Source organism: Podarcis gaigeae (assembly GCF_964106915.1).
Source record: "Podarcis gaigeae genome assembly, chromosome: 4".
Taxonomy (NCBI): domain Eukaryota; kingdom Metazoa; phylum Chordata; class Lepidosauria; order Squamata; family Lacertidae; genus Podarcis; species Podarcis gaigeae.
The window spans coordinates 95,663,075-95,726,691 of record NC_139677.1 but is presented as its reverse complement, the minus strand read 5'-3'; the positions used below and the strand labels follow the sequence as shown (position 1 = coordinate 95,726,691).

The following is a 63,617-nucleotide window of genomic DNA, read 5'->3' as shown; positions in this document are numbered from 1 at the left end:
AATTCGAACCCTGGTCTCTCCCGTGTCCAAGCCCGACACTCTAACCACTGCACCACACAGGCTCTCCTGTGGTCTGTCTTAAGAAACAAAAGCATATTGATGGTGTTCTTTCATTGCAGAAGAAGGCTCTTTTCGGCTTGTCAGCTTGTATTTCGTTGATTGGGCTGTGTGCTCAATCACTATTTGTTGAGGGTCTCTCTTTCTTTTTCTTTTAAAAGAACCTGATTTGGTCTCCACTGTCGCCAACAACTATGGTCTCTCTCCTCCCCCCCCCCCAGCTCCCACCATACTGAAGGCACGGGAGACCTTTGGAAGGGTTAATAAACAAACAACTTTAAACAAATGCATTGACCAATAAAGGGGGGGAAGGGGGAGAACGAGGAAAGAAAGTATGGGAACCGAAAAAGAGCGAAGGAGAAAATCTCACATCAAACATAGAGCGCTTAAAGGAAACGGGGAGGAAAAAAAGACTGAGAAAAGACCAGCTAGTTAATGCAGGACAGCTAATAAAAGGGGGAAGAACTGATGTTAAGAACACATTTGCATGTCTATTGGGCACTTGGGAAATGCTGATAAAACTGGCTTTATTTTTCAGCAGAATTCAGGAAATCTCACCCACAACATCTGTGCATAGACACAAAAGGGAACATCAGGGTTGTTGCAGCGTTTCAGCTCCGAGACCATCGCACGAGTGACAATGTCAGACTCATGTGTGTGTGTAGATCTGTGCAGCTCTTATCTCTCGATCCTACCAGCAACGAAAATGGGGACATGGCGGTGGCTCCTATTCCCTTTCCTGGAAGGCTGGAGGGCCAAAACGCATTGCCAACGAATTATTTCTGAGCCACAGAGCTGGGAACATGCCTGAAGCTTCGCTCTCCCACATTTCCCCTTGTCTGAAATGGCCACCTTTATTTCGGTAACTACTTTCAATGGCTGAAACGGCCATTTTAATTTTAATGATCTATGGATATCTATATAAAGATAACTACAAACCAAAGCATAGAATTGTAGAATTGGAAGGGACTCCCAGGGTCTCCTTGTCCAACTCTCTTTTTTTAAAAAATGATATTTATTAAAATTTCCAATAGAAGCATACAAATACCAATACAGACAACAACAATAAAAACAAAACAAACAAACAAAAACAAAACAACAGGTATAATTTCGAATCTTATTTTCTCAACCTATTTTCCCCGACTTCCTCATACCTCCCCGTTTTGTATTCTAATTTCATTATCCAATGAGCAAATCCATTCCCTTATTTCCCAGGAGTTTTTTTTGCTAATTCCATTCCTTTTCTTAATCAAGGTCTCTGAAAACCACATTATTTTTAAACCCCTGTCTATCTAGCACTCATTAATCTTATAGTATTTATTAAGATAGTCTTTAAATTTCTTCCAATCTTCTTCCACTGTCTCCTTCTCCTGGTCCTTCTTCTGCCCGTCATCTCCGCCAGTCCCATGTAGTCTGTCATTTTCATCTGCCATTCTTCCAAAGTGAGTAGATCTGGTGTCTTCCAATACTTTGCAATAAGGATCCTTGCTGCTGTTGTGGCATACAAAAACAAAGTTCTATCCTTCTTTAACACCACATGGCTAACCATACCCAGGAGAAAGGCCTCTGGTTTCTTCAAGAAGGTATATTTAAATACCTTTTTCATTTCATTATATATCATTTCCCAGAAAGCCTTGATCCTTGGGCATGTCCACCAGAGGTGAAAGAATGTACCTTCATTTTCTTTACATTTTCAACACTTATTATCTGATAAGTGGTAAATTTTTGCAAGCTTGACTGGGGTTATGTACCACCTATATATCATTTTCATAATATTCTCTCTCAAGGCATTACATGCCGTAAATTTCATACCGGTGGTCCACAACCTTTCCCAGTCCGCAAACATAATGTTATGACCAATATCTTGCGCCCACTTAATCATAGCTGATTTAACCATTTCCTCTTGCGTATTCCATTTCACCAGCAAGTTATACATTTTTGACAAATTCTTAGTATTGGATTCTAGCAGTTCTGTTTCCAATTTTGACTTCTCCACCTGGAAACCAATTTTCCTGTCCAACTTGAAAACCTCCATTATTTGATAATAGTGAAGCCAATCTCACACTTTATCTTTCAGATTCTCAAAACTCTGCAATTTCCACTTGTTACCCTCCTGTTCTAGGATTTCAGAATATTTTGGCCATTTAGACTCCATGTTAAGTTTTTTCAATGCCTTTGCCTCCATTGGTGACAGCCACCTTGGAGTTTTATTCTCCAACAAATCTTTATATTTAATCCAAACATTATACAATGCTTTCCTGACAATATGGTTTTTGAAACCTTTATGAGCCTTAACCTTGTCATACCACAGATATGCATGCCACCCAAAAAAATTATTAAAACCTTCCAAATCTAAAATGTCTGTGTTCTCAAGAAGCAGCCAGTCCTTCAACCAGCAGAAAGCTGCTGATTCGTAATAAAGTTTCAAGTCTGGCAGGGCAAATCCCCCCCTTTCTTTTGCATCAGTTAAAATCTTGAATTTTATTCTGGGTTTTTTGCCCTGCCAGATAAATTTGGAAATATCTTGCTGCCATCTCTTAAAACACTCCATCTTGTCAACAATTTGCAATGTTTGGAACAAAAATAACATTCTAGGCAATACATTCATTTTGATAGCTGCAATTCGACCCAACAAGGAAAGCTTCAAATTTGACCAAATTTCTAGATCCTTTTTCACTTGATTCCAACATTTCTCATAATTGTCTTTAAATAAGTTCATATTTTTAGCTGTCATATTAATCCCTAAGTATTTTACACTCTTAACCACAGTTAAACCTGTTTCATTCTGAAACCTCTCCTTCCCCCCTACTGTTAAATTTTTCTCTAATACCTTAGTCTTAGATTTGTTTAATTTAAATCCTGCCACTTGACCAAACTCTTGAATTAATTCCAAAACCCTTTTGATGCTAGATTCTGGCTCTTGTAATGTAAGTACCAAGTCATCTGCAAATGCTCTCAGTTTATATTGTCTCGCTCCGACCTGAACCCCTTTAACCAGCTGGTCTTTTCTTATCATGTTCAGCAAAACCTCCAGGACCGAAATAAAAAGTAGTGGGGAAATTGGGCACCCCTGACGTGTCCCTTTTTCTATCTTAAATTCTTCTGTTACTACGTTATTTACAAATAACTTTGCTTTTTGTTCAGAATATATCGCGCCTATACCATTTCAAAACCTTGGCCTACCCCCATCCCATGGAGATTCTTCTTCAAAAAGGTCCAGGAAATATTGTCAAAGGCTTTCTCCGCATCCACAAATATCAGAACAGCTTTTGTATTTGTATTAACTTCTAGCATTTCCAAAATGTCTATTATATTCCTTACATTGTCTGATAAATGCCTTCTCGGGAGAAAGCCCGATTGGTCCCTGTGAATCTCCCCCATCAAAACTTTTTTCAGTCTCTTAGCTAAAATGTCAGCAAATATTTTATAATCCACATTTAATAAGGAAATTGGGCGGTAGTTTTTAAGTTGAGTCTTTTCAGTCTCTGTCTTCGGTATAAGCGTGATAAAAGCCTCTTTCCACGTTTCAGGTGCTTCTTTCCCCTCCAAGATTTCATTACAGACTTCCTTCAAAGGTTGTATTAGCCAGTCTTTTAAAGTCTTATAATATTTGGAAGTCAACCCATCAGGCCCCGGAGATTTGCCCAGTTGCATGTTTTGAATGGCACTTTCTATTTCTTGTTCAGTTATTTTCTGATTTAAAGTTACTTTACCTTCACTTGACATTTCCTTCATCCCATTTTTCTCCAAAAATTGTTCTATATCGGTGTCTTTTTGTGGCCCTTGTGCATAAAATTGTGTAAAATATCTCTGGAAGCAGCTTCTAATTTCAGCTGGATTGTTGATGTTCTTTCCATCCACTTCTAAGTTTGTCACTGTATTTAATTTCTGTCTCTTCTTCAATTGCCAAGCCAAAAATTTCCCACATTTATCCGCTGATTCAAACGTTTTCTGTCTCATTTGTTTGATTTTCCATTCTATTTCTTGGTTCATCAATTCCATATATTGAATTTGATATAATTTAATTTCTCTCAGGATCTCCTGAGACTTTGGTTTGGATCTTAGTTTCTTTTCTCCTTCTTTGATTTTTTCCAAAATTCTATCTTTTTTCTCATTTTGGCTTCTCTTTTTTATTGCATTTTGTTGTATCAAGAAACCTCTCATGACGGCTTTACTTGCGTCCCAGATTACTCTTTTTTCCACATTGGTCCTCATGTTAATCTCAAAATAGTCTTTTAATGTTTTTTGGGCGTTTTTACAGAATTCTTTATCTCTAAATAATGTGTCATTCATCCTCCATCTAAAAGTGCCAGCAGTTGTTTGGTTCATCTCCATCTTCACGACATTATGGTCGGAGCAAGTTTTGGGGCAGATTTCCACTTTTTTTATCTTTGATGCCAGTCCTCTAGTAACCCATATTTGGTCAATTCTAGTCCAGGTCATTTTGGCTTCAGAAAAAAAGGTTCTTTGTCTTTCAAGAGGATTTTTTATTCTCCAAATATCCACCAAATCCATATTGTCAGTCATTTCAAAAAAGGTTTTTGGCAGTCTTCCATCTTTAGAAATCACTTGTCTTTGTACTTTGTCCATGTTTGTGGAGACTACTCCGTTCATATCTCCCATCAGGATTACATTGGTGTCCAAATGATCCAACAGGATCTCATGTAACTTCTTAAAAAATTCGGATTTACCTTCATTCGGTGCATAAATTCCTAAAATCAGAAATTTCTGTCCTTGAACTTGAATTTCAATTGCCAAATATCTTCCTTGTTCATCTTTAAATATTTGTTTCGGCATCAATCTATCCTTTGCATATATGCATATCCTTGTCCAACTCTCTGCCATGCAGGAATCACAGCTAAAGAACCCCGGACACATAACCATCCAACATCTGCTTAAAAACCTCCAAGGAAGGAGAGTCCACTACCTTCTGAGGGAGTCCATTCCACTGCTGATCAGCTCTTACCATCAGAAAGTTCTCCCTGATGTTTAGTTGGAATCTGCTTTCCTGTAACTTGAATCCATTCATTCGGGTCCTGCCCTCCAAAGCAGGAGAAAACAAGATTGCTCCCCCTTCCACATGGTGGCCCTTCAGATATTTGAAGACGGCTTTCATATCACCTCTCAAATCTACTCCAGGCTGTTGTTGTTTAGTCGTTTAGTCATGTCTGACTTTTCGTGACCCCCTGGACCAGAGCACGCCAGGCACTCCTGTCTTCCACTGCCTCCTGCAGTTTAGTCAAACTCATGCTGGTAGCTTCGAGAACACTATCCCACCATCTCGTCCTCTGTCGTCCCCTTCTCCTTGTGCCCTCCATCGTTCCCAACATCAGGGTCTTTTCCAGGGAGTCTTCTCTTCTCATGAGGTGGCCAAAGTACTGGAGCCTCAGCTTCAGGATCTGTCCTTCCAGTCAGCACTCAGGGCTGATTTCCTTCAGAATGGGTCGGTTTGATCTTCTTGCAGTCCACAGGACTCTCAAGAGTCTCCTCCAGCACCAGAATTCAAAAGCATCAATTCTTCACTTGATCTTAGCCAAAAGGCCGAGAATTGTTAGAACCAAAAAGTAAATTACTTTCGAGAATGTATAACCTGCTGCTTAAATGGAATACTCAGGATGAGACAGTCAAATCCGCCATGATAAAGTGGGCGCAGGATTTGGGGCATAACATTATGTTTGAAGACTGGGAAAGGTTATGGAACACCGGAATGAAATTTACGGCATGTAGTGCCTTGAAGGAAAACATTATGAAAATGATATACCGGTGGTACATGACCCCAGTCAAGCTTGCTAAGATATATCACCTGTCTGATAATAAATGTTGGAAATGTAAAGAGGCGGAAGGGACATTCTTTCACCTCTGGTGGACCTGCCCGAAAGTGAAGGCCTTCTGGGAAATGATTCATAATGAACTAAAAAAGGTACTGAGATTTACCTTACCTAAGAAACCAGAGGCCTTCCTTCTGGGCATGGTGGACAGGAGAGTGTTTAAGAAGGACAGAACTTTTTTTATGTATGCTACTACAGCAGCAAGGATTCTGATTGCAAAATATTGGAAGACACAAGATTTACCCACACTGGAGGAATGGCACACGCAGTTGATGGACTATATGGAACTGGCCGAAATGACTGGCAGAATCCGAGACTTGGGAGAAGAAACATTCGAGGAGGATTGGAGAAAATTTAAAGACTATTTGCAAAAACATTATAAGTTGTATGAATGTTAAAAAACGCACCCTCTAGGAAATTCTAGTTTCAGTAATGTTAAATTAAAGAAATGGAAATTAAGGTACAAGGAGTCAGAGATAGAATAATGAAACAACTTTATTGTGTTAAAATGAAAATGTACATGATTTGGGTTATATTACATTTGAAATTGGGTAACATGATAAAAAAGAAGATATAATAAGTATTGAAACAAGTTAACAAATTGCAGACGTTATGCATCACAGAGAATGCAGGGTTGGGAGGACGTGGGGAAGTCCAACAGATTTGGAAAAAGGAGTAAGAAAAATTTGTAACCCTTCTTCTTTACTTTTGCAATACGTTCTTTATTCTTTTTTCTGTATTATATAAAACTAATAAAAAAATATTATAAAAAAAAAGCATCAATTCTTCGGCGATCAGCCTTCTTTATGGTCCAGCTCTGTCTTTCATACATCACTACTGGGGAAACCATGGCTTTAACTATACGGACCTTTGTTGGCAAGGTTGTCTCTGCTTTTTAAGATGCTTTCTAGATTTGTCATTGCTTTTATCCCAAGAAGCAGGGGTCTTTAATTTCGTGACTGCTGTCACCATCTGCAGTGATCATGGAGCCCAAGAAAGTACTTCTCCAGGCTAAACATACCCAATTCCCTCAGCCATTCCTATTCAGGCTTGGTTTCTAGACCCTTGATCATCTTGGTTGCCCTCCTCTGCTCCATTCCATATTTTCTTTTTTAAAAAGGCTTAGTCCCACTGAGGTGGCATACCTACTTATTTGGACTATATCACTTGATGCATTAGTCAATTGTATAATCAATGGCTGCTAGCCATGTCTATGTTCTACCTTCCGTGCTGGAGTCAGTATGTCTCTGAATGCCAGATGCTGAAAGCCACACTGTTCTTGGGCTCAGGTCCTGCTCGTGGACTTGCCATGGGCAGCTGTCTGGCCACCGTGAGAAGAGGATGCTAGACAAGATGAGCCTTTGGTCTGATCCAGCAGGGATCTTGTGTTCTTCGGGCGACTGTAACTGGGGGTTCACCTGATAGAATGTGCCTCCATGCACAAGGCCAGATTTAGGTTTGATGTGGCCCTAAGCTTCTGAAGGTAGTGGGGCCCTTTATATGTCCAGCTGCCCTTTGTAAACAACAAATTGTCACTGTTTTGTGTTGAATATACAGTGGTACCTCGGGTTACATATCCTTCAGGTTACATGCACTTCAGGTTACAGACTCCGCTAACCCAGAAATAGTACCTCGGGTTAAGAACTTTGCTTCAGGATGAGAACAGAAATCGTGCTCTGGTGGCGCGGCAGCAGCAGGAGGCCCCATTAACTAAAGTGGTGCTTCAGGTTAAGAACAGACCTCCAGAATGAATTAAGTACTTAACCCGAGGTACCACTGTATGCTATATGGTAATTTATGGACCTTATAGGCATCTAAAGCCATTTGCACATGTTGCCATGCAACCAGTCCATGCAGAATGTAGGCACCCTATATATAGAAAGGAGCAAACCAGTGATATTTTAGGGAGCAGGCTAGCAGGCGGGGCCCATTACATCATAGGAGCCTACACAACACAAAACACTGTTGTTGTATGTAGGTTTTATTTTGTTTTTTGTCTTATATTTTGGAAATGTACATCCAGGTATTTTTTCCTTTATATTTTTTTGCGGCCCCCAAGAGAGTGGGGCCCTAAGCTATAGCTTGTTTAGCTTATACGTAAATCCGGCACTGTCCATACAAAAGAATTTCCCATGCATGTAAGAAGAAAGCATCTCAGGGAAAAGGCTAAGCTAGAAAGCCTTTCCTTTTGACACGCTTATTCTCTATATGCAGGGAATGCATTTATTTTTGCAAGAAACAACCCTAACCTTCATTCTGGCATAGGAGGGTCCAGAATCAGGGTTTTGATTATCTCAGCGAGATCCAGGCCAAAATCTTGGATTATGATGATGAAAAATTGATACATCTTTGTTTTTTACTAAGTAAGCAGCCATATTTAATTGAACTTTATTATGGTTTGCATGACATGACATTATTCTGATTGGACGGTTTTGCTGAGTGTCTCAAAATGATAATTACCCAAATAAAATTAAATCTGTATTTCTGCTAACAGCATTTTAAATGTATCCTCACAATGGATTTGATGATACTGCAGAATAGGATTCATTACAGGATATGATCTTTATTTATTCCTTTACCCTATCCAACCCCTCCCCCCCCCATTGTCTTTAAGTTTGGCACAAATGCGCCATAAAATGAAAACAGACTCCTTTAAAAAAAATCTCTTTAATATCTAGCAGTTAGGCACCAATTTGGATTTTGGGTGATCTTATTATCTTCAAGATGATCAAACAGAGAAAAATACTGTCTGTGAATGGCTTGTGGGGGAGGCCAAGTTGTGCTGTTGTGATTTCACAGCTCAGTGAGTGCTTTATGATACAAAATTGTGGAGTGTACAGTGTATCTAAATGCGTGACTACTCAGAAACAAGTACTACTGCTTCCAATGCGGCTTACTCCCTAGTAAGGCTGCGTGGGGTGAGAAATTAGATTCTGTCCACATTGAAAGGTGAACCTACGTGAGCCATAGTTTACAAAACAATGTGCAAACCTAAACACAGCCTTTCTTAGAAATTTTTCACATTTCAAAATATTGCAATGTACTTCTCCAACCAAGTGAAGTGGTACCTCGTGTTAAGAACTTAATTTGTTCTGGAGGTCCGTTCTTAACCTGAAACTGTTCTTAACCTGAGGTACCACTTTAGCTAATGGGGCCTCCCGCTGCCACTGCTGCATAATTTCTGTTCTCATCCTGAATCAAAGTTCTTAACCCGAGGTAATATTTCTGGGTTAGCGGAGTCTGTAACCTGAAGCGTCTGTAACGAAGCGTCTGTAACCAGAGGTACCACTGTAACATGCTCAAAAACACACATACTAGGATAGGATAAAGGGTGCGCAGAAATGCCTATGTTTGTGAAATTAACATACAAAATTCATCACAGGAAAATTGCTTCGCAAAAGAAAATGTATATATTAGACAAAATCGCATACCAAAATTACAAAAATTTGCACTAACAATTTCAGTGAGGATAACAACAACAACAACAACAACAACAACCTAATGTGGGAATGTGGAGAACTGAGCATGAGATTGGAAAAAGGAGAAACTGTCCGTTCCTACTCCCAGGTAAGTGTGTGCATGTAGTCTGCATACTTAGAAGTAAGCCCCACTGAAATCAGCAGGACTTGCTTTTGACTAAACATGCTTTCTGGATCAGGTGGCTGTCAGTAGGATTTAAGCCTTGCCCCTATTTTGGAGAAGGCAAGGGGAAATGAAAGGCAGAACAAGAGGCAGGCATGGCAACGGAGAGCTTTTTCTCTCTTTCGAGCCAATTTGCCAGCTTTCTGCTGTGATCACTGCAAAAAGGAGAAGCGGAGATAGGGGCTGGAAGGACAAAAGCGCCGGTTTCTGGGGAAACGTGGCTCTAGAAGATAACTCGGGCCACAGTTAAAGCAATGGTGGTGGGGTGGGGGGAGCAGTAGGAGAAGTGTCAAAACATTTAGATGACTGGGACATTTATCCTGGTGCTGGGGGAGAGGAGCCGAGAAGCTTTTTGCCAAGTCCCAGTTGCTCCATTGCTGCCGATCTGGCTGGGAACTGAAGGCAAAGGAAAAAGATAAGCCTCCAGTTATGCTTCCATTTCTTTTGTGCTGGGGAGGGGACACACCAGATGCAGCATTGTTAATATTTGTTTTAATCCTGCCTTTCCCCAGAGGCGCCAATAGGTGGTATTTTTTGGCCCAGTGGATAGGGCCCTCCAACCCACTGGCAAAAGAGGATGCATAAAATTTGCATGTGCTTCTTCTCACATGCAAATCTGTGTCCTCTTTTGCAAGCAGGTAAAGGTAAAGGGACCCCTGACCATTAGGTCCAGTCGTGACCGACTCTGGGGTTGTGGCGCTCATCTCGTTTTACTGGCCGAGGGAGCCGGCGTACAGCTTCGGGGTCATGTGGCCAGCATGACTAAGCCGCTTCTGGAGAACCGGAGCAGTGCACAGAAATGCCGTTTACCTTCCCGCCAGAGCGGTACCTATTTATCTACTTGCACTTTGACGTGCTTTCGAACTGCTAGGTTGGCAGGAGCAGGGACCGAGCAACGGGAGCTCACCCCGTCACAGGGATTCGAACCGTCGACCTTCTGATCGGCAAGTCCTAGGCTCTGTGGTTTTAACCCACAGCGCCACCTGCATCCCTCTTTGCAAGCAGAGAGCCCCCCCCCCAAATAAAGCAATAGTCCCTAATCACACTTGATATAATGCCTGGCAGACAGTCAACAGGTGAAGCGTTCCCTTTAATGGTATTTCGATAAGGATTAAGGCTTGACTTACTGAATTTCTGCCTGCAACCCAGCTGCTAATGGCACAAGAGCCCTGGTTTTTCTCTAATGCCAACCCTAAAAGCAAAGTCTAGACTGCAGTCCTAGAGTCTGCAGCAAAGAGACTGACTTCTGAGCGGACATGTATATCATTACAGTAGTACCTCGGGTTAAGTACTTAATTCGTTCTGGAGGTCCGTACTTAGCCCGAAATTGTTCTTAACCTGAAGCACCACTTTAGCTAATGGGGCCTCCTGCTGCTGCCGCGCCGCCTGAGCACAATTTCTGTTCTCATCCTGAAGCAAAGTTCTTAAGCTGAAGCACTATTTCTGGGTTAGCGGAGTCTGTAACCTGAAGCGTATGTAACCTGAAATGTATGTAATCCGAGGTACCACTGTATACCATAACTTTATACAGTGAATTCTTAATTAATGCTAGGTCTTTAGCTCTTGCTTCCAAAGATTTCCTATTTTGCACCTGTCATTTGGGAGCGGGGATTCTTTAATACTTATTGTGCGCAGTGGCACTTGCAGAAAATAACTTCAAGGAAGTACCAGATCTCAGCAGAGCCCACCACAAGAAAGATGTGTCCTAGTAGCTGGGGAAGGAAAGGTAAAACTACAGAAATTCCAAGCAGGAAAAGTGCAAGGAAGGGGGACACCAGAGAAAGCAACAGAGAAGAGGTTGGCTTGTTTTGTTGTTGTTTTTTTAAAAGACCATCTCATCCAAGAGGGACTTGGTTTCACCTTTCTGTTTCAAGTGACCCGGTTACATTGCCATGACGGCTTATTCCCACGCTGTGTGTGATAAGAAAAAAAGCAGAAAAGGTTTATGTCGCTTGCTGGTTATTAATTTAAAATGATTCTGGGGTGCCAGGAAAACTCTTTGCTCCCACCTCATCTCATCTCCACAGGTGGGTATTGAGGAGATCGCTGGGATGATACATGGACCAGACCAGGACCAATGAGAAAGGGGGGCCATTTGGCCTTCAGCTCAAAAGGGGCCATCAGATTTAGACACTGGCTCATTTTTTGCCGGGGGTGGGGGGTGGGGAGAGAGATTTCATTAGTTTCACAACTTCGTTCCTGCATGCACCAGGCCCAAATGTGACACCCCTCTGCAAATCTAAGCCAAGTGAGAGATGTGATGATTTTCTCACTAACCGATAAGAGATTGACCAGATGAATAATTCACAGATATTAATAGATCGGGTTCTAACGGTTGGGAACATGCAAGGATGGAAGTGACCTGAGACTTTTTGGAATGCTAAGAGGCCAGTCTGGAGCACAAGGGTGGCAGCAGCGTGGGGGCAGGAGGGACAATCGCCCCTCACAACTACAAACAAGAAGCTTGCCCCCCCTCATTAACGTTTACAGTCATACCTCGGGTTGAATGTGCTTCAGGTGGAGCGCTTTCGGGTTGCGCTTCACAGCAACCCGGAAGTAACAGAGCGCGTTGTGTCCGGGTTTCGCACTTGTGCATGCGCAGACGCTCAAAATGACGTCATGCGCATGCGCGGAAGCGACAAAACGTGACCTGCGCATGCCAGCGCGTCTTACGTTCTATTCAGGATGCGAACGGGGCTCTGGAACGGATCCCATTCGCATCCCGAGGAACCACTGTACTGTTATTTTTCTTTCGGAGATCTTTGCATGTGAGAAGCAACTCACCCACCTAGAAATATGCTTTGCCCCTTCTGTGCCCATGCCTATAATTCCTCCTCTCCACTGTTGCCACAGCTGAGCACCTGTTCCTCCATAGTCAGCCCCACACCCTGCAAACACACACACACACACACACACACTGATGCAGCTCACACAAAAAAGTCCTATTGGAGAAAATGTTAGGAAAAGCTCTATTTTCCCATCACGCCCTTATTAAACCCTAATTCAAGTTTCCCACTGAATCTGGGCCACTGGTGATCCTTTAGCTCAGTTGCCTGAGTCGGGTTTCTTTTCTCTGCGGTATAAACGCCCTGCTGTTTGTTGATAGTATTAATAATATGAGCAGCAGGAGTCTGTAGACGTTTGGGGCCTAGGCTGCGGGAATTGTTCACGGATGACATCGGGCCACCTCTGTAAATTACTCGGCGACCTGGGATTTCGGCAGGTTACCTCTATAACTCAAGGGCCTGCGGTTATTGCGTTTGCCTCCTGCTGCCTTCCCGCTTATTGGCCTCTTCTCGACATGAGGAGGTGGCAGGCCCCGTCGCTTTGGGAGAGAGACCTTGGAAGCGGTGTCTCACAAAGGTCTTGGGCCATTGTTTCGACAAAAGCCTCAAGCACGGAGCTCAGGAAATTAAAGGGAGGGCATGAGACCGAGAGCTGCGGCTTCTCGTGGAAATGGCTTTGCCCGACTCAAAGGCAAAGGAGGCTAGTCATGCCTGTTCGTTTTTGGAAGAGGTGTGTCTGCATTAGAACGCAAGAAATGCCATCTAGGCCAGCATCTCATTTTCATGGCGGGCAACCAGATGTCTATGGGAAGCAAGAAAGCAGGATTCAAGCAAAAGGGTGCTTTCCCCTTCTGTGGCTTCCAGCAATTGGCATTAAGCATCGCTGCCTGCAAGTGTGGTGGCAGAACATGGCCATTATGGCTAGTAGCCCTAGATAGTTGCAGAGCTGGAAATTCTGGGTATCTCCACCTGGCTTGTGCTGGCCCAATAACCTTTGCTGCCTGAGGTGACACAGTGTAGGAATGATTGCTGCGTTGCAGAACACACTCCCGCCCATGGGCAGCCTCAGCTGCCTGCACGCGTGACCTTGGGGTGCGGAGCACTCTCTCCCTCACAGATAAAGCAACAGCTGTCTGAACATCTTGCCCTCTGTCTAACCTTTTGGGATCTCAGTAGTCTGCCATGTCCTGTCTGTGACCTTTGTCTCTTTTGTCATACATTGTGCAAGAGGAAAATGACATGGTGGAAACAGGTGCCAAAATAACTTTGGACCACCCCACGATCTTGGGACTGGAAGATGTGTAAAGCTCACAGCCCAAAATGTATCTACCTGGGTTTGCATATTGTGTCAATAAAAGGAGCCTCCACAGAGCTGGCCGGCAGCTTGCTTGCTTGCAGCTCACCTGTGCACAGCTCACCTGCATTACCAACTCCTGCCTCATGTCCTTCTCTTCACACAGCAGCAAAAATATTGATTACCTGACCTCACCTCCCTGCCGGACAGGCAGCAGCATACTTTCTGGAACTCCTTCCCCACCTGACAACACGGCTTTGCAGTGGCTCCTCCCTTCAGGAAAAGCTGGAGGAAAGCCCTGCCACACTGCCAGGGTGGGGAATCTCCCTGCCCCATGCCCAGCAGCAAAGTTGGGTGGTAGAACACCTCCTCTCATGCCAACTTGGCAGAAGGGGAGGTGTTCCACAGAGCTTTGTTGCAAGTCCCTCTCTGCCCCATAGGCTGGGGAGACCAGTGGCAAATTTGGGCAGCAGAACATGGGCGATGCCCCTTAGAGAGTGCCGCCTGAGGCAGTCGTCTCATTCTGCCTCATGGGCAGGCCGGCTCCATCTGGCTATAATGCATCCTTGTGTTGTGAATATTCATCTTACTTTCTTGGGTAGCAGATTAAGAGATGTGTGTGAATGCAGAAGAGCCCTGTCTATTGCTCTATCCCCTTTTACTTCTGGGCTTGCATGCAGTCTCAAGACATTTGGCCGAGGGAATGTGGCCCTCAGTCCAGAAAAGGTTACCCAACGCCTGGACCATAAAGGTAAAGGGACCCCTGACCATTAGGTGCAGTCATGGCCGACTCTGGGGTTGCGGTGCTCATTTCGCTCTATAGGCCGAGGGAGCCGTACAGCTTCCGGGTCATGTGGCCAGCATGACTGAGCCGCTTCTGGCGAACCAGAGCAGTGCACGGAAATGCCGTTTATCTTCCCGCTGGAGCAGTACCTATTTATCTACTTGCACTTTGACATGCTTTCGAACTGCTAGGTTGGCAGGAACAGGGAATGAACAATGGGAGCTCACCCCATCGCAGAGATTTGAACTGCCAACCTTCTGATCGGCAAGTCCTAGGCTCTGTGGTTTAACCCACAGCGCCACCCACATCCCTTTAGCCATAATGATGGCATAAATCGGTGGATCTTGAAGTGGGTGGTACTGCTGCCTGGGGTGGGTGGGATTACCTTGGAGTGCTTAGAGGGAAGTGTAGCAAGCAGAGGACTCTGTAGGTGCAAATGGCTTTTAAAAGCTGGTACCACTGGATCAAGTTCAGGAGTTTTGTTGCATTAATTCAACTAAATGGTTTTAACTGGATTTTGAATAAACGTGCAACTAATTGTTCCTACTTTGGATTTTATTATGTTATTATCTCCCTTAGTGGGTCTTGAAGACAGCTATTCTGAATAATGCTTTTGGTGGGGGGCACAACGGATGAATTTATGGAACTATGGGGGAAATGGCCCCAAAACATCTGGGAATCACTGCTTTGATATATGCAGGTATGTACAGCACTCAGAATATTTTAGGTAATTGGCTGCTGTCTTACATGACACATTCTTGAAGACAAACCCTCTTTCCCATTCAGTATTATGCATTGAATGGGCTGGTAAGGATCTGTTTCTACGATGAAAGAAAATTCAGCAATGCTTAGTTTGTTTTTTCGGTTGTTAGTTTGCTAATTTTGCTAATATTGCTTTGTGGGTTACAAGAGCTGTAATGCTTTGTGAATTTTGCAATATGACTTTTCTCATAGTAGTGCTGTTTAGCCTATTTGTAAAGTTGTTTCGTTACTGGTGTTTTATGGAAGGTGGTTGTTTTACTGATGATTTGTTAATGTTATGTTGTGGTGTTCTACTATATTTATAGTATGTAAGCCGCCTTGCGACTCGAGGGAAAAGCGGAAATATATTAATAATGAATTTTATCTAGTTCCAAACATTTTAGGCAGCTGGAGACAAAACAAATGCTCATCTTGCTCCAAGTTCCACTATTTAGGTTTTGTGAGGAGTTGGTTTTGTTTTTTTAAATGCTTTTTAGAGTGCTCCTTAGCTACTTCCAGCAGCTTTGGTGGTTGTGTTTTTCTTTTTCTTTTCTTTAAAAAAAGAGAGGCATTAGAAAAAGTATTTTAAAAAGCTGCCAGCTACTCATAACCTCTGCAGACTAAGCATTTGCTCCTGTATAGAAAGAGCGACCGCCTCCCAATAGCATTGTCCAGCACATTAGAGAAAAGGATTAAGCCGATACATTCAGCTATTCTAACAGATTTCCTTTACGCCTTCAATACCCCACTCTCACATTCACTTGGATAATCACATTAGTTTTGTCGTTAAGAAAGGAGGGCACACCACCTCCCCTTCTATGGCAAATACCTAAACTGCTTACCCACCACCCAAAGGGGTTGCATAGATTAGGGAAACAAGACAAACGGAAAGGATTTGCCATCCTGCAGCTCCATGTTTCAGGACAGCCCTTTATTTTTTTCACAGCAAGGAGATGGAACTAAAATATTTTTCCCCCTTTGCAAATGGAAACTGGGGGCTGCTGGGGTGGGAGAGAGGAAGCAACGGAAACCAGAGGGAGAAGGTTATGCAGAAGATGGGATGGCATCTGAAAAACAACAGCACCCTCTTCAGTTAGCACCTTGAATAACAAGTTTCTAGGGGGTCAACATTTCTGGATCTGCACAAACTAGCGCTGTTGGCAAGAGCTTCCTCCATTCATTCATTCATTTACAATTCCCTTCTAATTAATGATAAAATAAATGGGAAGAGCCTGGTATTATCCGGCCAATGGTCCAGCTCTCGCAGCGGCCACCCAAACTTGGTTCTAATCCCACCTGCAGCTGCCAAGATGCAAAAAGCTCGCCACTGGAAACATAATTTTACATTACCTATGGAAGGATGGTGCAGTGAAGTTTGGAATTTGGTGCAACCAGAACGACTCACCCAGTGAAGGCGGCTTGGCAGAAGAGCAATAAAATCCAACAAATATGAGATTATGCGGTGGCTCTTTTTTAGTTATCCTATGCAACCAGAATGTATGAGACATCATCCAGGCTGCCACTTGGCTTTCTGATCTGTTTATCTCAACCCTAAGCTGCTGTACCTCCTTTTGTTGTGTGGGCCAATATATTTTCTTTTCTCATTGTACCTAGATTCCCTATATCCTTTTTAATGTTTTGTGCATATGCATGTGTTTAGAACCCTCTCTGTGTATAGAGTTCTTCTCTTTATTTATTGCAGAATTATTTGTTCCTTTTTTATTGTTACTTGCTACATTGAAAACCAATACAAAATTTGATGTGTGCTTTTTTTAAAGGAATAAGTAGTAGATCCCTACCACCACCGCATTCAGGTCTCCGCTGCAGAATGTTGCAGGTGTGCTTGTCCATATTGGGAGCATTAGAATGGGCTTTATGCTTCTAATAGCAAATCCATGCATGGAAAATTGTTGAGAATGGTGAATGGAACACAATTCAAAGGAAAGCATCAGTGTTGCAACCACTCTAGACCCCAGAATATCCCATTTAAAACATCTGCCAGTTTAAGATGAGGGATAAGGCTTTGTCATATTGCCTCAAGCTGGCCGGTTCACATTAGCGGACAAAAAGTCTCTCTCATACCTACTCTTTTCAGCAGTTTGGCATTGTTTCTTTTGGTCTAAATGTCATATAAAGAAAGAGGAGAGTAGTTGTGTTAGTCTTCAAAGTGCCACAGACTGGGTTTTTCACCCCTGATACCATGGACTAACTGCAATTATTTTAAGAGGGCATAAGCTTTCATGGGCCAGCACCTACTTTCTCAGATGCATACATGAAGAATCAGACTGGGTGGATAGACAGTCGACTCAACTTCTTACCTATCCAATTACAGGGTCATTAAGCTCAGGAACACAAGATCTTGACTTCAAAACAACCTCAAGATGGTATATGACTCATGTTAGACTAAAATAAGTAACCATGATTGTTTATAGTTTTGTTTGTTGTAAAATCTGCTATGATTTAAAACTCAGTAACACACGCATACACATATATAAGCTTTAGCCTACAAAAACTGATACCATAATAAAAACAGTCATTCATATCCCACAGACTCTTTCCTGTTGTTTTTCATGGTGACTAAGATACACTCACGCCCAACTGCAATAAAACAGTTATTATCCCTGTAAAATATCTTGAAGGTTTTATTTTGGTTTAATATTATGGAGGCTCATAGCTTATCTGGCCATTTTTTTCTTAACAGCTTTGCAATCTGTTGGGCCCAACTGAGGCCTTGCAGTTCATGGTCCAATGAAAAGGTGAAGCCAGCCTAAGCCACCCTGTTTAAGGCAGGGTATAAATTCTTAGCAAACAAACACACAAACAAACAAAATTACTGGCAGATAGGAACAAAGCCCCAAAGAATCATGGCAAATGTGGTACAACACAGAGATATGGGGCGGTCCTGTGCTGCAGCAGCTACTACTGTAACTGAGTCTATCAGGTGAGCCTTTCAATATGCCTGGCACTGTCTGCTGGGGGAATTCCGGCCAAGGATCCATCTAGTTCAGCATCCTGTTTTCTAACCACAGCCAGTGAGATGCTTTCATGCCCTGCTTGGGGGCTTCTTGAAAGCACCAACCTTCTGCCATTCTTGTGATTCCCAGCAACAGGAATTCAGATAGAAATTCCATGATCAGGAACTTTGAGCCATAATGCCTTATAGCCACTGATTTGTCATCTGTGAATTTACACGATACAGCTTTAAACCCAGTGGATATTATAAGTTACTTATGTGCCAGCTTCCCACACATGAGGGATTGCTTGTGGGACAAGAAAGGAAAGCCTCTCCCCCCCAACCCCCCCCCCCACAAAGATACCCTACACTCCCAAGTTTGGGTTCCAGTGCTCAACCAGGAGCAGTGGGAAATTCCTCTAAAGCAGCTTTCTTCCATAAGACATGGTGGAGTGGGCTAAACCTAAACGCCGACAATGCCATTTGAACTCTGCCAAAATTGTGAAGCGCCAGAAGAACATCAAGGAAGAGCCACCAGTCTGGAGCCATACACTGCAAGGTTTAGGTTTGCCACCTCAAAAGATCCTTTGCACAGCCAGACATCTGCTATACAAATAAGATGCTTTGGTTAGGAGAGAAAGAGGAAAGCAGGCATGAAACAACGAGGGGGATAACACTTGTGTGAAGCGAGCCATCCAGCCAGCAGATCCTCCCTCGGCGTTGACAGGAGAAAGCGGAAAACACAAAAACCAGCTCTTTCAGTTACTTCGAACCATTACGCCGATAGTTCTGCAACCAGAGTCTCATGTAGTGAACTTCCAAAAGACGGGCTTGCAACACGGAGTCTGGATCATAAGGGCTGTTGGAGCGCAGGTCCAAATGATGAGCACCTTCTGGGATCAATATCGCAACTAGAGTGTCCGTGATATTCCGTGTTACTCCGCCCCCAGACCAGGGGTCGAGCCCACCATTGCTGGAAGGGAAGGGGAGGGGGAGAAATGAACATCTATCTGCATGTTAGGAACATCCCAATTAACAAAAGGTTTGCATCCCATCCCAGCAATCTCTGCAGGTCAATGGAAAGGCTCGTTTTGTGTTATCACCCTGGAAACTGGATCAGGGTGTCAACTGTAAAGCAACTGTCAGGGATCCCGAAGGTCACGTGTGTGTGTGTGTGTGTGTGTGTGTGTGTGTCTCCCCATCACACCAACATGCCCCTGATTATATTGTACATTTGCACCAATTCTACTTGCAAGCCATTGTGGAAAGTAATCTTGGCTGAAAAGTGGGCCATGAATGTAAGATTCCAGCAAAAATTCAAGCTGACACCTGCTGTTTACTTCTGTGCATGCATGTCTAAGACACCCGTTCCCACAAAAGTCATTCCTACTTTTAACAAGCTATGTGAATTGAGTGCAAGGCTGACCACATAAATCTCTTACTCATGCAATTCCAATATGCAATTATGTTATCATCCCCACCACTGGCTTGGCATCAGGTTTGCATCATTTGCTGTCTATTCAAGTACTACTACCTTGCATAAAATGGAAAATGTAGACGAGAGAAGCTGTCTGTTATTAGAGTAGCTTCTGTTGGCGGACAGAGAGTCACAATACAGTCACGGGTGGAATTCTATGCGGCTCCAGAACAGCACCAAACGCCATCAGCTAGTGACAAAGCTCACATTCCAGCTATGCCCACCACTTATGATTGACAGACACACCAACACCTCACCTGAAGATGATGTTGCTGTGAGCACTGATGTTCTTCCCCCCATAGAGAGTGGGGATCCAGTCAGGACGAGGTCTCACCCCCCAGGTTTTGAAACATTCATCCGAGTAGGTTTTCAAGTCCCAATTTTCGGGCTCAAACATGTCATTGATGCCATCTGAACACATGGGCATCACCATTTCAGTGCAAGCCTAGAGCAGAAGGGTGAAGAGGAAAACAATGAAATTAGTTTAGAGAAGAAGACTGACTTTTTTTAAGGGGGGGGGGGAATGAACCAACTTATGATCCTCTGTAAAGCAACAGGCAGGTACATCAAGATTGCTGTATAAATAAGGCAGCCGGTCCACTTCTAAAACAATCGAGTTTTCTACTTCAATTTTTTACAGTACAAGTTCACCATAACATGAGGACAATACAAAAGTGTGACTATTCAGCTTTAATTGCTTCATTGTTCTAAACTCCTGAGGCTCAGTGTATATCCGGAATGGGCACTCTTCTTGAAATTGCATTTGAACCCCCACCCCCCCCCCACCCCTGGTCAGCATTTTAAACTTTTTTCTTCCAAGTTGCCCAACTTCACTGTTGTATTCCCTGGACATATTTCACAAGGCTACAGGAGGTCCAGTTCAACTAGTTTGACCTCAACGTCTAGACATTCTGTCGCAACTTGGCGGCTTTTCACCAACCCTCAGGTGTGTATAACTAAAGCAACTTTCATAATGTGACCCTGTTTTACCTCTGCCTCCTCCAGCAGTTTGGACAGCACACTATCTGGCCTTCTGTGCTCTGTTAAGCGCCAGGCATACTGATAGCATCACATCATGGATGAAGAACCCTTTCCCACCCTACATTTCTCCATGAAGAATCTTCTGGGAGCTGCATGCCAGAGATGAGTGGGGTCAAAGCAAAAATGTGCTTAGTCCCCCACATACCTGCCACCTGCCCCTGAAGTGAGAGGGTTTCCCCCTTTATCCTAATTGCCATGCTTGGGTAGGGAAGGCCACAGGCTAGGACCAAAGGCTGTGCTAGTTTGCCAACCGTGTTCTGTATAAATAATTGGCACTCTAAATATACCCACCACCCAAAAAGCTACCAGATTACAATTTGTTTTTCACTAGCCTGCTTGGCTGGCAGAGGAGGGGTGGAAAACACTGCCCCTCCCATTTCTACGCTAGATGTAGAGGAAAGATGGATTGCACCTTCTCTCCATCAATTCTGCCCCTCACAGTTGTGTTTAGGAATAGGCACAAATGGGCAAACCTTTATTCAGAACTGAGTTCTCATCAATGTTCAGTTCAAGGGATATTTTGCCTATTAGATCAGTTTCCTTCAGGAATACGGAGGAGTATGTTGAACCCTCCAACACCTCAACTGTCTTAATTTGGGGCAATGCCTCAAAAAGCATTATCTATCTCTGTTATATTCCTCCCCATTTGAGGTATCCTAGTAACTATTGCTACTCTGAGGATCAGAATGGAGACTCCATGGTTCTTCAAATCTAATGGGCTTTTTAAAAGGACTCAACCAAAGGTTTACTTTCACATTTCTGTAATCCCATAATCATGTTGATATTTCTTAATTCTAATAGCTTTTAAATCCTTTAAGAAAACATCCAAAATGTTTTGCATTTTCTCTAACCACTGTGCTTTATCTTGTGATATCTATCAAATTCCAGCTTGGTTTCACAATACTGAGTAGTTTTTATTTATCTTCCGTTTCCACATTTGAACGTTCAGTTAGGAAGAACATTAAATCCGTAGAATGTATGTTGAGAATAGATGGCCATTTGTATAGAAGCACAATGGCTAATTGAAATGTGAAAATGGAGATGATAGCTAAGGATACTCGGAACAGTGAAACCGAGCTGGAATTTAATTGCATATGACAAGATAAAGCAGAATGGTTAGAGGAAATACAAAAAGAATTGATGTTTACTTAAAAGATATTACAATTTAGACATTTAAATATGATGAATTAGATCACAGAAATGAGTAGATATACCTTTCCCAGTGACTCAGGATTAAATGGAACATATTGTAAAAGGACTTAAACGTAGGTGTGTCTTTATTGTGTTTCATACCAGGTTAGACCAGTTGCGCCTGTAACCTTATCTTTCCTATTACCTGTGACTTCCTGATCCTATATTTTTAAAATTGTAGCTGCCGGAGATCAAACATAGGACATTCTGCATTCACATATGGGTCTCAAGCAAAGAGCCCCACTTTGTGCCAAGTTTCACAGAGCAAATGATGCTGCATACATACCTGATAATACCAGCCCTGAATCCCAAGGCTTTTTGTGGCAGTCTGAGTTAAATTAAGGCATGAAGCACGTCCTGTGTAGTTATAGTAGACGTCTACTGCCTGTAAGATGTTTTGCAGCAGCAATTTGTCTGGCAGTTTGGGATTCCTCAAGTATTTACAAACTGCCTATAGAAAGACAGAAAAGGGGAAGTTTTTTTTTAAGAGAGAGTGCAAAGAAATCAGCAACAGACTAAACCTGCAGAGAGGATGGGGTGCATTTTCTGTAGACTCAGTTTGTCCACTCTGGTTAGTGATAGCAGATAAGCAACCTCTAAACTACAGATCAGCAAATTAACTTTGAATCTTGGCATGGTCAAAACATTTGTTATTCTACCAATAAACAAAATCATTACCACGGATCTGCTGCAAGAGGATTTCCTTCATTATACTTTAATAAAAGCAGGGGTGAGGAAACTGTGGCCCTCAAAATGTTGCTGGACTTCATTTCCCATTATCCCTTGGCCAGGGCTGATGGGAGTTGAAAGTCCAGCAACATCTAGAGAGTCACAGGTTAGCCAACTTTGAGAGTTTAAGCTTACCAACCCCAAATGATTTTCACAGAGGGAAATCATCTACGGTTGAAGGCAGTACGTTACTGAATACAGGTCCCTGGGAATTCTAAATGGGGAGAGAACTGTCATGCTCAGATCCTGCTTGCAAGCTTCCCATAGGTGTGTGGCTGGCCACTGTGAGGGCAGGATGCTAGACCGGATCAAGCAGCCTCTTATGTTCTTAGGTGCAGCTCCTGCTGAGCTGTTTGGTCTCTCCAAGAAGATTCATTCTAGTTTAAGATGGCTTCTTTGCAGCATAACTGTGGATGCTACTGCAAACAGGCCGAGGATAAGGTAACAATCTGTTTTACATTACTTTGAGACACTGATGATCTGGTGGCTTAGTAAGGTGCGAGGGGAGGAGGGGGAGAGTTCCAACAGCTTCGGTATTCAGTTCTTGGCAGGAGCTGGTTCACTGAGCGAAGAGTGAAGGGGTGGGTAGGAGTTAATCACTTATTAAGACGACTTCTAGCCTTTTCCAGCCTACTGAGCAGCTTCTCGGCTGGAAGACCAAGGATTCCTGAAAACTCCTTTACTAGCACAGATGTGCCATACGGAAGTTAAAGAGCTGCTTTAAGAGGCGGCAACCTTTTATGAAGGGCAGCGGGGAAAGGGGGTAGGTTTGGGGGAAAGAGGGGAAAGCCTGCACTTCCCCCAGAGGACCAAGGGCCCCATTACAGAGGAGGATTAAGCAGATACATTCAACTGTTCGAACGGATTCTTTCCCCTAAGCTCTCAATACACCTCTAAGTCTCACTCAGGATAATCACATTAGTTTTGTCACTGAAGTCCCGTCCCCCCCCCCCATTTGAAAAGAAAGGAAGGGAGGAAACTGGAACAGCTTATGCCACCCAGAGAGGCTGCATACATTTTTCCCTTTTAAAAAAATGTTTTGCAACAAAAGAGAAGGAAATCTCTTGGTTTTAGGTGTTGGGGAACTGAAGTGCTTAGTCAAAAGGCTCTCAAAGAAAGCCACCTCCTCCCTAAATGGCGTCTAGCCATAAAAAAACCCCTCTAAAGCAAGCAGTAACAAACAAAACAAACTTGGTTTCAAAGTTTTACCAAACCTGGATTTCCACGTATCTTCCCTCATCTCCCTCCCCCCAATAAAAGGCCATTAAACTGTCCCAAAATCCTAGACTGGGCTTGAAGAATCTCTGGGATGTGACCATTGCAGCATTTTCCCACCAATCTGTGTCCTCCCTGGACTTTTAGGTACCTGAAGAGTCACCTCTGCCCATAAAAACATGTTCATGCACTTGGATCTTTAGGGGAGGTAATTGTGTCACTGCTCCCCTGGAGGTAGACTTGGCAGGTACAAAGGGCAGGGCCTTCTCAGTAGTGGTACCTGAACTATGACCATAGGTCCTTCTGGAAGCCTTTTGCTGCTATGTGCCATATTCTAGCATAGGAAACCCAGCTCACTTAAGAATACACGTCCCCTACAATAAAGCTACTGCTTTCAACTACTAGCTTGTAGCTCACTCCTTTTGCTCTTCTGTGGTGTGTCTGTTTGGGCAGGGGTGCTCCCCTCTCCCTGCTTAGGTTACATCACATCTTGGCACTAGAAATTCTGCTAACCCCCTTATTAAAAAATATTCATCTCCTCTATCTTCAGGCATCAAATAAAATCAATTGTTTAGAAACAACTCACAAGGCTGAAAGCCACAATTTATGTCTGATGCCTAATGTGCTGGCTGCTTTTGCACACTGATGTTTTTAACTGAAATTATTTGCTACCTTGGGAGTACCACTGTGGAGCCAAGAGGCAGAATAAAAATCCATTTAGTGTTCAGTTATTATTGAACTACAACCTCATCAATAAAGGAAAATCATCTGGAGGTTGTGCGATCAACCAAATTATGCTTAGAATTCTCTTATTACGGAATCCTTGGGCATCTTGTGTCACTGCTGTTTATTCATGTTTGACCTCCTAGAGTCTTTACAAAGTGTTGGCTAAAAGAGGGGATGGGGAGCAAATGAAAAGATGCCTTTGTTCAGTTACCTTAATAGGCCAGGCAGGGAGAGGTTGCAAGAAGTCAGCCTTATATGGGTAGTCAACCATTGCCAAATTAACCCAAGTCTCACTTAGCCATCCTTTGAAAGCAGCAGCATCTGTCACAGTTTTCAGTGGGCTACACAGGCGAAATGTACACGAAAGCCAATGCAAGCCTTCCTCTAGAAAGGAGAAAATACAGAGATTCAGTTGACACATATTAAGCTGCCTTATGCAAAGTCAAACCATTGCTTCCTCTAGTCCAGTTTTTTCTCCTCTCTGGGCAGTGGCTCTTCTTACGATACGATACGATATCTTTATTGTCATTGTCCCTTGCGGAACAATGAAATTGAAAAACTACATAAAACTACATAAAACTACCACGAAACTACATAAAAACTACATAAAACATTCAAAACCCCCTAAAAACTCTAAAACCCCATTTTAAAATACACTATACTACAGAGACCCCTTATGCTGTATTTAGAACCAGAATTGCATTAGCATAGAAACTGTTTTTCAGACAGCTAGTCCTGGCCTTTATAACCCTATACCTTCTTCCAGAAGGCAGAAGCTGAAAGAGATCATTTCCGGGGTGCGTACTATCCCGTGCTATCTCTGCCGCTTTCTTATGGCACCTGGCAGCATAGATTTGATCTAAGGTGGGAAGAGTGCACCCAATAATTCTCTCTGCAGTCTTTACAACCCTGGATAGCATTGTTTTTTCCCTGGCTGTGCAGCTCCCAAACCACACGCACAGACCATAAGTTAGTACGCTCTCCACAGTGCAATGGTAGAATGCCATCAACAGGTCCTTTGAGAGATTGTTTTTCCGGAGGATTCTCAGAAAATATAACCTCTGCTGTGCTCTCTTCATCAGGTCTTTGCTGTTCTCTCCCCAGGTTAGGTCGTCTCTCAACTCCATTCCCAGAAAATGAAACACTGAGGGTCTTTTCCAAGTTCTCCTTGGGGTCTTTTCCAAGTTCTCCTATCCAGGAGTCTTTTTTTAAAAACTGGAGATGTTGGCAACTGAACTTCTATACTGAGTGGGAAAACCTTTTTTTAGCTCAAGGGGCAAATTTCCTCACTGCCAACTTCCTGGGGGCTGCTCTAATATTGGTGGGTGAGGCCATAGACAAAAAGTGGGCAGGGGAACAAATGCAACACTTTTTCCAGGAGGTTACATTCAAAAAGTCACACAACACAACCCTCTTCAGGGAAGCAAGAGGCATTACCCGGGTTCAAGGGCACATTTCACCCAGGCAGAAGACCTGAAGGAGGGCATCGAGGAGAGCTAGTGAGGTGAGCTCCGAGTGCTAAATAGAGCAGCCTCTGAACACCTAGATATGGCTCCTCCCCACCGTCAGTACAAAGAGTGCAGAAAGGAGGCTCTTAACATTTCGGGAGAGCCCTGAGTGAGATCCGATAGCCACTTCCAACAGGGATTACACAAGCAAAAAGTATGTGTGTGAAATATATTTGGGCAGCATCATGAGCATCTACTGGATACTATCTGTGCCCCAATAGGCTATGGATGACAACTCTCACCAACGCCAGCATTTGTGCTTCTTAAAGCCAAGCTGGGAAGAAAGTACCTGGTCATTATAATGTGTGAGGTACGTGCGAAGGAAGGGAATAAAGGAAAGTGCAATCTCTGGAGAGTGAATGAAGTGGTAGCCTGGATGTTTATTAAATCTGTATACCACCCACACCCATAGGTCTCAGGGTGGTTCCCAAACTAAAGTTGCAATATAAAAAAAAGCATGAAATACATAAAACAGTGGTACCTCAGGTTACATATGCTTCAGGTTATAAACACAGCTAACCCAGAAATAGTACCTCGGGTTAAGAACTTTGCTTCGGGATGAGAACAGAAATTGTGCTCCGGCAGTGCAGTGGCAGCAGGAGGCCCCATTAGCTAAAGTGGTGCTTCAGGTTAAGAACAGTTTCAGGTTAAGAACGGACCTCCGGAACGAATTAAGCACTTAACCTGAGGCACCACTGTACCAATTTCTCCAAACTAATAAAAAACACACTTAATGCTGAAAACCCCTTAAATACATTAATCTTACAACAAGGAGGCTGGTCCACACCCTCATTCCACCACCAAAGCACTGCCTCCAAGGGGATGACCCCCTTTGGTGTTGCCCCACAGGGGAAGTCACACCCCCAAGGCAGGCAGGCTTTATAGAACTGCTAGGAGCACATCACAGCAGAGATCGAAGGCCTAGAGAAGGCTCTAGATGAGTCTCTTCGTGAGCTGCCTACCTGTGGAAGCAAGACGGTCAATGGCTGCCCAGGAGTTCCTGATGCTTTCTGAGCAACAGTTCCCACTCTTTTTGAAATCTTCGGTTACGATACGATAAAAGCTGCCACAGGGAACCAGGTTATCAAACTGCCAGATGGGGGCTGAAGCCGCAAGAGCTCTGTGAGCCAAGGGGAAAAAAGAGGAGATTAATGAATAAGGAGCTCTAACTGAGCACTTGTGGCAACAAGAGCTTTTGCCATGGATCCAAACCCTAGCAGTGAGCCAACTGAATCATCCCCCAAAGCCATTCAATCTTGGCTTGTTTTTCGTAAGCTTTCCCCCTTCAGTTAATAGCCTTCCTCACATTGCTGTTGCTTGGTTGTTCTTCAACATGGAGGTTGCAACCCATGACTTGCTTATGCCAATCTTAAAAGTGAGGACTTGACAGTGGCAACAGCACTGTATTTAAAAAAGGAGAAAGGGTAGTGAAGAAAGGTCACGAGACAAAATTAAAATGTGTCTTAATGGATGTTATTGCAGATGCAGAAACACCAACAAATACCTCTGATGCCTTCAACACAGGGTTGGTTCCTAAAGGTGGAAATTTCCTGAAGCACCAAGAAGAGCTGGTCAGAGTCAGTACAAGAGAATTCAGGTGCCATGCCCCATCTCATCCAGATCCACTCCAACCTGCCTAACATTCACTGGAGCTAGCCCTTCTTAGATAGAGTCTGTGCCCACTGTAAACTGCTGGTCCCCCAAAACTGAAGTAGTTTGCTCTGGTAATAAAGGAGTTTGTGTTTGTGTGTGTGTGTGTGTGTGTGCGCGCGCACACACACACACACACACACACACACCCCTTAACCATGAGATGAACACATCTAAAGACACACAAACAGACAAATCTGCTGTCTATGTGTGTGTTTGAATATTGGATATTTAAATCCAATTAGTTCTCTGTGAAATATGCAGAATTTTCTATCAGACAAGATCATTTGCTGATACTCTTTTGGTACAGCACTCACCCAATTACTATATGAGGATATTTCATTCGAAACCATGCAGCAAGCATCCCTCCGTAAGATCCGCCTATGGCAATGACAGGAGTGTCCTGGGTCCCAGGGATAGTATGCTTCAGGTGTTGAATGAGCACTGCAAAATCAGCCAGAGCTTGCTCTGAAGACAGATAATTCAGATGCTTGGCATCCTGAAACAAGATTGCATGACATTGGCATTTAACAACAAAAAATTGACTCTTAGTCTTTGCTACCCCAATGCAGGAGGTGAAAATGATATTCATTTCTCACATGGCACAATAGAAAGAGCACTGGAAACAATGATGTGGGAGTTCAGCAAAAAGGTACAGAAGAATCCACACACGGCAGCAGAATTGACCACTCACTGCACAGCAGCTCACATGGTTTCTACTGCAAAGGGACAGGACTGTGTCTGGGATGTTCCCAACCACTTTGGGTAGCACAAGCTCCACCTATATGAACATGTGATACAACTGCACCCTGAAATTGTGTGTTGTGGGAGGGATTATGCCATAGGGATTATGCCATTGTGGGAGGGATTATGCCGTAGAAATTGTGTGTTGTGGGAGGGATTATGCCATAGTAAAGCTATGATAGTGGGTGAAACCCTGTCTACTTTTACCAAAGGAACCCTTGCAAATGTCACACGGCAAGACTGTGTCACTTCCAATGTAGCACGACTATGAGGGAAGACACTGAGTTTTAGCTGTATTTAGCTGGCTACCCTTGCTGAAACAACTCATCCCTATACCTCAAATTTCCATTTTTCAATTGCTCTGGAGCTCTCTATTATTTACATATAAATTACTTATGTTTTTTTCTATTACTGCACCTGTATCTCCCATTATAGTTGTCCTCTAAAATTCTAAATTCTCTATTGAACCAATGACTAACCCGAATGCAACGGGCTACTTACGCCGAATGATTTGTTTCCAAAGGGCAGAGACTCTCCATAGTATCGGTGTTCAGCAAATACCAATATGGCATCAAGCTCTTCCGCTATGTTCCACATAAGACCCTGGAAGGAAGTAAAGAGAAAAACCCAGCAGAATTAATGTTGTCTATTTACAAACTAGGACGCAGGTGGCGCTGTGGGTTAAAGCCTCAGCGCCTAGGACTTGCCGATCGAAAGGTCGGCGGTTCGAATCCCTGTGGCGGGGTGCGCTCCCGCTGCTCGGTCCCAGCGCCTGCCAACCTAGCAGTTCGAAAGCACCTCCGGGTGCAAGTAGATAAATAGGGACCGCTTACCAGCGGGAAGGTAAACGGCATTTCCCTGTGCAGCTCTGGCTCGCCAGAGCAGCAATGTCACGCTGGCCACGTGACCCGGAAGTGTCTCCGGACAGCGCTGGCCCCTGGCCTCTTAAGTGAGATGGGCGCACAACCCCAGAGTCTGTCAAGACTGGCCCGTACAGGCAGGGGTACCTTTACCTTTACCTTTATTTACAAACTGCCAACCACTAAACCATTTAAACATAATTTTAAGTTATAGAACATCCTATGCATACATAATTACTATAAAGCAAAAGAGTTATAAGGTTGTATATTCTAAAATTTATCATTCCAATTAATCTACTATATATTTTGTAAAGCTGTTTGTTCACTATGCATTTGGAAATGTCTTAAGATATGATACCCAAATTTTGCATAATGGTTCCTGAGATCAAGGACCAAGCTTTCGCCTATGTTTGGATACACTCAGATGCCCTTTTGAATCAACATGAAAACTGAGCCTTTGAAAACTGTCCTAAATTTAAGCACAGGGGGTTTTTTGCGGGGGGGGGGGGCATGTTCTTAGAATTTATGAGCAATATAGTAGTACCTCAGGTTAAGAACATAATTTGCTCTGGAAGTCCGTTCTAAACCTGAGGTACCACTTTAGCTAATGAGGACTCTTGCTATCGCCGCACAGCCACCATGCGATTTCTGTTCTCATCCTGAAACAAAGTTCTTAACCTGAGGTACTATTTCTGGGTTAGCAGAGTTAGCAGACTATGCTGGCAAAAGTACCACATCCCAGCTCAGCTGGAAAAATACCAGCCTAACTCCCTTGTCCCAGATCAGCCAGGGTAAGCTCTGCCTGAGCTGAGACCAAGTGGACATTATGTTGGCATAAGCCCTGGAAAAAATGGACATTCCAGTGGGGTGGGCAGAACTGGGCAGGGTGCCTTGCAATGGATCCTAACTCCATTCAGATCAGTCACATGACCTGGCAACCAGTGTGAGCATAAGCTGGCAAAAAGGGTGATATAAGCAAAATTTACGCTGGCATATTTCAAGCAACTTTTGTCAGCTTCCTATAGTTAGGATTGTTCTGTTAGACATTTTCTGTTCTACCATTCTGAAACTGATGGAGCAGTATTCCCCCCCCCCCCCCGTTTTTTGCTTTATACATTTTTGCAGCAGCAAGATTTGTCACCACTTCCAAGTCATCTAGAACAAAGTTCTTTAAATAATACAAATATAATATTTTTGGCTCCTGGGATTATCCAGTCATTTCCATTATTATACTGCAATCCTGAAATATATGTAGGAAATCAGAATGCCAACCCTCTTCTAAGAGCTGTACAGATAATAAATGACAAGAGAGTTCCTACCTAGAATCCTAGACTCTCCCTTACCGTATTATTGGCAAACCAAGTGATATCTCCTTCATTGCCAGTATAGAAGAGCATCGACCCGATATTTCTCTTCCAGTGCTGGTCTGCAATGAGGTAGCGTTGCCTGAATGTGCCATCTTCGGAAAAACCAAAGTGGTCGATCTGCAGCAACAGACAGAAGGGAGCTCATGATATGGAAAGCAGGTAACTCATCAATAAGGAATTTCCTAATTTTAGACCATTCTATCTGCAACTCTCCAAGTAATGAGATTCACAAGCTATTTATTTATTACATTTCATACCGCACCTTTCCCCCACAAGGAGCTCAAGGTGGCAGACATAGCTCTCCTTCTCATTTTATCCTGAAAATAACCCTGTGAGGTAGGTTAGGCAGAGTGTGACTGGCCCTAGGTTACCCAGTGAACTTCATGGCTAAGTGGGGATTTGAATCCTGGTCTCCCTGGTCCTAGTCTGACACCGTAACCACTACACCAACTGGCTCATGTGCTATTCAGACATGCAGAACCTATCACAGTAGAAACAGACTCAAGTAAACAAACTCAGCAAAGAAGATTGGGATGGGAGTAAGACAGTAGATGGAGCTGTTGCATAAACTAAAACCTTCTTCCAGTCAAAGCAAAAGATGCGATCTGAAGCTTTGTGCATTTGGACTACTCAGGTGGGAGCCCATATATGTTTCAAGAAAGGCTACAAACAGTAACAGTGCTGAAGAAGTGGCTCACCTTTGAGGATCCTACTGTTTTTAGTTCTGGGCTATGTTCACATAAGCAAAACTAAACCGTACTAGATACTCAGAGAAGTTATTCAGTACAGTAAGCTGGCCCCTTAACGCAGCGGTTACACCTAAAACCAAAATCCTGTATAGTCAAAACACATTGGGTTCAATGGCAGGTGGGGTTGCCAAAGTCTTTTTTCGTGGATGCTCGCCCCCTTTTTTGCCTATTTATTTATTTGCCAGGCATGTAAAGCTGAATACACACAAGTTAATTGTCCATAAGTTGCAGGCTTACTGTGAAGAACAGCAATGGTGCTGCAATGGCAGGACTTCTGAGGCAGAAGTCCAGAGCCCTGCTCAATACAAGGTTTTAAACTGAATGAAGCAACGCAGATTGTTTTCTTGGTAAGCAAAGAACAAATCTAGGTTGCAGAATGTGGTTAAGCTTGGAGTGAGACCACAAGCCTAGGTTCAGATTCAACAAAAAGCCAAGCCATGGCTTAGTTCCCAGTAGCATGGCAGCAGTAAGTACAAGAGAGAAGCAGAGTGGCCACAATTTTCTCCCTGTCAACAAACACGTTCATTGTGTGAATGGAATCTATTTGCAGTATAGAATCATAGAATTGTAGAGCTGGAAGGGACCCCAGGGGTCATCTAGTCCAACCCCTGCAATGCAGTAATCTCAGCTAAAGCATCCATGATAGATGGCCATCCAACCTCTGCTTAAAAACCTCCAAGGAAGGAGTCCTTGACAAGATGGTATCTGCAGGCTGTCTTCCCCTGCAGATTGTGGTGATGGGTTGGATATGCTGGAGATAAGACAGTCTTTAAGGAATCCCAACACTCCATTTTGTTCATCTATTAAATTTCATTCCCTTGGTGGCTATATTATCCCTCTGTGGAGCAAAGCTAATGTTGGAACTTTCATCCCTTGCTTTTTTAAAAAAGCCAGAGCAAAATAGGATATTACTCTCACACACTGCAATTTAGGTGCTGGTGCTGGATCCAAGCGTAAAGGAATATCACTCTATAGATAAAATGTAACTAGTCCAGTTTTCTGATCATGGGGAAAGGCTTTAAGAATTCACACTAGCCCCAAGCAAGACACGGTAGAGGGCAACAGGGCACATCCTGTCTATATTATTGTCTCCTTGTAAAAAGAATCAGGGAAGTCACAGGATATCCTCCTGCAGCTTACAAGCCCATGTCAACAAGCCAAGCCTTCTTAAATCTCAGTTTTAAGCAAAGTATTACTTTTAAAAATATGTAATCAAAGTTTTTTAACATCAAGAAGGGCAGGAGTAGTACAGTGGCAAAGCTAAACATAGCAATCCTATGCATGTTAATTCAGAAGTCTCACGGTGTTCAATAGGACTACTCCCTAGGAAGCATGTTTAGGGTTGATTCAGCATTTTTACACTGCTGAATCAAATGTCTGTCAGCTCGTCTTAATTCTCAAAGCACTGATCAAACCCTAGCCCACGGGAACCTAGAGGGGGGTCAGGGCACCCACAAACCCATAACAATACTTTGTTTGGGAAAAGACATGTGTGAGCGAGAGTTACGGGGAAAGTCGGTCAACACACACTATTACGATCCTTATACACAAGACTCGTCAAATGTGGATCTACCAAGAAAGCTTGTTCACTGCCTTTCATTCATTGGTCCTAAGGTAAGTTACTTACATAAAATGCAATACATATAGATGCATCTTTACCTGTTAATGGCCTACAGTATTAGTGCAAGATGAAAGGGGAGGTTACATTTCAGAGCCTGGAGGCAACCAGATCTCTGGGTATTAACTAGGTAGACCTTTGCAAGGTTGCTTTATTTGTGTCCATTCTGCATCACAGCAACAAAATTGAATCAAGTGACACATAGTTCCAGGGCACCCTAAAGGCAAATGTTGTGGCACAAGCTCTCACAGGTACTAGCAAAACAAAGAAACAAACCTGAAAGTTATTTGTTAGTTCTTCAAAGTGTCTCAAAACAGCTGGTTCCGTTTGCTACACTAAGATGGTCGTAACTCCTTTGCTAGAATTAGATCAGTGGAGTTTTACCACATGCCAGTTTTTAAAAGCTAAGGAGGAAGAAAGTTAAATTGTGAAAACACGTACAAAAAAGGAAGCGAGCATGGAAGCAGTTTCACAAAGCATCTTTAGTTCCTGGCCCAGATACTGAAGAAAGATCAACACCTTTGTCACTGTAGTCACATTAAAGTAAAAGCAGGAAGTTTCAAAAAGCAGAAGTGGGGGGGCAAGAAGGAAGGATGGAAGAGACAGAATATGACTAACTGCAGGGAAGACTTATTCCATTCTGGTGATTGTTCCACATGTAGTTTTTATTCAGAATCTTATTTTGTACAGGCATTCCCCTCACCCCAGGAGAACTTCTGCTTTATCAGTGATGTACTGAAGGTGAAACTGAGGCTTTCGCTGAAGAAATGGAAAAAGATCAGTGTTCAGGTATCCACATAAACTACAAACACATACAACCACCCTTCTCTACTATATAAGAACCACCTACGGACAGGAAAGTCCCTACCTCCCCTAAATAACACAAGGAACAACTTACCACCCCTCCCTGGCAGTGCAGTAGAGGGCAAACTTGGAATCAATCCACCCTTGTTGCAGTGACTAAGGAATGCAGAATAACCACGTGGCAGAACCAACCTTCATAGTTAAGCTGACAGAGAAAGGAGTCAGCAAGAGGCTTCAAAGCACCATGTGAAAATAATGTTGTGGGGAATGAAACTGCGGTGTTTCAAAAGATTTAATTGTTTTATTCAAGGTATGCATGTATTATGTCATGCCCCTCAGCAGTTGTTTCGTGACTGGCACCCACAACAATCTACCAAAATGCCAAGTGTGCCCACTGGCCATAAAAAAAGTTGCCAAGCCCTGATGCAAAGTCAATCACCATGTTTTATTGCAATACATGGAGATGCTTCATGCTGGCACCACATATTCTCAGCTGTCAGAGATGCCCTTTCAATTGAGTCTCTGACACCCAGTGTGGCTGGATGAGGATATGGCAACAGCTCCCTACAATCCATAATTTGAAAGATGGAAGCAAGCCTTGAGACTGTGTGCCCTCCATCTATTCCAATCCTGGCCTAAACCATATATGTTATATTTTAGGACAAAACCTGGTTTGCCAACCCATCAATTTCAGATGTATAAGGGAACTGAGATTTACGTCTGTATACATCTCATGTGAAGTCACAGCTACTGGGGGAAGGGGGGGAATCTGGTCCGAAAGGTAGGTAACATGGGATGAGGCATATAGATTCTTTAGGACCCTTCCCATTTTGAAAACCATGATTTGTCAAGCCTCTGCCTCAGTCAGACAGGATCAGCCCCCTGAGGACCAGATGACCCTCAGGGTCCCTTCCAACTCTACAATTCTATGATTCAATCTTTCAATAAATCCTTGTCTAAAACTAACACATTCATATTTCTTCCTCCCTTTTCACCTTTGGTAAGCCTCTTCACCTTTGGAAATTTTGCTCTACTTCTGCTTTTCCAAAGATAATCTTCAATCTATGTTGTTGTTTTTTTGAAGGAGATATTGCATCATGGTGTTTATATTGGATTCAAAATGCAAATTGACTCTTGCTTCCCTCTGCATCTTCCCAATCATAACTTCCCTTTAATACACACTGCAAGCTTAACGTTTGCTTGAAACTTATTCCCAGAATATATATAACCTTAAAACTGAGCATCAAATGTGAGCACTTTTATATAGATAGCTGAGTAATTAGATTTTATGGCATGATTTATTTTCATCAGCAAGCATGTGCTCCAGACACTCAACACAGTAATTGAAAGTATCAGGTAGCAAGGGATGGGAAAACTTCTGCCCCAAATCCTGGACAGCTACGCCACTCAGAGTATGTTATTAGCTCATTTCAGGGTGTGAATTTGTGTGCATGACTAAAGTGATCATGCCAGAAGCTGTGGAACAGAAGCAGACTTTCGTCATTATAAGATTGTGGCTCATGGTTTAAGCAGGCTTGGATGCTATAAGCCAGGCTTCCTCAACCTCAGGCCTCCAGATGTTTTTGGCCTAGATTCCCTAGAAGGACCAGTGGTCAGGGATGATGGGGATTGTAGTCTCAAAACATCTGGCGAGCCAAGGTTGAGGAAGCCTGCTATAAGCTTTAAGGGCAGAAAATCCCATGTCTACCTTGACCCCTTCGTGGAACATGAGGAACAAAAGGCTTGGCAAGGCTTCAGCTGAACTGAGATCATGTGCCAGGTGAAGAAGATGCAAGACTCATTAGCAGCTGAGTGACCTTCATGAAACTCTTTGTGCCCTGATAAGGCTTGAGAATATGTGACTTCCCAAAAATAATTAAGTAAAACTAAAACACCTTTCTTTTTCTTTTACAGGAGTCTGCCACTGATGTCACTTACCTACATTATTTAATTTTAGTGAGATAAGGTGATGTGAGAAAAAAGTGAATTAGAAGACAGGAAAATTACTTTTGCTAGTTTTATGGTATAATTTTGCTGCTTTATCAGTTCCAATGCTTTGATGAAGTCATGCAGAGCTCTTGGCACACAATCCGCTGATAAAGATACCCAGATGGCAGTGGGAAGAGGGAAATCCAATAGGAACTTCTACAAAGTCCTTTGACCCTACAGGACAATAATAAAGACTCCTATTGTCAAATAAATCCCCCAGTGATTTGTTCACAATACATGACTATTTTTAAACAACTATTACAATATACCAACTCTTTCCATCCTAAAATTTTGATTAACCAAGGATGTTTTTCAATGAGAGTTTCATACTGGTTTCCGTTTGCTTGGGATCGCTTGTATTTTAATTACAAATGCAGCCATCCCTGCACCTGCCTGATTATTTTTTTACTGAATTGGAACCTCGGTTGTCGAACGTAATCCATTCCGGAAGACCGTTTGACTTCCAAAACGTTTGACAACCGAGACACAATTGCTGGATGACATTTTAAAAAATAAATAAATGGGAGAAACGTGCCTAGGAAGCAGTTCGGCTTTCGAGGCATGTGCAAAAATGGAAGCATTCACTTCTGGATTGTCGGTGTTCGGCTTCCGAATTGTTTGCCTTCCGAAGTGTTCCAACAACTGAGGTTCCACTGTATATGATTCAGTATTTCATGAAGCACATCACTTAATACTCCCAAGGTCAATTATTGCATAGTATTGCAGCACTGGCATCAAGATCTTGACTTTAAAGGCTATTATAACCTAAGCGCGGGTGGCGCTGTGGGTTAAACCACAGAGCCTAGGACTTGTCTATCAGAAGGTCAGCAGTTCGAATCCCTGTGACAGGGTGAGCTCCCGTTGCTCAGTCCCAGCTCCTGCCAACCTAGCAGTTCGAAAGCACGTCAAAGTGCAAGTAGATAAATAGGTACCGCTCCAGCAGGAAGGTAAACAGCGTTTCCGTGTGCTGCTCTGGTTCGCCAGAAGCGGCTTAGCCATGCTGGCCACATGACCCGGAAGCTGTACGCCGGCTCCCTCGGCCAATAAAGCGAGATGAGCGCCGCAACCCCAGAGTCGGCCACGACTGGACCTAATGGTCAGGGGTCCCTTTACCTTTACCTATAACCTAAGACCAGATATAGTTATATTAGGCTGCCATAAACATGATCAAGACTGCCTGAGTCTATAGAGGCATTCATTTCATCCAAAGTGGGAGCCTCCTGCCAACACTAACACAATAATCATTTTTCATAGAAAAATACAGAGGTGCATTCAAAGATAAACAATAGGCCAGGAGCTTGCTAATAAATACATGCTGTTGTTCAGAACAAGAAGTCCAAGTAGATGTTCTCACAGAGGAACACAATGTACACTTCCATACCATGTTCTACAAACGACAAACTTTATTCAGGTTACAGCTTCTTTACACAGCAGTGTCAAAAGATGCAACCTCACACCATTAATTTCTTCAGAGACCATATGTTTGCCTTCCTCTCCTCAAAATAGGTGTCTGAACTCCTACACCGCTTCCTGTGACAGCCTGGTACACACAAACAGGGTTCAAAAATCCCATTGTTCTAGGCGCATTTTGCAACAGGGAATTTCACTAATGGGAGCTGTTTTTGAGCTCAGAAACTGCTCATACTAATGAAATTCCCTGTCGCAAAATGTGCCTAGGACAATGGGAGTTTCAAACACCGGCTAAATTTTGCGTTTGTGCAGTTTGGTTTCAACATGTGACAATGAACATTCAAAAAGTTTACTATCCTTTAATGTTGTTTTTAGTTCTGCTACCCAAAGAAGCTATTATCCAGTAGGATATATCTACAAGGGCAGCTCTTTTAGAATCAGATTCATAGGGCAGTTCCAACCAAACTGAAAATGGGTGTCTTCAGGAGTTCCATGCTTGGGTGTGGTGGAAAGCCATCATACCATACAAAACTACTAGCCACACCTTTCCATTCTAATGAGTTTTGGGGCTCCACAACATTTAAGCAACATGATACTCCATTGTTAAGAAGGTATTGCTTAGTCAATGTGATATGACAGCCTACTCTTGGAATGTCAGGTGCTAAATAAGGATAAGATAATAAGGATAGATAATCCTATATTATATAAGCCAGACAGAAACAATCCTAATTCGGTATATGGATATGAAAGCTGACTGAAATAATTCCAGTAAGGAGTTCAGATCATGTTGAATTAGGGTCAAAGTAGACATGATTAGGGATGAAATAGACATATGAATCCCTGTATTGGCACCAATGGGTGGCAGGATTTCCTCCCCATTCCAACTTCAGAGGAGGGCTTCCCTCGGAACTACAGTAGAGGAAAGAACAGCAAAACTCACCCTCCATTGCAACTCTTACCCTGTTAATTATCCTAAAATGCTACTTGCTGTTTTGATCCTTTACTTACTAAAATACCACTGCTTAAGAGTGGAATGAGCCCAAGTAGAGCTGGGAGGGCACACTTTCCTCTGTAGAGGTTGAAAATTAAGATACAGTGATGAGGGAAGATATTGTAGTTTCTTTATCTGTTCCTTCTTTCTTTCATTTCTTTCTTTTCTATATTTCCTGTAGATTAGTTTGTTTTTTTATTGTATTGTGAAAACTTCAATACACTTTTTTTCCAAAAGAAAAAAAAATAAAATACCACTGGTTAACTTGCCCATATTGTGACTTCTTCACTATTGGGGAGCCATTCCACAAGTTATACAATAACCAGCCCATATGGGCTTGCTTCCAAGCATACATTCAGCAGGAAGTTGCAGTCAACCTTTGCTCTTTTAAGAGATAAACTTAAGCACTAGCTTGTCAGTCACATTAGTGACACACTTATGTGTTGAGTGCCCAGACACATGCTTTTGCCCTACACAGGTTACAGTCGTACCTTGTTGTCAAACTTAATCCATTCCGGGAGTCCATTCGACTCCCGAAACCGTTGAAAAACCAAGGCGTGACTTCCGATTAGCTGCAGGAGCTTCCTGCACTCAATTGGAAGCTGCCGGGTTTACGGCGTTCGGGAGCCAAAACATCCAAATACCAAAGCATTCGAGAACCAAGGTATGACTTTCACAATCTTGATCCTTCAAAAGTTTGCTTGGCTCCCCAAAAGTTAACAGATTCTAGACCTTGTGGCGTTTGGAAAGGCGATTATGTACCTGACTGAACCTCAACTAGAAAGCAATGTAGAGTGATTGCCCAAGACCTGTAATCTTACACAGTATAGCTTGCTTGAAGCTACAGTTGTTTTAAATGAGGGCTTGCATTCTCTGCCCTGTGAGGCACTTATACTAAGATTATGAAGGCTATGTAGTAAAACCCAGCGGTAAGAAGACAGCTCCTTTCTCCACAGGTCTATCCTAGGCAAGCCAAAATGGGACACCATGAAATGCTTGAAAGAAAAGCAATCTAAGAGGACTCACAGGGCAGTTACAAATTCACAAGTCAGCTGAGCAGATCAAACCACAGGGGAATACCAGGGAAAATATGTTTTTGCAGGGGGGGGACAACTTCCCACTAGAAATATATTATTATCTTGCATGCCAGTGATGCTGAGGATCATTAGAAGTAATGAAAATTTGGTTATAATAAAAAAATTTATGATCCTGCAATTGTCTGCTGGTGCACCAGCTTTATGGGTTCTTAACTAGGGAACACATTATCTTCAGCTGAAGGATTCTACTTGTCTACTCAGATGGGAAGGAAATGAAAAGAGGGGTAGTTTGCTCTATCTCACCACTAGCAGAAGAGCAGCTGATGGGTATGCAGGAGAGGACTCTTCATTATGACACCTGGATTTAAGAACGCAATGGAACTTTCTGTGATAGTGCTTCATCAACCAATAGACAAATTTATTTATCTGGGCGTTTAGCTTAGACAATTAAATAGTTTGCTATGTAGCCACGTGTAATTTTGGATGTTTACTGTATTGCTTTATTGACGCTGTAACCACCTTCAAAGTGCTTTGGAATGGAAAAGGAAAGATAACATCATTCTAATAAAAATAAGATATTGGACATGGAAGAATGGGGAGTTTGAACGCATGTCCATCCATGTAGCTCATTGGGAAGGCCTGTGTATGTCACTTCCTCAGCTGCAAGAATAAAGTGGGGTGATCTTATGTTAACCACCAATTGTTTAGAGCAGGCTTCCTCAACCTCAGCCCTCCAGATGTTTTGAGACTACAATTCCCATCATCCCTGACCACTGGTCCTGCTAGCTAGGGATCATGGGAGTTGCAGGCCAAAAACATCTGGAGGGTCGAGGTTGAGGAAGCCTGGTTTAGAGGGAGAAAAGTGGGGCACAAGTATCATAGTACAGCTGACAACTAGCAAGAACTCATGTCTGCCAAAGAGAAAGATGATGGGGAAGCTGTGACCTTCCAGATGTCTCAGACTACAACTCCCATCAGTCCCAGTCAGCATGGCTAATGGTCAGGGATCACCTACATCTGAAAAGCCACAGGTTTTCCTCCACTGGGTATAAGGGATCCTGCCATGCCAAGCTTTTTGTGTGAGCATGTGGGGGGGGGGTTGATGAAGTGGGGGAAAGCACATATCTAAGCCTTTGTTACTGCATTAAGCACTGCAGTGAAGGAAAAAGCTGGAAATTATGAAAAGGAAACTCTTCAATTACAGACATCCTTAAAGAGTCATGTCTGCAGTCTGACCTACAGATTAAGTGCATAAAAATAAAGTTTCACTGAGAAAACACAAACAACTACTTCCACTATTTCCGAGGACTATTGTTCAAAGGCCTATTGTTTCACTCACAGTTTCTTTTGTCCCTCACTATGCAAACATCTGCCAAAAAGGACTCCTATGAGCAATGCTGGCTAGCAACCTCTAAGAGACAATCACTTATTTTAAGAATAAGATAGAATCAGACACCTCTTTCAATTGGTGTATGATGGAGGCAATGACTCTGAAAAGTAAGAGGAGAGTTATGAAATACAATACAGAAATTTTAATAAGTAATACTCCAGGATATACTCCATTCAGACCTAGCCATTTATGCATGCCCTAGAACAGTGTTCTTCAAGCTTGGCTAAGGTAGCAGGGGATGTTGGGAGTTGTAGTCCAATAACATCCAAGAACTCAAGGATTAAGAGCACTACTGTACCTTAGAAACTGTTGCAGCAAAACATTGCAAGGGAAAGCTGGCAACACTAATGTGGCAACATGCTTGCCATTACTATTCTTCTTTTGAAAAATCCACAATGAAATTTCAAGGTTCTTCATGGTTCATGGGTGCAGTTTTTAAGACACTGCACAGTTGAGTCTACAGCATTCTGATGAAGGTGATCTGCGCCATCTGTTTTAACTGCCTTGGAGAATGGAAGACTGCATTTGCACCTGTGCATAATTACTTTCATGTATGAAACCAGGAAAAACACTAATTACACATCCGTCAAAACAAATTGATGGCAAGCGAAACTGCCATGTGCTCTCCTCCCTTCTGCAGGCAGTCCAAGACACCTATTAAATCAATAAGCAATTTGGCTTGCAACATCTTTCCTTCCACCCTAGAGTTATTTTTACTGAGCCACCCAGGGACAAGGCATTGCTACATCTACAGAAACACAAAGATCCATGTTTCTTCCTGAAAGGCTTTTTTAGTTTGTTGGGCTATATTACAAGAAGGGTTAGGGTTTTATTATGTTTCTATATCTGCTGGAAGCCACCCAGAGTAGCTGGGGCACCCAGTCAAATCGGCAGAGTACAAATAATAAAATTATTATAAGGCTAATTCCACATGATCCAAACAGTTGGCCCTTCTACTTAAAACCTGTAACTTGCCTTTAGCCTTGTTAAAATAGTAAAGCTTTCTCCTAAGCAACCAGACACAAAGGAGGGCATGTTAGTGGACCTCTAGGGGAGAAAATGTTGGCCAAGTGCAAGTTGTCAGGAAAGGATAATCTGAACAACTTTTAAAATGCAAAATCCATCCCCCACCCCAGAACACCCTTAAAAACCAAAGGAAAAAATGTATGCAGGTCCCAATCTACTAATAGTAGCTCTGAAAGGTAGAGTAACCCAAGATCACTGTCTGCTTCAGATGTTGTTAATGGAAGAGCCATGCCAACTTCCTGCACTTTTGAAGTAAAGAGCAACCGTCTCCAGACAGCAATCTGGTCTATCCCACCCACTACTGATGAGCTGGTCACATTCTCTTAGTGCATAACAGGCAGCCTCCATAATAAATTCCTGTTACTATGCAAGCCCTTCTCGGAGCTATGTGGAAGAGGAACTTCACACAACTGGATTCTGGAGTTGGGAGACTACACACACCTTCAGTGCTCATTTGCAAGGCCAATATGGTTATGTCGTAATGCAACTCTTCTCACAGCAATCAAAGGTTCCCAATATATGCATACACCATCTGAGTGTGTCTGTTCCAAGTCTACATGTGCAGCCTTATTTATTTGTTACATTTCTATACCACCTTTTCTTCCAACGAGCTCAAAGTGGTGTACATGGTTCCCCTCCTCTCCATTTCATATTCACAACAACTCTCTGAGGTAGGCTGAGAGATGGTGACTAACCCAAGGTCACCATGTCTCCCAGGTCAAAGTCCAACTCTAAGCATTATGCCACACTGGCTCTCATGGCATATTTATATGTGATTTATACATTAACTCTCTTCAGTCAGGTGATCATCTGGTATTCTGCCACACAACTGCCTCCCCTGTGGCACAGCTACAATAGCTTGGGGCTTTGTGCTGCTTCACTCTAAGACAAAAGTACAAGTCGTAATTCAAGCTTTGTCCTGACCCTCTGATCAGTTTGATCACTCCAATCTCAGCACCTCAAACTAGTTAAATAAACAGACTTCCATACTGACAAGAGTCATACCTTAATTATCAATCATGGGAGAGTTCACTACACTGATTGTCTCAAGGCAAGCAGAATGCATTTAAATACCAAGTTTCAAGTTATGTGCTGTCCCCATGACTTCTCCAAATCACATCCTCATTTTCCGGTGGCATGTGATTTCCACGAAGATAGACATGAAACAGATTCCGCATGATCTCCCAACATAGATTATTGAGTTTTAGCCCAGGGGAAGGGGCTAAATGTGGCCCACCAGCCCTCCTCATTCAGCTCATGAGAACGTTTTCCCCAAGCCACACCCATGTGCCCAAAACCAGATACATGGGGAAGAGGAAAAAAGTGATTCCCCCCCCAAAAAAAATGTTGAAGTGATGCACAGGGAGCTCAATCTTTCTAGGGCAGCATCTTGTCCCACTCTACAGGGAAATTTTGACAAATGAACAGGTTGACCCACCTGTCATTCCCCCCAACTTCATTTTTTCCATGAACTTATTACTTTTGTTTTACAAAATGCATCTGAAGGTGACTTACAAAAAATAGCATGTGCATTAAAACTACCACAGAACTAAAAGAGTACAAGCTAAAAACACATTCCTATTTCTAAAAAGGCACATCCCACCCACTGAGGGCCACGGATAATTAAATATGTAAGACCTGGCAGAAAAGAAAAGCTTTTACCTGGCATCCAAAGTTCACTTAATAGTCACAGCCAATAGCCGGGTTTTATGTTCAAAAGTACTTCACATACATTATAATCTCATCAATCTTTACAAGGCTACTATTGATGAAACTCATGAAATTTTAGTGTTTTTGGCACTGAGTTTTTAATCTCCCCCTCCTATGAATCAACTAACAGTTTACAGCACAATTCTCTGGGACTTTCTTCTAAGCAAGCATGCAACATGTTCAATTGGGTTGCAAGTGTATATAAGAGCAACAACCAGAGGATGTTAGTTAATAGGAAAAGCCCAAGAAACCTGCAAACTAATAATGACAGGATAGGTTAAAATTAGACGAACTCATAGCCAAAAAGTTTAATAAGGCACAATGGTTCTGTCTCTAAACACCAGTTGCTGGGAAAATCAAGGAGAGTGAGTGCTATTGTGCTTACGATATGCCATGTGCATCAAACTGGACACAGTGAAAACAGAATGCCGGACCAGGTAAGCCTGTGGTGTGATCCCTCTTATGTACTTACAAAGACAACTGACCAAGTAGAAGGGAGAGACCAGAGTTTGCACAAAAGCAGAAGGGCATAAGGCTCCATTAGCAGAGGGTGGCAGTTGTGTCACGGAAAATTGGCTGGGCTAACTGAAGACACCTCCTAGCCAAATAGAAACACCATAGTTAGCTGAAATCCAGTTGCTGGCTTTTGCTTTCGTGTCCTAGTTGTGGGTTTCTGGAGAGCACTTGTCTAGTCACTGCTGAAAAACAAAATAACCATGAGTTCATCTAAGTTTAATGTAAGAAAGCAGCAGCCTGGGGCGACAGTTGTGAGAAAGCACATTCTGTCATTCAAACAGGGACCAAGCATCACTGGGAGATTACACCACCAGCTTTCCTGGAAGAACATGATGCACAAGGGTGAAGTCGACGTGGCTCCATTGGCCACCCAAAGATGAAGCAATTGCAAGAAGCTTGCTTCACCCCCTCCCTGCCAGAAATGAAATTTATTAAGCACCTTCCAAACAAAACACTAGTGTCAAGAGTATGTATGCATTTTTCCTCCTCCCTCCAAATATTTTTCCTCTTACGTACTGTATCTCTTTTTTTAGGACTGTGAACTTGAAGACACGAGCAGTCTTATTACTGATCCTTGAGAGTCACTCTGGGAGTCTTCTTAAAAATGCAAGTACAGTGGTACCTCGAGTTAAGTACTTAATTCGTTCCGGAGGTCTGTTCTTAACCTAAAACTGTTCTTAACCTGAAGCACCACTTTAGCTAATGGAGCCTCCCACTGCCACGGCTGCGCAATTTCTGTTCTCATCCTGAAGCAAAGTTCTTAACCCAAGGTACTATTTCTGGGTTAGCGGAGTTTGTACACTGAAGCGTCTGTAACCTGAAGCGTATGTAACCCGAGGTACCACTGTACCAGTACTTTTTAAGTATGTAAGAATACTTGACTTGACACTGGGCCCCTCCAGTCACACTCATCCTGACCTCCTTGCACAAACGTTGTCGCAGAGCTTAGATTATATCCCATTTTCACCAAGTCTTCCATCTTTGCTGAGCTTATATTCCAATTCATTTATGGGGCAATTAGACACTACTGAGCATTCAACCCATCTCCATCCTGATTTATATGTTTTCCCATGGCTCACTCATTTGCCGCACACTTCTCAATGCTTGTCACTTTCCAAACTTATTTTTAAATGTGGCTCTGTTGCACTAGGGAGGAAGGGACCATTGACCCACCTGAACTGCAGTTATATTGTAAATTCCTGTTACTAAATTACCAATAATAAATTTAATAGTTTAATATTTAATTTAACATTAATTTATTGTTAATGGGAAACTTATTAACAAATTATTCAGAAACTATTGTCATTGATTTAATATCAGTTCATTTATTACCAATAGCAAACTATCAATAAGTTACCAATTATTATTAACGAATGACTATTAATAAGAAAATTATGGCTAGTATTATTATTACTTTTAAATATATGCATGTAAACTTTAACTATACGGACCTTTGTTGGCAAGGTGATGTCTCTGCTTTTTAAGATGCTGTCTAGGTTTGCCATCACCTTTCTCCCAAGGAGCAGGCGTCTTTTAATTTCGTGACTGCTGTCACCATCTGCAGTGATCATGGAGCCCAAGAAAGTAAAATCTCTCACTGCCTCCATTTCTTCCAGGAGGTGATGGGACCAGTGGCCATGATCTTCGTTTTTTTGATGTTGAGCTTCAGACCATATTTTGCGCTCTCCTCTTTCACCCTCATTAAAAGGTTCTTTAATTCCTCCTCACTTTCTGCCATCAAGGTTGCGTCATGATGTATGGAAGTGAGAGCTAGACCATCAAGAAGGCTGATTGCCGAAGAATTGATGCTTTTGAATTCTGGTGCTGGAGGAGACTCTTGAGAGTCCCATGGACTGCAAGAAGATCAAACCTCTCCATTCTGAAGGAAATCAGCCCTGAGGGCTCACTGGAAGGACAGATCCTGAAGCTGAGGCTCTAATACTTTGGCCACCTCATGAGAAGAGAAGACTCCCTGGAAAAGACCCTGATGTTGGGAAAGATGGAGGGCACAAGGAGAAGGGGACGACAGAGGAAGGGATGGTTGGACAGTGTTCTCAATGCTACCAGCATGAGTCTGACCAAACTGCGGGAGGCAGTGGAAGACAGGAGTGCCTGGTCCATGGGGTCACGAAGAGTCGGACACGACTAAACGACTAAACAACAACTTTTAGGTATATGCCTATCAGCTTTTTCCCCTCCGTTGAGGCGAACCCTTCTCTTCCCCGCCTTACCTTCTGGGTGACATAGCAGGTGCGGTAAGTGCGGGAGTCATAGAGGAGGCCTGGGTCAGGGCGGGACGCCGTGTGGAGAGAAGGGGGTCCGGGGACGACGCCGCCCCCTGAAACAAGGCACACAGCCTCCAACAACAACCCAAGTATCGCCGGGAGCCTCATGATAAGACTACCTCAGCCGCAGCCGCGCACCGCCCTTTTTATAGCTGAGCTTCGTGAGGGCGGGGCCGGGGGAACGGAGGGAGCAGGGCGCGAGGCGGCTCCTAGCTCCGCCCATTGCCGGGAGGGAAACCAAAACCAAATCCGTTGGGCGGTGAGGGAAGGAGGAGGAGGAGGGGCGGGAGGTGCCAGCTCGCTCTAAACCCCGCCCTCCTCCAAGGCGATTGGCTGGTGGAGGGGGCCCCCCCTCATTGAAGAGCGGGAGGTCGGCTACCGAGGCTTCCCGCGATTGGCTAGCTTGTCAAGACCTGCTGTGGATGCGGGCGCGCGGTTCTGACGGTTGGAAGCCGTGTAGGGCGCCGCCGATTGGTCGGTGGGCGCGGTAAGGCGGGGAGGCCGGGCGGGGCTTGAGCGGCGATTGGCTGCCTTCGGTCGAGGCGGGAAAAACAGACCTTGTTGGCGTTGCCGGCGGTGTCTTGGGTCTCGCGCGGGGCTGTCTCTCCCCCTCTCTGATTGGTGCGCGACTCTGATGTCGTCACTTCCTCTGGAGCGTGAGGAGAATGTGTGGTAGGGGGCGTGAGGGAACTTGAAAGTCTGTGGTGAGTGAGGCGCTTCCCCTCCCGTTTTTATAACCAATGTCTCTTTTTTCCTCTTTGTAATCTTCCTTCGTGTCTCTCCCCCCCCCCCACTGGCCCCTTAATGCTGCGCCCGAAATTTTTGGTAAAACACGGGTTTTCCCAAAATATTATTACCGAAAAATATTATTAAATTTCTGTGCCGCCCTTAATCTGGGGTTCACAGGGCGGTTTACACTATAAAAACCTAGACATACATACTGTAATAACAGACAAATAACAGTTTAGAAATCCATAGAGTTTCCCAAACGTGCGTCTCTTCTTGTTTTTGGGACTACATTTCCCATCATCCCTGACCACTGGTCCTTCTAGCTAGGGATGATGGGAATTGTAGTCCAAAAACAGCTGGAGACCCAAGTTTGGGAAACGCTGGTTGCAAATGCCTGAGAGAAGAGGAATATTTTCTCCTAAATATATACATAACGAAGGCACCAGGTGAGCGGACTCCCTGGGGAGAGCATTTCCCAAATATGGAGCCACCGCTTGTGGTGCCACCCTCTGGACCTCAGGTGGAGGAGGCACGCAAAGAAGGGCCTCGGGATGATTTCAGGCTCCAGGTCAGTTCATATGGAGAGAGGCGATCCTTGAGGTATTGTGCTCCTGAGCTGGCTTTAGAGATCAAAACCAGTGCCAGTGGTTGGACTACTACTGCCATTGTTACTGCCATTAATTCAATTTATATACCACCCTTTATTAAAAGACCCCAGGGTGCTATACAACATTTAAAAAAATTACAGAACATCAATGATAAAAACATAAAAAGCATACTGACAGATAATAAAATAGTCATCATAATAACAGTCCTCTCCCCTACACTTTCACAGGCCATAGATTATTTAATAGCCATAGGCATGGGTAAAGAGGAATGCTTTTGCCTGGTGCCTAAAGACATGTAATGAAGGCGCCAGGCCAGGCAAGCCTCTCTGCAGAGAGCATTCTACAATCGGGGAGCCACCACTCTTGTTGCCACCCTTCCTTGTCACTAGGCAGCTCCCAAACCCTCGCTTTACCATTTTATTCTATTTATTTCTTTTTTAAGGTTTTTATTTCATTGTGCAACATGCTTCAAAAGAGGACTGTTGTAAACATCTTGAATGCCTTTGCATTATTCACCCATAAGAGCTTTCAGGATACAGTGGTACCTTGGTTTGCATACATCTTGGATTACAAACATGTCAAACGCAGAAGTGTGTGTCCCGGTTTGCAACCTTTTTTTGGATTACGTACAACCCTTTTTATTTTTTTTGGATTACGAACAAATTTTTTGGGGAGGCCCCATTGGCGAAAGCACGCCTTGGGTTACAACCTGTTTTGGTTTACAAACAGACCTCCAGAACGGATTATGGTTGTAAACCAAGGTACCACTGTATTGTGAATGAAAAGGAAAATACATTATCACACCACACACATGACATACAAAGAAAGAGTATATACTCTACTCAAGGAGAACTCTCCAATAGTCCACCATGAGACTTGGAATGATAGGAGTCCTTGTTTGTTCTTCCTGTCTCATGTGAGATACAAATGGTCACTGTACCATGCAAAAAAAGAAAGGGGGTTTTGCCCTTCCTTTAGCCACATGGTTTCATTTTGTTTCTTTAATGTATTTGTATTCTGTCATTCTCCCATGATGGCATTCATTATTATTATTTTTCAAAATGTGTAAAATGTAAAGTAACAAAACCAGTAGCTAAATACAGTAAGCCTGGAGTATATGTGAGGTTACATTCCAGGCATCATGGCCATTGGGTTTTTTTCCTGGATGCCTGCTCTTTTTTCACTCCTTAAAATTTTTTTTTTAATTGCCAAGCAGGCAGAGCAGAATGTACACAAGCTAAATGCGCGTAAGTTGTGAGCTTACTGTACATCAAAACAATTTTACAACCACTGGTGCTTGCTTGCTATTTAAAAGGGCAAAGATTAAGTGGTACTAGTTAAAAACGTATAAAGCACAGCGCTTCCCCCCTTCTTTAATGTGTTATCCTCCAGGCACCCTTTTCCAGATTGACTCCTCTGGCCAAGGAAATCCTGATGTGCACATTCTGCTATGGATCCCTTGGCTCATTGCAAAGGACTCTGCAACATGTTTTAAGGCAGGCATCTGGCTTAAAACCCCATGGGTTTTATACACTAGGAAATTTGCAGTATAACTACAATCGGCACCTGCATTATCACAGACGAAGGATTCCAATAGCTTAAGGCAGACTCTCCAAGTGTCTATTTTCCAGGGACAGAAACCATCCCAGTTTCTGATTTGATCCCAGAATGTCCCTCTGTTCCTTAGAATGTTCCTACTTTTCATCAGGGAAGTGGAGGGTATGGTAGGACATCTCTATTTTTGTCAGAGAAATGTTGGAGGGTATGCTAAAGTGCTGCTGTGAAATAACTGGAAATTTGAAACCATTGTACCTCAGCTGAAAATCATGTAGCAATCCACCAGTGCATCCAAATCTATATTCCCTCTGCCTGTGTTTTAAGGTGTAGCTGTTGGACCTCACTACATGCTCATTAAAGCATACACAACACCATCTTGTGGTTGTACACACAGCGGAAGTGTACAAGCTTTCTTTCAGGGAACCTCTGACAAACGATGGTTTATTGGAATGAATTGCAAACAATCAACATATTACTGTATTTTTATTTTGAAATGGATTTTGTAGCTTAGGGGCCAGAATGTCTGTTTAGTATGAATGCTTTTTATCCCACACTGACTTGATGGTTGTGGCGGGTCCCAAAGCTTATTTTTATATTGCACCTTTCCTCCAAGGAGCTCAGAATGACTGGCATACATCATCTTTTCCTCTTTCCCATAGGTTGAGGAATAGCAACTCGTCAAAAAATACCAAGAGAGCTTCATGGCTGAATAAGAATAAGAATAAGAATAAGAATAATATATTATTTATTCCCTGCCCATCTGGCTGGGCTTCCCCAGCCAGTCTGGGCGGCTTCCAACCAAATATTAAAATACAGTAATACATCAGACATTAATAGCTTCCCTAAACAGGGAATAAGGATTTGAATCAAGGTCTCTGTGTTCCAAGTTGTGCGCTATTCTGTCCACTCCACCATACTGTCTCTTTAAAACACACAGTATTGAGCACTTTATAAAAATGTAGAAGCCATGTCAGGAAAAAAGAAAAGAGTAATTTCTTGCCGAACATTTTGCTTCTCTGCTGTTCTTGTGTGCACTTTCCTCATAACATCTCCCAATCCACATATTACTTACAAGTCACCCTACCAGTTTATTGAGTGTTAATTAATCCAAAATGACTCAAACACAGCTGGTTGTGCAGTCACAAGCAATAAGGTGCATTAGCACCCTGAGGTAAATTAGGCAGAAATATGATTGCTCCAGAAGTACTAGATTTAAGTTGCTGCACCTGCAAGCTACATCTTAGCAGCTGCTTGCGCCCAGGACTCTCATTAGCTTTATTCCTGTAACATTAAAATCAGGTTTAATTTTGCTCTTGACCCGAGCTGAAGTGGTATTGGTCCTTTGGTAATCTTTGCTGCTGTACTGTACAGTCCAGGTTAAAGGGTTTGAGTTGCAACCCTCATTTTTATTGTATTGTATTGACATGTTGCCTTTCATAACAAACCAGGTGCTAGAATGCTAGTATCATCCCCAGGGCCCCAGTTGTAAGCAAAATGGGTGAAGGTGATCGTTTATATTAAAACAGGGTTAGACAAAAAAGAAAAAGCTTCCAGCCAGCCTACCCAGACAAATAATTTAGGCATATATATAATTTAGCCATATATATTAGTTCAGTCTATCTGCAAATCATTGATAATTGTTTTATATAATTTTGTATACAGTGGTGCCTCACAAGACGAAATTAATTCGTTCCGCAAGTCTTTTCGTCTTGCAAGTTTTTCGTCTTGTGAAGCACGGTTTCCCATAGGAATGCATTAAAAATCAATTAATGCGTTCCTATGGAAACCGCCTTCAGACCAGGTCCGGGGACAGTCTGTCCCCCGACCTCTTCTGAAGGCCGGCGGGGGTGAAAGTCTTTGTTCCCCCCCCCCCCGCCTGCCTTCCCAGGACAGCGGAGACTTCTCCGCTGTCCCGGGGCGATCTTAAAATGCTGGCAGGCGGCAGCGAAGCGTTCGCTGCCACCCCCCAGCATTTTAAAAGCCCCCGGGACAGCGGAGACTTCTCCGCTGTCCCGGGGTGATTTTAAAATGCTGGCGGGCGGCAGCGAAGCCTTCGCTGCCGCCCGCCAGCATTTTAAAAACCCCGGGACAGCGGAGGACTTCTCCGCTGTCCGGGGCAATCTTAAAATGCTGGCGGGCGGCAGCGCTGCCGCCCGCCAGCATTTTAAAATCGTCCCGGGACAGCGGAGGAATTCTCCGCTGTCCCGGGGCGATTTAAAAGCCCCCGGACGGCTTTTGAAGGCAGGCAGGGGGGACAAAGACTTTTGCCCCCTGCCCGCCTTCAGAAGAGGTCCAGGAACTCTTCTGAAGGCGGGCGGGGGGCAAAAGTCTTTGCTCCCCCCCGCCTGCCTTCCTGGGAGAGCGGAGAAACGCAGCGCTGCGTTTCTCCGCTCTCCCGGGAAGGCAGGCAGGGGGGACAAAGACCTTTGCCCCCCTGGCCTTCAGAAGAGGTCCAGGACCTCTTCTGAAGGCGGGCGGGGGGCAAAAGTCTTTGCTCCCCCCCGCCTGCCTTCAAAAGCCGTCCGGGGGCTTTTAAATCGCCCCGGGACAGCTGTCCCGGGGCAATTTAAAAGCCCCCGGGAAGGCAGGCAAGTGGGACAAAGACTTTGCTCCCCCCCGCCTGCCTTCAAAAGCCATCCGGGATAGCGGGAAACGCTTCCCTGCTATCCCGGACTGCTTTTAAAATGCTGGCGGTGGGGAGCAAAGCCTTTTGGCCCCCGCCGGCCTTCCTGGACCTCTTCTGAAGGCCGGGGGGGGGGGAGAAGTCTTTGCTCCCCACGCTAGCATTTAAAAGAGGTCCCCGGAGATTTCCCTATGGGATTTCTTCTTGCGAAGCAAGCCCATAGGGAAATTCGTTTTGCGAAGCGCCTCCAAAACGGAAAACCCTTTCGTCTAGCGGGTTTTTCATCTTGCGAGGCGTTCGTCTTGCGGGGCACCACTGTACTTAGATGGTTTATTATTATTAAGCAGCCCGTACATTTTTCTAAATGAATGAATACATTTATGCAGAATAAGGCTACTAGCCATGATAGCAGCACCGTATAGTACATCTTTGAAGACCAGTTTATGAGGAACACAAGTGGGAAGAATGTTGCGCTCATGTCCTGCCTGTGGACTTACCATAGGCACCTGGTTTGCCACTGTGAGAACAGGATTCTGGGCTTGATGGAAATTTGGCCTGGTAAGAACATAAAAAGAACCTCCTGAATCAGGCAGGCTAAAGGCCCATGTAGTGCAGTATCCAGATCTCACAGTGACCAACCAGATTTCTGAACGCAACAGCACTCTTCCCCTCTGTGGGTTCCAGCAACTGGTATTCAGAAACTTAGTCTCTGACAGTGAAGGGAGAACCTAGTCATTGATCCACCTGCAGGATTTTTCTTGTGTTCATATATACTTCTGTGGAATTTTTTGAGGAGGAAATCCTCCTCGTGATGTGGCATTTGAATTAGGTAAGTCTGCTTCAAAACTAGAGGGCTGAAATCCGCCTACTGCTCCAGCAGCTGAAAATTTCATACTTCACTGAGATTTGTATGGGGAACATGTAAATGCAGAAACCAACAAGACAAAACCAAGGAAGGTTCTAGTCCCATTGTAAGAACGAAGATTTTTAGAATAGCATTGAATCTCTGATCCTAAACCTCCTCTGCCTTGTGTGATATCTTCAGAAGAAAAGAAGTAAACCCTACACAAATCCAGAATGGAGTTCCTAAGATGGATGACATCTTGTACACCTCCTTCCAGCAACTCCTGTCGCCAAGCTGTTGCCAGACATATTGCTCTGCTTTCCTTTGGACCATATCAGCAAGGCCAAGAGGGGATCTTGTCATCTGGGCAGCCTAGGACCTCCATACACACTAGCCAGCCTTGTGCCCAGAGAGGTCACTTCAGTGCTGCTAGCACAGTGGTTTGACTTCACCCCCAGAGGCACATTCCATTGTCCATTGATACAGATCTGTGCCAACAATGTTTTGTGTTCAGAACCCACTTCCACCACGATGCATGAATTAGTCACTTAAGTCTTTTTTTATAAATAAAAAACCAGGAAAAAGGAAAAGAAGGCAGAGAATACAAAATATGTAGAAGCAAGAGTGGGGAAGAGAGATGAGATTAACAAAATAGAGTGGGGGAACTTTCCTGGTAAATGTAAATGTGCAGCATGATTGCTGAAAATTTAGGTTACCCTGAAGAGCAATGAAAGTAGTCAGAAAGTAGATATTAAGGCTAACTGTTATATCTTCCCTACGTTATTGCTGTACAGAGACCCTTTCTAACCAAAACTGCTTTTCTTTTGCATTTCTACACTGCAGGTGCTGATCTTGCATTCTGCTCCAGCAAATGAGTCACTAAGGCATTAGCCAGTCCTGTAGATGAGTAAATACATGTGCCAGTTTGTTTTGCCTTCTGCTTTGAAACCCAAGAGCATATCTTGCTGAAATGTTTTGGTTAGTGCTTTCCCAACTTCAGACCCCTGCTCTCCCCAATTCCATAATTTAAAATCGGAACCTTTACTCTTGTATCTGAAAAACTTCCCCATTTTTAAAGAATCCCAATAATAATACCTACCCTCAGAGAAGTATGCTTTCTGTATTCACCTCCTCACTGGAAGGAAGCAAGTTCTGAACAATGAGTTGTGGAGAGATGCAATGGATAAGGTTATTGGTGAATGAGCTGTCACAGTTCACGAGAGAGTTTCGATGGGGAGCTCTAGTGTAGCCAGTCCCATCCATGTTTGCTGTCAGTGTTGATCAGCCGGCCATTGATGTCAGCAAACTCTTGTTTGCAAAGGAACAATACAGAGCTAACTTTGATTACCCCTTTGTAGCCATGTCCTTACCTGCTTCGCACTTCACATTACATCTTATGTCAGGTGAGGGGCCAAATTTAAACCAGTGCTGGACCTAATTAGGCCTATTATCTGGAAGTTGCCAACCCCTGGCTTTGGCAGTGGAGCTAATTACCTGTTGCACTCCATGGGCCACACAACCTGAATTACTACATATCAGGGACTCTTAACAGTCCAAGTAGTTTTTATTTTATATTTTATTTCTTACCATCCTGCTACCGTGAGATCCCAGGGTGGATTACAGCAATAAAAAATACAATATTAAAATCAGTTTGAAATAAATTATATTCAAGATAATAGGGAACTAATATATGTACAAATGTGTGTGTGTGTATCAAGTGTCAAAGGCCAGGGTAAAGTGCAAACAATAAAGCTTAAATTAAAATAACAGAGAGTCAGAATTGGTGGCTGCTATACTACAAATCGCATTGAGTGATGCATGTCTAGGTTAAGAAACATTCACACTGTAGGAATGTGAGCAGACTTGGTATGACTAACAATAAACTATGTTGTCTCTTGGTAGCTAACCCTGGGAGCACATGAATGGCAGACATCTCCTGACTGCTTCTGTAATTTCTGTCCAGAACTCCAATTTTGTATATCCTTCATGTCAAAACTGCTTTTCCAGGCTACTCCTAGATTTGAAGAGGTAAGTCCACTCCAGAGCACTGATAAATTTGGACTATCATCTAGCACAACACAAATAGGAAAGCTGTGGCCCTCCGAATGTTGGGCTTCAACTCCCATAAAATCCAGCCATCATAGCTAGTGATCGCAGATTATGGGAGTTGTAGTCTAATAACACCTGGGGGAGTCACAGTTCAAAAAGTGTGCAATGAATTCTCTAGGCCTGGGGTCAGTTTGAAACAACATTGTTTCGCCACTTGCATGACATTTGGGGCTATATGGCAATGGGTAATTTGCATACAAAATTCACATGAACTTTTATTATTGATTGATTGATTGATTGATTGATTGAATTTATATACCACCCTATACCCGGAGGTCTCAGTCTGCTTGTCATGCGACTGAGGCTTGCTTTGCTGTAGTGGAGACCAGGCCATGGCATTACAGAAGTACAAGACTTCCATCAGCAATTTAAGCATTATGCACGATGAGGCTAACACCATGTAGTGATAGTTTATCATTTTAAGACATTTATTTATCTGAGATAAATTTATCTGGCCATGTTAAGTAAATGGCAGTTTGTGGGCATTCTCTAAAGTTGGATGGGCATTCTCAGCTGGGGGCTACATTCCAGCCATACAAAAGCCAGAGATGTTCCTTTAAATGGCCACACGCACAACCATCAAGCAGGCAAGTAAGAGGACTTGTCACAGTTCAAGGACACCTTCCAGACAGGCAAAGCATCCAAGGACATGGGGCAAGGTCAGTGGGGGAGTGTGGCCTTGAGAGAGTAGAATAGAGAAAGTCCTAAGGGCCAGCTAGCAGGGCCTCATTTGATCCTCAGGCTTGGAAGTTCGTCACACGGGGCGGCAGAAGGCAAATGCCATAGTTTAAACTGCGGTGAAAAACTTGAGTATTTGGAACTGCAGTTGAAAGATTTGCCACACGGGGGAGCTGCATGGTTCAGCAGTATGTAATAAGTGAAGCCTAGTCCAGAAAAGTTTCTGCTTTAATAAATCTGTTAACATTTACACTCTAAAGTATGTCAACATCATTTCCAGTAATCTATAATTCCTCTAACACAAAATAGATTAATTCTCATTTTTCAATTGTTCACCGAGTAGCCCACCTTTCATTGTGATGCATTGCCAGGTTTAATTCCCCCTTTAGGGCTTAACCTGAAGCAGGGCATAGTTCTGGCCTCTAAAGGGTCAGCTCTCTCTTTTAGAACATACAAAATGACAAAGAGCGCACAAAGAGTATATAACTGCAACCAGTTCTGTCCCCCAGGAGGTCACAGAGTGAGTCTCCCATACAGGATTGTTTCCCACCGCTTCTCACTTATGAAATTAAATTGTCTGTTGCAGATGGGGACTGCCTTTTCCTAACCAGCTCTGTGAGTTCAGATCTGAGCTGAGGTTTGAATCCTCCGCTCAGAACCTGTGAAAGCAGGTTGCTTATGCCATTTTCATTCATTTTTTCCTAAGGCAACAATCCCAAGTACATTTCCTAGGGAGTAAATCTAATGGGACTCAGTGGAACTTGCTTCCAAGCAAATATGCAAAGGATTGTCCTGTTAGATTATTAAGATGACAGGTGATTAAAGACTTAGGTTGGGAAGCTGGTATGCACCTGCAATAGTTGTCAGCTTCCAGTAGCTTTTTCATTTGGTCTTTTAACAGGTACAGTTGCCTGAAGTGTGGCTGCTCAGGTGACTCTAGGGAAGCGAACTACAGGTATCGACTCTCACTAGAGGTAGCCGACACTCGTGATGTATTTGAGGTGACAGTATTTGGAAGCTGTTTGGATACTTTCTTTGGAGTGACAGCAAAGGGACTGCAGAGGTAAGGAATGCAACATCATTTCTCTGCTGAAAATGAGTGTTTCCCCCTCCCCCCCCCACCCAGTACATCCCAGACTGCATGTGATGTAATTATGTCTCTAAAAACAGTTGCGGCACATTTTGCTGCTTGGATACCAAGCTGGTATTTATTAATAGGGGCAATTAAATCTGTGCAGCTATGAAATTTGTGGACATTCAGCAAACCCAGCATATTCTAGTGGGGTAGATCCCTGGACAAATCTGGACTCAAATCCCCTCTCAGCTTTCCTTAAAACATTTTTTAAATTGATGTTTGTGTATATAAACATCCATCTGTAAGATGAAAGAAGAGCAAACAATGACTACATCTTGCCACCTAACCCTGATTTCAGTTTATAAGAAAAAGGGAACATGATTGCTTCATGCCCTGCATTTAAAAAAATGGCAATAATCAGTCTTTGTCCTGAAAATTCAAGCTCTACACTGCATGTGTACCAGTGAGTAACACTGAGGTAAGCTGGAGCAAAGCAGGTACAGCCTAATGTAGCATACTTAAGCTAAACTGTCTTGCAGTATTTGCAGAAGATGAGCCACTGATGGACAAAAATGAAGGGTTCTGATAACAGTCAGAGGCCATGAGAAAATGCTTTTGTGTTCTCAAACTTCTATGCTTTATAAGAGAATGATCATTTGGACCAAGGTTTGAAACAGTGGCTGGGGGGCGGGGGGCAAAAACTGTATTTTTAAAAAAGAAGCAAAGTAAAGATTTTCAGGAGCCCTGATTGATGCTAACTAGGTCTAGATAGCAGTCTGTTGTCATATGACTCACTTCTATTTCTGATACTAAGCCAGGCTTTTTAGCCACCTGCGAGCCATTTAAAGCTCTTCTGAGCTCTTTTGGAAACAGCAGGGTGCAAGTGAAAGAAATGATAACCAAAGAATTGACTGAGTTGCTCAAATTCATATGTGGACTTTGATACCTTATTCCAGTATTCCATTAAAGGTAGCCAGATTATAACAGAAGCAACAACTTGCAGAATTCTCTCTCCATGTAAATCAAAAAGACCCTCTTCATATGGGGATAGACATGGTAACATTCCCCCCTTCGCTGGGAGAAGCGCAGGGAGAAGAAACGCCATGGTGCATTTGCAGCAGCAAAACCAGACCCCGTCATTTGCCCCAGCTGCAACAAAACATGTCTCTCCCACATCGGTCTCTACAGCACAGCAGGCACTGCAAGCTTCCAAAAGCTTGAGTTCACCCCCAAAGGCACAATCCTCCATCGTCTCCCGAGACAGATGGATGCCAACAACAACAGCTCCCTAATTCATAATTGTCAAGCCTTTTTCAGGTTTCAGTGTATTCAGGCTTTTGGTTCATCTTGTCCAGTATTTACGAGTATCTGCTGTAACTGAGAGCAGCTCTCAAAGACCCCAGGTGAAGATCTTTGATAAACCTGGGAGACTGTCCCAAGAAATCTGATACATACAAAGGAGGTGGAAGGAAGGAGGGAATCTGTTTCCTTTTTCACGGCAGGCCTGGAAAACCTGAGTTCAGCTTCTTCTATTGTACAAGTACAGGGATTGAGGGAGGCATTAAAATTTGAATATGATGGATGCTGTCCTTTTCTGATACGCAGGCAGATATTTCCACGTACATTTTCAACTTGCTAATACATGTGCACAAACAATCCTGGGTGTGCTTACTGCGAAGTAAGTCCCACTGTGTTCATTAAGGCTTACTCCCAGGTAAGGTTGCACACCATAGCACAGTTAGTGATGTCCTGGCTATTTGAATGGAAGTGCATTTTGCTAAATTCTGTCTTCGCAGCTTGCTGCAAAGTGTAACACAGCAATATTATTTTGACACTTGGACCTTAAATTCCTTATAGGTCTCAGAAGCCAAGCTGTATCCAGTCAGTAATTTTTTGTAACACTTTTATTCAAGGTACATTGAAGAACTGAAACAAGAAGCAGGGGAACCAGACAGGGATGCTGTTCTGGGTTTGGTATTTCAAGCAGTTGAAACGTGTTTCCTTGGGAAGAAATTTGTCTTTGGAGTTAAGGTAACTCACCCCCACCAGCATGTTTTGTTCAAAGAATGCACAACTCTTGGGGGGAGATGAGCATCATTGGGGGGGGGGGGGTATGAAAGCTGCCAAATTTTGTGCATGTCTGCCTTATTTCTATATTTCACCCTAACCCACTCCCACCCCTCAGATGCCCTGGAACCTTTTTAGCTTCTGGGGCATTTTAGAGGGTGTGGAATAGCTGCCCCAAGAAGCTGAATTGTTTGAAATGTAGAAAGAGAAATAACTTGCTTCTGCATTATATCAATGGCAAGCCCTACCCCATCCCCCGTCCAGAAAAAAATCACTCGTCACCAAAACCCACACACACTCAAAAAAAATGTCTACATGTGAATGGGGTGAAGAATTGGAGAACCTATTTTTGTTCTGCGCTAGTTACTTCACAATTGGTATTTTAACTAAAATTAAGACACCAAACATGACTACTATTTCCTACGGCAAAACATTAACGTCTGCACCAGGAAACCAGTCTGGCTGCATTTCAAAATTAGAAGAGGAGTGGGAATTTGTGTTCAGATCACTTTGCCTCCAAGCGGGAACGTAGAGGCAGTTACCAAGAATGAGGCTTGAATTGCTCGATCCATAAGGTGCGAACAAATAATATATATGCCTCCAACGTTCTGACTTTTCCAAGTGATGGCTATGAGACCATTCAGTTCCAACTGCTAAAAGTAAACACGTGCCATCAACAGCTCCTTGAAGCATGTTTGGATATTTTCCCGCTCCCCCTTCAATTCAAAGGCACAGCTCCTGGGAGAGGTATAAAATCAAATCACTGCAACAATAATCCTACTCTAGGCTTGCTGATTTTATTTTTTTCATTTTCAATCTCTCTGTTCAACAGCCTAGAGTTGGAAATAGGTAGTTTGTGATCAGAGAGAGGGAGAGAGAGAGATTACTGTCAGTTTGCACAGATATCCTCTGAGTTTGGGCATCTGCCTCCAGACACCTTACATGTGGGGAATTATAATGAGCACTATTAATGAGAATAAAGCTGCTTATGAGGAAGGGTCTCTTCCTCAGAATATCTATTTTGTGACTGTTAGATTCTAGGAAGAGCAAAAAACCAAGGCTTCCTTCTCACCGAAGTAAATCTGTGTCTGGGGTACACCACCTGAGGGTGCAGATGCGTGCTCATGTGACACTGGGGGGGGGGGTCTACATAATTGTTTTCCTAACATGCTAATATCCTATATGCAAAGTCTTTTTAATATGAGGGAGGAGTCGTTTTGAACTGAATTTGCCCCTTACACTTGTTGTCGTTGAAGAGATTTGGTGCTGGGCTTGCTTTAGTGCCCTCATCAGTTTGCAATTCGGATTGACCCTCCTTGTATTATAGACAGGAGAGAGTCCTTGTAAACCTTGTAAATCTTGTAAACCTAAGCATTTGGGTTCAAAACATGGAATCCCCTTACAGCGGGCACACCAACTCCAAAGGGCATAGGTGTCTTCAGACTCCTCAAAATCTCCCCTGATGGGGCTGGGCTCCCTCCATGTTAAGGGGTGGCGGAGGCTAAGTGCGGAGTGCTTTTGTGGCTGACTCCCCCTGAGCACGAGAGGAAGCCGCTCTGCAACATTCTTGTGCATCGTGCACATATGACGTCAGACACGTCGCATGCCAGTCCCCCTAATATTGGGCACAAGACAGCACCTCTGCCTTACAGTACAACTTCCAAGTGAATCCAGCCAGCTAGCCTCTCCTACTATTCTGTGGTTGAAAAGAACCGTCCACTGGTTGTAGTTAGGAGAAAGTATTTCTGTATAAACTACCTCTTGGCCCTTGAGTGCTTAACAGATGCTTACTAGATAACTTATAGTATGGAGTTACAGGAACTTGAAATTTCAATCCTGTGTATCTGGGGTTTTGGGGCAAGGGATTGTTTCCCATGGTCCCATGGGTGCAACGATCTGTGCAAAATTTGTGATAGAAATTGAAGTTAATGAGAACCTTGTCTGTCTTAAGAAGCAAAAGTCCAATATCAAAGAATAGCTGTAAGTTCCCAAGGGAGCAATGTCTTTCTGCACAGATTGTGGTCTTGTCTCAGTTTAGACACTCCTTTTGCTGTTCCTGACAGTTTCCTCAACTCTGCTTGCTAATATGCAAGAGTAGCTTTCGGGCCTTCCTCTTTGTCCTACTGATGGAGCACCTTCTATTATCTTGCAGGATTCTGATAAGCAGGATGGCACCGGCTCCATGCAAAATTGCTGCCAAATTGACAAGAACTCCAGAGCTCTCACTGCCTGTCAGATGGTTGTACCAAACTCTGGACTTGTGGGCTGCACTGTTATACAATACCTCAAGGAGCTGCGAAGTTCTTACTCCAAGCATAACCATGGGGGCTTCTGGCCTCCTGACTGCTTTGCAGCAGTTGATCAACCAAGCAGAGAACTCAGTGGCCTGCATGGCTCTGGCACCTTGGGTACAGTTCCATCAAGTTGCATAGATGTTCTTTCAAGCCTCTGGCCTCAATCATTTGGACTGACTTCCTCCTGCGTTTCTTCAGGAACAACCGCTGATCTTGTAGCTCTAAGTACAAGCAAGGCTGCCCAGGATGAGCCAAACTCAGATGATAGTCCAGTTTCTTTGCATAGCCTGTCAGTCTTCAAGCCCCAGGACCGTAACCTGACTGTGAATACGAAAATAGAACAGAGAGATAAGAAATGTCATGTGCACGATGTCACTGAAAAGAGAGAAGCAGAAGGCTATTCCTCATTAAGAAGAAAAGACTGCAGATCATTGCTGAGCCCCTTAGAATTAGAAGAGAGAGACTCTCCTCTGAGAAAAATTAGCATCCAGTGCAGTGAAGGACTGGAAAAATCATGGACCTCATTCCCACCCCAGACATACGATGGATCTCTTTCCCCCCTTGCTCCATCTTCCAGTCACATTAGAGCAGGTGGAAACTCTCAAGAAGCTCCATGGCTTTGGGATGAGCTACCGTCATCTGAAAGTTTCAATGAATTCATTGCCAAAATTGAAAATGACAAAGCCGTGGTGTTGCCAACAAAAGCTGATGAATTCCATGGACCTTTTAAGCAGTCGTCTCCCAAGCCAGGCATTTGCAGTGCCAATTTCATTACTGAAGAGTCAGGTGAGAAATTGAAGAAGCTAGCTGGGAAGATGGAAATGTGCAAAGAAGATAATTTCCCTTGTCACCAGCTGAATCTTCCATGCTTCATTAGCAACAGATATCACCAAGAAGCCTCTTACACCTCTTTACTCACTGAAGAAAAGGAAAATTTGGGGTGTTGGTCCAACCAGCACCCAGATCTTTCACCTCGGTCCACCCCAACTGGAATTAAACGTTCTCATTCAAAGGGAAGCTGTCTGTCATCCAAGGAAGGAGTTGGCCAAGATGTCAGTAGTTGTAAGAATCTCAATTCCTGCTCATCTACCAACAACTGTCTCAAAAGCCCTTGTTTACAAACCAGGAAGACTACCCACTTAAACTGCAAAGGTGATGGTAATTTAGACAAATGGGAAAATAAAGGAAGTGTTAGCGATTAGCTAAACCAAATGGCTGATCTCACAAACACCCAGGAACAGGGTTTCACCCTGGCAACTTGTGAAAAAAGAGACAAAGTTTGTGAAAAAGGGAGACAGTTGCTCTCAGAAGTGCAAAATTATAATTTTAGAGAGGCTGAGGTCAGCAGTTCCGATTGCCCCGAGGGTAGTTACAATGCTTCAGCTGATCTCTTTGATGCTAGTACCAGACAGGCAGATACCACTGTACGAATGTTCAACTTGGCACCAGCTTTCTCTCCACAGGAGGGCACACTGAACAAGAAGTGTATAAGATCTGAAGCCATGCTGAGTGAGCAAGATGCTAGCTGGAATACTTCTTGGCGTGGACTGTCCTTACATAAGATGTTCGCTACACCTCATCAGAAAACAAGCACCCCAGTTGCTGGTTCCATATCTGAGTTTGAGCACAGCCCTGCAGGTACTCCAGGCTTTGTGCCTGATTCCCAGTCGACTCCCCTTTCCAGACCTTGTCGACAAGTAAGCCTCCCTAGCGGGAGAGAATCCATTCTTACCAAATTGCCACAGAATAAATTGTCTTGGATCAATGCCAGATGCAAAAGACCCAGGCCTTCCTTGAAAAATTATTTAGCGAAACAGCTTGTCAGCAAGTTCCCGCAATCTAGAAGGTCGAGCGATGCAAATTCTGTTAGCATCAATGCATCTGGTCCTCAGCAGCTATCTATCAAAGTAAGTCCAGCCCAGAGGATGTCTGAAAACGATGATGAGGAATGGATTCCTCCGTCGGATAAAAAATGGATACATCCACTTGCTTTCCAGAACGGAAAAACTTTGAGGAGTGATGCCAGTTGCCAAGTTGCAGAGAAGTCTCCTCTTTCTGAAAACAAAGTAAGGTCTGTGATTCCAAAGTCTAATGTTAGCCTAAGGAAGGTAGAATTCATTCATAAAAGGCAACAGCCGACAGAGACTAGATTTGAGAATGGACCTGTTCCTGAAGATAGTGTTCATCTCAGACAGCTCATGAATGGATCCCCCAGCTCCTCTGCTTCTGCAGACGTCAACGGGCCAGGCCCTTCTTCCACACCTGGCAGCATGCATAACACTGCAGATTGGTCTTCTGAACTGTTCGTGTAATAAAACAGCCAGCTCTCCCACTTGGAGGCCACTTTGTCAAATTCATCTGCTTGTACGTAAGTTTCCTTTCAAAACATCCTTTTTGGTCAGCGTTGTGCCCTTTTGACATGTTCTCAATTATGAGTAGTTTTCTGAAGTGATTGTGAAATGGGAAAGGGCTGTTTTGAAGAAAAAAACCACTCTTGTTTGTTATTCCTCTTGGCACTTTTAAACAATGAATTATGTCTGTTGGACTGAGCATTAAATAACTATTTGCTAGAAGACAAAATAAAATGTTGCCTCTATCTCTGGGTATTTTTTATCAATAGCTGTGAACTGGTGACTGCTCTATTGCTGTGTGATATAGAGGGCAGCATAAGGGTACAGAGTGCCTGCGTGGCACACAAGAGAGGTGATTTGGGTAGCCCCTCCAGTGCTTACAGGCAAGCTTATGCTAAGCTGCGTTCACTCTGGGGCCCACCTTCAGTGGCTGCTCCACCAGAACCTTTATTTACACCCCTGTGATAGAATCATAGAATTGTAGGGCTGGAAGGGTCCACAGGGTCATCTAGTCCAACCCCAGTCTTTTGCCCCATGTGAGGCTTGAACCCATGATTGCGAGAT

The 63,617-nt window shown here is 43.4% G+C and overlaps 2 protein-coding genes across 2 annotated transcripts; one reads left to right on the top strand and one right to left on the bottom strand.

Moving 5' to 3' along the window:
- Positions 1-17,756: 17,756 nt before the first annotated feature.
- PRCP (prolylcarboxypeptidase) lies at positions 17,757-46,358 on the bottom strand. Its single transcript, XM_083736916.1, has 9 exons — positions 46,065-46,358; positions 30,570-30,710; positions 28,868-28,969; positions 27,940-28,121; positions 26,935-27,092; positions 24,676-24,848; positions 22,081-22,245; positions 19,820-20,007; positions 17,757-19,058 (listed from the first exon to the last, which is right to left on the bottom strand). The coding sequence occupies exons 1-9, from the start codon at positions 46,224-46,226 to the stop codon at positions 18,848-18,850; spliced, it is 1,482 nt and encodes a 493-aa protein (XP_083593042.1). The 5' UTR covers positions 46,227-46,358; the 3' UTR covers positions 17,757-18,847.
- A 212-nt stretch (positions 46,359-46,570) lies between these two features.
- Positions 46,571-63,070, top strand: DDIAS (DNA damage induced apoptosis suppressor). Its single transcript, XM_083736329.1, is given in 7 exon segments — positions 46,571-46,822; positions 53,323-53,457; positions 54,382-54,507; positions 56,168-56,329; positions 58,255-58,372; positions 60,561-61,901; positions 61,905-63,070. Coding segments are annotated over 5 exon segments (2,841 nt in total). The 5' UTR covers positions 46,571-46,822; positions 53,323-53,457; positions 54,382-54,397; the 3' UTR covers positions 63,015-63,070.
- The last annotated feature ends 547 nt before the right edge of the window (positions 63,071-63,617 follow it).

Coding starts and splice junctions, on each gene's coding strand:
- PRCP (XM_083736916.1), bottom strand. CDS start 46,226: ATGAGGCTCCCGGCGATACTTGGGTTGTTGTTGGAGGCTGTGTGCCTT. Junction 28,122..28,867: donor TTGGAAACAAATCATTCGGC/GTAAGTAGCCCG, acceptor ATCTTGTTTCAG/GATGCCAAGCATCTGAATTA. Junction 22,246..24,675: donor TCCCTGCCTGGCCTATTAAG/GTAACTGAACAA, acceptor GTCTTTCTATAG/GCAGTTTGTAAATACTTGAG.